Here is a 50,694-nt window from a genome sequence, read left to right as displayed (position 1 = left end):
TATGCATGGTCTTGCTTTACCTTATGGCCTTTACCTTATTTATAAACTATTAACACCTCATCTATCAGCCAACATGTTATTACCTTAACTTTTCTCTTTCATACTGATTTATATAGATCTAAATTATTGGCATATAATCTTTCTTTGTGCAATATTCTGTTCTATGAATACTATAAGTGTGGGTTTTTAAGCATGACGGATAAATGGGATACGGATAACATAAAAACAAGTGTGCTAAGAGCACTTTGTCCTAAACTTGTCTCTTCCAACTGGCGGTAACAGCAGGCACCGAGCTACATCTGCCTATTAGCTACCTTTAGTTATCAGAAAAATTTGCACCCATGGCCTCCGTCAGCAGGTTTACAGTGTGCATTCAGATGTGGTAATCTATTTTCTAAAGATATTTGATGACTGCTTGGTTGAATCCATTTGCTTCCGTTTTAAGTCACTCATATTGTGATCCAGTTACCTTACACAGTTTTGCAGTAATTTGGCTAATGGTATTATTTTCTTTTCAAAAGAAGTCTTTTGAGATGTGACCACAGCATCACAAATTCATAATCAGACTGACAAATCTGAGGGAGGGCTTGGAGATGTCTCTAGAGAGGTTGAAACTGAACGCTACCGAATCTCTAGTCAGAAGGTAGCTGGTCTAGTTGAGTCTGTAGCTGCAAACCCACGAAGTGCGATGGAAATTATGAACTGAATTTGTACACAGATTAATCATTCACAAATTGCACGACTCACATGAGAAGTGTAGGCCTATAAGCGAAACTGGTGTTGCAAGTCAAGTTAAAAAACTACAAAATTCATTGTTGATTTGCAGACAACTTTAACTCCTGTCCTACATATTGCTGCTACAGCAACAGGAAAAAATGCTTAAAAGGTCGACTGCAGTTCTGCTCCCTCAAAGACTGCACACATTTGTGTGACTCATGCTGCAGCAGACTAAAAGTGGGATGAACTTCCAAGAAATAAACAAGATGGCTTTTTGTCAAACAAAAGCCACTTTGTCGACTGGGGCCATCTGGTTTGACAGCATTATATTTGACTGTTCACTCGCTCGTGCTGCACTTTGACCACACCACATACAGACAACAGATAAGTGACATGCACTAGGAAGTATGTTTATCACAGTTGGGTAAAAAACCTCACAGCAACACTTGAAAAAAATGCTTCTTTGATGGTGAACAATGCATCAAAAAATCTAACTTAAAGTAAATATATGCATTTTAAAGTATGTGCGGAAGCAGTCTATACATCACATAGCCTGGTGAATGACTTTCATTTAGAACATGCATTACACATAAAATGAATCCATCACAAAAATACCAACATTTGTGGCATGTATAAAAAATTACAAGACCTTTCAGTAGCTCGAAAGAGCATTGTTTTCAGTGGCACTGTTTACATGCTAAAACATTTAGTGAATTCAGCTCGAAATCACAGCAGCCCTTGTGCACCTTGTTTTAACGTATAGAGCTTCAGATTGTCTGCCAGTGCTTAAGTAATAAACTACAGTTGTTTTCCTGGCTTCAGTATATTTACCCAATTAAGATGAAAGAAGTCAGTATATAAAGTAAAAATAGTCACATCCATTTCAATATGAGAGATATTTGAAATATTACAAAAAATTGTTCTGTAAGTTAGCGACGCTTCGGGAAGAAGAGCTGTTTCACTTTTCCGAGGAGAAGACTAGAAGGGATCGATGTTCTGCTAACCAGCTGATGTGACGCTAGTCTGGAGTCTATTGGAATGCATTCAGCCACAATCCTGGGAGAGAAGCACGGACTAGTCTTTCACTTCCTGTTGACATGTGGCATGAAAGTTCTTTTGGAGTCATGGTTGTGCAGCAGAAGTGAATCCTTCCTCCCAGTGTGTTGAAGATTAGACAGTTGCTCAAAAATAAATAATAAATCAATCAATCAAATAAAATAAGACATTCTTAAGCCTCTGCAAGTCTATGTGTATTTTCCATACACTCTTTTCCATAAACTGTTCATTCACAAGAACACTTGGAATACATATGATTTATTTAAATACTTTTTAAAATCACATAAATAAACCTTTGGGAATATTTTTAAATGATCACAACAGAACACACATTATGTATATTTAAAATACTTGGACATTTTATTCTGGTATCTTTATATGCTGAGTAAAGGACCTGTTGTATTTTAAACTACCTGCAAATCCATCATGTAATCATAAAACGAATCTACTGCGAATGAAATTAATTTAAATGAAGATAATTCATACTTTAATTTGCAATCACAATACAGAATTCAGGGACTTGAAAAGGAATTTGAAAAAGGAATAACTCTATATTAGTCACATCTTTCATAATTTTTCCATAACTGGTAAACCACACTTGGGTGTTTCATGCATTCATAGAAAATGTAATCAAACACTTAGGAGTGTAGCAACAAAGTAATCCATCGCAGTCTGCCTTAAAATGTCCAGGTTTATTCCAGATGTACCCTGTGATTTTCATGCTCACCGGGCATCCGTACCTAAGGTCAACAGTCCCGTGACCTCATCCTCATTACCTACAGCGTCTCCTCTTCATCCTCAAGGTGGCTTCTGGCCAGCACAGGCAGCAATTCTTTCAGCAGGATGTCATCCACCCGTTTGGCGCTGCCTTCCGACTCCTCTGGGACGAAGGGCGGCAGGCTCTCAGCGTCCGAGTTGCTGAGCACGTATCCTGGCAGGACGGCATGGGCGCCAACTGAGGGCGGTGCGGTGCTGCGGTACACCCGGCTGGAGAACAAGGTGGTGGAGCGGCTGCCGGCCCCCCCGGCCGCCAGCTGCGAGTGGCTGCTCGTGCTGTTGTTGAGTCCCGTGAGCACGGAGCCGTAGCGGTAAGCGCCACACACCACTGGGCCCTTCCAGTCCAAGGCCAGGTTCCAGCGCGTCCAGGTCTTTTTGATCTCCGTCTGGACCTGAGGAAGGGACGGAGTAGACTGATGTGAAGTGGGATTCATCAGGATCATTCTAATCACATTCCGGGCACAATTACCCAACAGTAGTTTAACTGAAATAACAGTTCTACATATGGTGTGACTTGTGGCTGGGCAGAAAGCGTTAGAGGCACTCAACAAGTACCCCAAAACTTACCTCTCCATTACAGTAACAGTAGATTATGGACACAAAGAAACCCTAGAAGAGGACAGATAAAGTGAGAAGGCATAAGGATGTAAGATTTTTGGGTATGAACATGTTTCAACATTCACGAGATTAGGTGTGTGTAACCCATGGACTGGAATGCAAAGATTTAGAGAATGATGTGAACGTACACTGTTCATCATACTTTCTGCATAACTGCCCATGCCAATTAATGACATTAGTAGCTACATCACATACTCATACAATGCAGCAAGGAAATCTACACTGTCAAAGTAGACAGGTGGAACCTGAAAGGTGTATAATGGTTTTTGATTTTTTATTTAGGATGTAGGAGACTTTAAACCTTTCCTTTCTCATCTCCAGCCTGATGCCAGGAAAGCAGGGGCTACGTAGGCAGGAGCAAGGAACAGATGTGCACGTGCAGTCAATTACCTGTTCACTCACACAAATTGTACTGTATTGACGACCTAAAATTACTTTAATAAACTAAACATTGAATGTATTACAATGTACCTTTGGATTTTTAATGTTACTCAGAACTGGAAAAGCCAAGTTTAATCCTGGACCTGTGCCTGTCCGATTCTGCCTACACACTCTAACTTCACCACAGCTGTCACTCTATTTTAAGTATTAATGGCTCCTCATGAAACAAACGTGCTGTGCTGCTTTAAATTCATAACCACATTACCGGCATACATTGAGATTTTATACGTACTCTGACATATTGTGCCCTTGATTGTACAGATATAATTCAGATTTATGCATTACTTAAATTCAAACTCAAATAGCACCTGTGTATATAGGGCTGTTATAGGAAACAGTCTTTTTGAATCTGAATTAGGTTCTGTCCTAAATGTTGTCAGAAACAGTCAACAGGGACTGTAACATTGTAAAAGTCAGAGGAATCGATTGTTGAAGACACCTAAAAGCAGGTTTGCTACAAAGTAATACAAGCAAAATGTCAGTTAATTTAACAGCAATTGTAACAGCAAATTTATATTGCTATTATTAAGTTAACATTAGAATGAAGGTTGGTCAGTCAGCATGATTAGTGTGACCGATTAACATCTTTCACCAATGGTTGGGAATATGATTTCAGTAGCCTGCATCCATATAATAGAAAAGCAAGATGTGCCATAATACAGATAACTTCATGTAGAAGTAAAGCATGTCCCTTACAAATGCACCATATACAAATACTATAACTTTATATATGTTATAATGAAGAAACGGACATTGAGAAAATCTAGGAAAAGTAAGCCAAGTGTATGTGTACTGGAAGGAAGTGGATATTTAGCTTTCAGAACATCCACAAAACTTAACGAGCTTTTTTCATTCAAACAATTAGCTAAATAGTTGCATTGGAGGACAGCATTTGTAGAGATGTATGTAAGCATCTGTTTCTCAGAGATTAGCGGAAAGACGTGGTTGATCAGAAAGCTACAGCGAGAAGGAAGTTAAATGAGATTAATGCTGTTCTGAGAATTCAGCAAACCTGTTTACTTAAAATTTAGACTCTTTTGTCTTTACCATTATCACTTTTTTGTACTTTGAATTCTTAGGCACATTCAATTATTTTTGAAGGGCTAAAGGATTAAACACACAACAGTAATGGTACAAACAATCATTGATTATTCTTTAATTAAAAAACTAAAACTATGGCTGTTAATGACCACATACAAACATATAGCCACAGAATTTGTAAAATGTTCTATGTGTAAAAAAAATTATTTTATTTTTTAATCTTTTTTTTCAGTGATGCTTCAGTCTCCCCCATGTCAAATTTTTTTATTTTATTTTTATTTTCCATGCTTGGAAAACCCAGAGTAATGGACCCTGGCTGACACGCTTTGTACTGGGTGTTAGTAGAAAATGAATGCTGGAGACATACAGCAGACCTTAACAAATGTAAATAAATAAATGAATGAAAAGTTGAAAATTTGGCAAAGATGGATGTGCCTTGTGTACCATCCCATGTTTCAGTCCTCAAGGCCTCAATTGGAATTGGACTGAAATTTCACGGTTATCTCATCCTAAAGGCCTAAGGGCTTCATGACCTGCTGGTGTTCCTATGATGGGGTGCCTTGTGTAATCCACATGAAACCCCCTCAGTCACAATTTTTAAAACCACGGTGTCAAATTGCCCGGTTATTTCCACAAAAGATGCAGACAACTGAGCATCTTCTTTTCTCTATTTATCTATTTGATGGTTACCTAGAAACTTAAAATGAGATAAAGAAAAAAGATGCCACTTTTTTGAGGAAGAAACAAATTGCCCTGGTTTGAAATGAATATGCAAAATCTCTTCTTTGTGAACATCTACAATTACTGGATTTAGTAGATGCCTAATTTAAATAATTAGGTAGCATCCTGTTTACAAAGCAAGATAATGGGGGTCTGGTACAGACCCAAGACACATTAAGCATTACTTAAATGAATGTCTGAATATTCATATGCGTGTAGCAACACACTGTATCTGATCCTGATGTATGGGGGATTTTAGGTGGTATTCATGTACTCTGTGTATGTGGGCCTAATGTGGGGCTCCCTCTCTCTCTGATTGAAGAAACAAATATATTAATGTAGAAATGCATCAGTTATAAATCACATTCATCTTGTGTAGTTCTAAATTCTGAATGGGAAATAAATATATTTTGCAAGAACACCCTTTGGAGGGATTAAAATTATTTCTATCATCTGCAAAGGTAAGTCTTTCAAACTGAATCAAATTCCACAATCAAAACCAGCCTGTGCTGAGTCTGAAGCAAACTCTTCTTTCTTTTCTTTTCTTTGGTTTTTTGTTTGGTAAATGAAGTCAGTCGCAGGCTGGTTAGTATTCATTACTGTCAAAACACAGATCTGGGCTGCTGGAAAAGCCCAAGTGAGGTGTGATCTAAGGAGACAGACAGACCCGAAGTTGCCAGAAGGCAGGGGCTGTCCAAGCTGCTCAGCAGGCACGGCTGTCAGCCTGAGCAGTGCGTGTCATGCTGCACTATATGGAGCCCCTAGCAGGGATGTGCACATCCACCACTCCCACCAGCACAGCATGCTGCCTGCTGACAAAATACCAGGCCATTTAGAAAGCCTAAGAATAACAATTTTGTACAGGTACAGCACTTGAGTTCAAGCCTTATATTGTATGTCCTTAGTGCAGGAAATATAACTATACATGACAACTAATGCAATACAGCTTGTAAACTGAGAAATGTTCAAGGAATTATTGCTTTGCAGAGTTACAGTTGGTAAACAACTATTATATTAAATGTAAAGTGGTGTGACCTGTCACAGTTTGAAGGGGGGGGTTAGGACTCCTATGCTGCCCTGTGCATCCTTACTGCCTATAATTTACTTACTTTTAACATATCAGGTTTGCTTGTGTTATTGTTTGTTTTTATTTAGTTTTGTCTTTATATCTTCTCGAAAAAAAATGATATCTTCTAGTCCTTCCTTGCTGACTCCACAACAATAAAAATAAGAACATTATAAAACATAATATAAATGAATAGTTCTGGGATTTCTCTTTTATCTCTGTGGCAAAGAGAGATTTTCCATATAGAGTTACTGATTTAGTCAATACAGGTTATTATTCAAAGTGATAAAATCAAGCACCAAGCCTATCTGGCAAGTTTTAAAACATCACACATAGCCAAATGCCCCCCGATTAGATATCCATTTTGGCTCCTTCTTCATTCTGGACTATTTGAAGCAACTAGGCAATAAAAAGCAACACGCTAACTATAAAAATGTAGAGGTTAAAGAAAATGGAGTCCCACAGGAGTGAGTGCCTTCATAACACATAGCCACTGTACATGGAGGATCATAGGACCATACATTTTTTGTTTATTTAAGTGTATCCTTAGACTGTTTGCTTCCAGGATGAACTGCAATCTGTTAGCTAGCTAGCTTCAGTTGCTTAATTAAAAGCCTGTGAGTTCATATTTTTTCTTTCAATTAGTTTTTTTTTAGTAAATGGTTAAAAAAAACAAGGCAAAATCTCCACCACACATAAAAGACATAAAAGAATACAAAAGTGTTTAAAATGCCTTGAACTTGATATGAACATTCCAGAGTTAAAAACTGCATCCATTTTTTGTCAAAAAAAATATTGGTTTCAGTAGACCTTTATTCTAACAGTCATGTAGGCTAGCAATAATAAAAGGTTCAGTGATGTAGAACTCCGACTTAATGCTCACAATGCATTGATTAATGTGACCTTTAATTGGAAAACAATAAGGTAGAAACCTATAAACTAACAGACCCCTCTACAGAGCCACTGCACCCCCCCAGTTCAAAAGGTCTAGAACTACCACCAAGTCCATATTTAAAATAAACTTACTGGAATGTTAAAAACAGGGGCTTGCATTCATCTTGACTCACAAGAATAATTGAATATATGATTGCGTTATGTGTGCAAGCACTTCACACAATTAGTTAGTACCTGGAAAGAGTTGAAGAAGAGCTCACAGTACATGCGGACTTCCCAGCCAACTCCATGGAAAGTGTGTGGCATTCCCACAAACACAATGTAGTGCACACCAAACACGAACACCAGGACCAGCGTGGACTTGGCCAGCTTCCTGCTCACACACACCACAAAAGGAAAAACTGACACTGTGTTTACTGCGTTCATCAATTGTTTAAATCAACCTTTCTTACTTTTTTTCAGTGGAATTTTCGAATGGATTTTCACAGCTGGCATAAAAATTGCAGGAAGGATCCAAAGGTGAGATCCCACACTGAAATTATGAACAATGCAAATGAGCATAATAGATCCCCCTGAAATATCTGGAGCTGAATGAATCATCTTCTAGAAGATCCTCTTCTGGGAGGTTATATCTTATCGAGGTGTATGGTATGAAGAAGGTTACACAGAGGAGGATTGACCAGTGATAGTATAATTTTAGTGTGACAAGTGGACATGGCCAATAATTAATCAAAAAAAAAAAAAAAAGGTAAAAAAAAGCCTCTTTGGGTCACCAACCAAATGAAGACCTACCTATGCATCACGCAAAAAAAAATGAAGGCATAACAATGACTTAGTAATAATAATAATTACACTTGAATGGGAAAGTAATAAAACAGGGCGTCATATTAGTGCACCTCTTTCTTTATTTCAAAGCAAAACCGAGTAACGTTTGCAATAAAAACATTGTAGGGAGTAAGATGAGCAGAGAGAGGTGGAGGTGGCGCCATTCAGTGGTGCTGCTTCAGTGTGACTCCACTCCGACTGAGGTGCTTGCAAACACGGACGAGGGGGATCAGCTGGCCAGGGGGACATCTGGGATTTAGCATGCTGTAGTGCGCCAACAAAAGAGACCATCAAATTGATTACTATTATTAGAGGGCAAAATTACATGCCTTCACTCTGTGTTTGCATCCCAACTGGATGTGAATGGTGCCACTGTGAATGGCCTTTATCATTTGAAAGCATATGTTAGTAATTATCATTGATTTATGTGCATGATCTGTGGGGCTTGGACTATGCATCTAGCAGTTAAAATGCAGTTAAATCTGTTCTATGGCGTCAAATCAATGTCAAAATGTATGAGCGAGCATAACCATTTGCGCACAGGAAAAATTATTCCTCACACATGTAAAAACACTTTTGTGAGTGAGGAGAATATTTTTCATATGTGCAAAACCACTCTCAGAGCAACAGGTACTATTACAAAAAAACAGCCAGACACTTGACTGTTTTTTTTTTCTTCTTCTTTTGTTTACTTTTAAGAATCTGCACAAGTAAGTTTAATTTATTTTTGACAGTTGTGAGCAGGGATAAAGTGTGGCAATTGTATCCTGAAATAAGATTGGTTGCTACTGTTTTCCAGAAGTCAGTTGTGATGGTAGAGTGTCAGTATTTGTCACAGAGTAACATTTTAGATTTTCCTCTATAAGTTTGCTAAAACACATTTTATCATAGATGTAATACAGTTTTGTTAATATTGTTCCTCCTTAATGAGCTAAAGTAGCATCTGTAGTAAAATTAGATATTTAATAGCAACATTTTTAGCTAACACCATTGTACTGGTGTACTTTGAAGGTCTTCTCATGCGAAGGCATTCCTGTGTTCTTTATGCTGCAAGAGCGCTGTGACAACCACTGACAGACAGAATGGGTATAAAAAAATTTGTTAGTCCAGTTTAATCCAAGAGCTCTCACTTTCAATGCAAAATAAACAAGTGTGAAATAGCATCTGTAGTAGAACAAAATATCAAAGGCCTATAGAAAACTGTCTCAGGTTTCCATGTGTTACAGTGTATCATATCCCATTTTTCCAAACTAAATTTACCAAAACATGTGTCCAGCAAAAGCAAGCTATTGAGTCAAAATCAGAGAAATGCAGACTCACTACTGCCCTTCAACTAGACACTAATGTGATCAGTCGAAAACACTGTCACAGATGATAATGAAAACAAGTTCAAATATGCATATTGTAAACTCCATGTAAAAACAGAGTGCAGGATTATTTTGTTATCAGTGCAGTTTATTTATTTATGGTCATGCAAAATAGCCTTTGGGGGAAAAGTTCAAGTCAAACATAGAAGTTCTATAGGAAGTATCTTTTAGATAAAAAGAAAAATGTAGATTTATTCTAACACAGTTCTACCACAGTGTCCCATCTCTGGACTACATATTTGAAAGGGACAGGAATAAAGAGGAAGAAATTAATTTGGACCTAAATGGTACAACGATCACATTCCAAATGAAAATGTAAGCACAGTGCTCTGGCTGTTCTCTATGCTTATGTTCAATCAGAACATCACAAAGACCACTTAGAAACATCATGAGAGGTGGTATTGCAAAGTTGTTACTTACATATATGCTTGAATGTTGGTTTCTATTTCACCAAAAAAAGCTCACGCGAGGCACATATAAGAAAGTAGTAGTGTTGAGCAACAACAAGCCACCAGAAAGAGCTTCTATGCTCTGTAATGTAGATTCGAAAGATCTTAAGAACTATACTGGAGGGTTTCTTCCAAAATATATTCTCTCAAATATTGTTTTGGTTATGGTGGCTGAGATCCACTAACAACCACTGTCTAACAACTACTATCTACCCATCCAGAACTTCACATAGATTGCATTGATTTACTGTGATCTATCTGTTCTCAAGGGGTCAAACATTAAGGCTTGTTCAAGCTCTTTTGGTTCTGTTCTGTTTACATGTTATGCTAATGCACAGACATTTCCACCACCGAATGTGAATTTTCAAGAACAATTTCCTATTGCATTTACTCATGTCTTTCCAATACATGTAAACGCAGATGCCATTTTCGTCATTGTTTCTGCTGAAACACTAATCAGTGCAGCAGCCTTTGTGACTGAAGTTCATGGTCCACTGTTGAGCAATCTTTCAGCATCACTTTGGTATTTTTCCAATTGCCATCTTGATCCAAAATGAAGGTCAACTGGGCCTGTTCAACAATTTTATACAAGCCACCATTTTTATACATATATTGATTGTACACCTATCTGGAAGCACCTGAAAATGTTCTTTTTCCACTCATTTCTCAATGATGATTACACCTTTAGAATGTTAACGTTTTGGTGGTGTTTAAACCATGACATCAGTGTGTTATTTGTGTTTCACTGTAGCAACTGGAATTTGGTCTTTTGAATGGCAGGGATTTTTTAATGACAACAAAAGTTAACTTTAAGATGGACCAAGTGCTTATGATCATGCTAAAAGAGTTTAGAAGAAGTACAGTTTGTGTACCAAATTACCAATAGAGTTTACCTTTTGGAAAATTAAACTCTGTTCAACTCTATTTGTTGAATAGAGTTAAAATGTTCAGAATTTGTGTATTAGTGACTGAACAAAACTGCAACTATAACAAAATTATAATTATGTTAATTTGCAAAGGTAAAATTTGGTATTTAAAAGCAACATTTTAGCTAACACCTTTGTACTGTTGTATTTCGAAGGTCTTCTCATGTGAAGGCATTCCTGTGTTTTTCATGCAGCAAGAGTGCTGTGACAACCGTTGATAGACAGCCAATCACAATGGATTTCCAGAAAACAATAGTTGCTATACATGGGCCACACCATTGCAGTTGTCAAAAATAAATTATATTGTTGCAGGAGCAGATGTGAGCAGAAACAACAGTCCAATGTTGAGTTAGTTTTGGCTCACGTATGAGTGGTTCTCTTTGCACACAAGAACAGTTCCCCTCAATACGAGCACAATTTTTTCTTATGCAAGAAATACATTTCCTCACATGAGAGTAGTCATGCTTGTGTGAAGAATCATTTTCCTTGGGCACAAGAGCAACAATCCTCATGCAACTAGTTCAGCTCGCACACAAGAGCAGTTTTGTTTGGGTGAGGAATAATTTTCCAAGCGTGCAAGAGCTCTTGCTTGCTCGCAAATGATGATGTGGACGTGACGCCATGCTATACCCGTTATGATTCAAAAGCTTCAAATGGCATCAGGGAATACACGGTCCTGAAGGGAAAAGGGATTCAGACAGCACAGCAAAACAAAGCACAGATATTGCGATCAAAATTAAAACTTGCCACGCCTCAACAGCTGCGTGCAGGCACCTTTTCCTCTCTTGACATTTCTGGCCACCGACGGTTATGCTTAGCGCTCACTCTGCCCTCCTCTTGGATGAAAAGCATAAATAGCATAAGCAATTGCCTGAGGCTCTTTCCTCATTTTCTGCAGCTCAGTGACACGGGCCTCTTTCGCCGCAGGAACTAATGTCAGTAGGATGTGTTGTTGGGATAAAATCTATATCAGCATTTCTATATATAACTGCATGATTGTCAGAAAGCAATCTGGAGGTGATGGAGATGGCATGGCAGTCCACAGACCTGTACTGTTTTCTTGTGTCGTATCTCCCCGCATTGGTTTCCCGGATCTTGGTTGCCAGCACCCGAACGATATTAACAAATAAGATAAAATTCAGCTGACAGAAAGAAAATGGAGAGAAAAAAAAAAACAAAATCAGCAGGTTGATAAATTACATACAGCAGCAGTTAGTGTCATCTAATCACCGGTTCCGTGTCGGGGCTGAATCCTTCCTCCCCAGCTCATTCATCTCAGCCCTTAGCTAAGACATAAAATACAAGAATATCTTATTTTACTCACAGTATCCCAATAGCTCCACACCATACATTTTATGCTGTCAAAGGACTGTGTGTCATCATACAGATGGATGAGCCGAAACTCATAGACCATTGGCCCTGTAAGTATAGTTTTACAAGGCACAAGTTATTTTCAAGCCTGACAAATTTCAGAAAGGGATCCAGAAACAGACTCAGGTCAGGTTTGAAGGCATTTAGTTAGTATTTTTAGGGATACCGTACTGATACAGATCATCTGAGGTTGAAAGCTCATTTCTACACAGGTTAATGTGGGACATGAAGCCTTTGTTTTACAGTTGGACTTGGACTTGGAAAGGCCTTTGCCAGACTAATGGAAAAGTGATTTGAAAACAGCAGATTGCTTGCTTAATGTCTATGCACAGTTAGGGACCTGTGAATTAAATAGCAAATCAGGTTACTACATCCTTTGAGTTTACAAAAGGGATCAGATAAGAAGACCTAATATTTATTTTATACCCATTTTAAAAATCAGATCTGGTATAATAGTATCTGAGTTTCTTTCAGATATGAAAATAATTTCATAATGACATGTTTTATTTGTTATATATGCATAACATTTCAGTTGTATATGACTATTTAAACATAAAGACCAGTAGACTCATGTAGTTGGTTCCTACATTGAAAATTTGTGTTTTGGACCAGAACACATGTTTGTACAGAATGTTTTTAATCCCTGCATAGAAGCTTTGATATTACTACACAAATAATTCCATATTCAAAAGCGACACTGAGCAGGTCTAAACTATATAGGGTATAAAAACTTGAAAGCAAGTACATGTTATCATCCACTACTCAACAAATGATGCCTGTTATCAAAATGTGGAGATAAGGAGATAAAAACTAACATGATTGAACCATATTCAAAACATGAAGGTAACTGCATGCAGTACTGAAGTATTCAACAAATGATGCCAATCATCAAAAAAGTACTGTAAGGTAAATGGCAAAAAAACAAACAAAGAAAAACCCTACCATCATATGGACTGTGGTTATAGATTCCATATAAAGCTACAGAAGGCTGCATTTATGGGTTGGTTGTTGGCTTAGCTGAAAATCATCTCATAACTCAGCCATGGAAATGTTCATCTCAGGCATGGAAACCGCAATCGATGCATGGAAAAGTAGTGAAAAAGCACTATAAGGAAGACTGTCTATTCCCAACATACTTTCCCTGTCTACCTTTCAAGAGTCTTAGCCTTTCATAAGACCTTGTTATCTTCTGGCATTCTTTACATTTTACCTTGTTGGGTAAAAATCATACAGATTTAAAAATTGCACAATCATCAGTCCAGATTAAGTTATTCATAACCATACAACTGCTTCCTGATTCATAATAAGGGGGTTCTGTGGCAATTTCACAGGACAATTTGAATAAATAAAGCAAGTGTGAGGGAATTGCCACTATATGGTATTCCTGCTTACCTTCTATGACCCCCTCTAGGACTAAAAAGCAATGAGAATCAAGTGAAAGTTGTTAGATTTTCCACCATATTGTCACGGTACGGGTACAGCCCCTCCCCCCCGAACGTCTCCTTGTGTGTGTGTGTGTGTGTGTGTGTGTGTGTGTTCGTCAATGTGGCCACGCCCTCCCTGTGTCTCACACCTTACTATTTAGCAAATAGCACCTGATCACCAATTTATCACTGCAAGAGAAGATGTGTCTGTAATATTACCAATGCTTTGTTATCTTTTAATAGAACCTGTGATTGGTTGATGTCAGGACATCATGATTATGTTAAAATTAATAATATTATTCTGTCTATCAGGCAAATAATTTCAGAGCTTTTACTTATAAGAACTGGAAACACACTTCCACAGTGATTCAGTATTATGTTATACATTTACATATATGACATTTATCTGAAGCTTTCATCCAAAGCAACTTACAGTTATGACTGAATACAGTTTGAGCAATTGAGGGTTAGAGGCCTTACTCAGGGGACCAACAGAGGCAACTTGTCAGTGAACAGATTTAAACTGACAATCTTCTGATTACTAGTCAGGTAAGCAGAGAACATATGTAACATCTGGTGATGGCTAATGTAATGGTACCATCCCCCTGCTGACAGCAACTGGCATTCGGTGGCGGTGAACACAGGGACTGTTTACATTTACACATGTCATTGTATCATTTGTTGATGTTTCCCTGGTGTGTGTGTGTGTGTGTGTGTGTGTGTGTGTCGTCTATTATTAGCCATACAACCTGGTGGTTATGATGTCATTATGTAGTGTCTTGTTTAAGTCTGTTTGTGTTTCCTCGAGTTTGTCAGTCATTGTATGTTACGTTGGCTTCGTTTGGTGTGGTTAGCGCAATTTTGTTTTGGGTTTCGTTTTTGTTACATTTCTGCTTCAGTTGGAGACACATTTCATTCCCTTTCTTTCTTTTATTCAGCGCACTCTTAGCATGTGACGGCTGTGTTTTGGCCATCATCAGCAAAAAAAGGACTCACGTTCAATCACACAATATATGTAAATACCCTCTGTCATTTTGCATTAACTTCATATTGTTTTTTTAAACAATAATGTGGTGAAGTACTGAGTCCGAACAACAAAAACTAAAGTTTTTGTAAGACACAGTGACCAACTGAGGTAGCCATAATCAGACTATTATTCTGTTTGCAGTGATAAAACATTACAGTTTTAAGACATATTTGTTTAAAAAGGAGTGACAATGAATTCAAACAGCTCCCAGTAACATACTGAGCAGGATGTAACCATCAAGCACAGCACACTTGTGTAGCTACAATAGTGGTTTGAAGCTTTATTTTTTCTTTTATTTCAACTGCAAAATGGATGCACTATTGAACCTAAAACCTTTTTTTTTGTTTCTGTTTTTTTTTACCAATAGGTATTATTGGTAACAAGACGTCTGACATTTCTAAACATGGCATGGCTCTATGCAAGTCACCAAAGTGTGAAAAGTAAGAACCTTTTCATTATATTCTTCTTTATTTTCATTCTTCTAATGTCACTTTCATTCCTTATGTATTTTAATGGGTGTAATGAAAAAATACACTAAAAAGACTTTATTTTGCTCTGTTAATGATCAAAGGATTATTTTTATCACTGCAACATCTCTGACGATTGCTTCCAGACATTTGTAAATGTCATGGCTGATGTTGCAGTGGCAGCCTGGTTCTGTACCCTGCAATAAATATCTAGTACTGCAGCAGCTGAGGGAGCTTTTTCCAATCTTTAATAAGCTCATCTATCTCTGCACACCCACTGAAAAGCCTTCTGGTAACCATTTAGTCTTCAGTTCTTTTCATTTCTGAATAAGTTGCAGATGAACTAGCCTTTCCCTGCACTTCCACATGAGAGAGAGCGAGAGAGAGAGAGCGAGTATCATTCCAGTCATGGTCTGTGCAAGCATGCCAGATCAACTAAACCTCAGAGCAGCTTTTCCAAAACCGGCATGCCCGGAGAGATTAGTCACTCACATTTTCAATACTAATACCTGTCTGGGTTGTTGCAAGTAAACAGCAGTTTTAAAAAATATATTTACATTAACAGATCTTACAAAAACAGTCTGTGAGGTTTATTGTGAATGTCTGAAATGTATAGCATACGACATGTCTACAGAAGACCTACAACTGAGAAGCATAATTCGTATGGTATTCCAACTTTGGTCAAATACAGAGGACTAATTTTCTATAAACTGTGATGCTTCCAAAAAGGAAAGAGTACAAGAGTACAAAAACCTTTGATCAATGTCTGAGCTTCAGCCCTTTCATGATTTCCTATCATTATGAATCCTGTCCTGCTTTTAAAAAAGCACAAAGCAAAAAGCATTGCAAAGCACTTTTACTTAAAGCACTTATTCTGTACTCTGCTAGGGAATATAATGATCCTCCAAAACTTCCAATATAAAATCACATGTTGATACAGCTCTTCTTTGAAATTAAAACTAGTGTTTACCAATCCTAAATGTCTCTAATGAATCAGATAAGGAAGCACTGCTTAGCCTTCTGGGTTCCCCCGCAGTTTCTGCTAGATCTGTTTGACTGTGCATAAGTGCTAATATTATGGTGGGTATCTTAAAAAATGCCTCACACACAGACACTTATATGCGCGCACACACACACACACACACACACACACACACACACACACACACACACACACAGAATAATTATCATATCATATTTTTGTTTGCCACACTGCCAGTGACATCTGCCTCACACAAACATGGGAGAGAAAAAAGTTTGGATAAAGTTTGGCAATTTTCCCTCTGCAAGGCAAGACTGCCTTAGCCTTTGAACTCTTTTGAGCTCAGTACTTAAGAAGCACATTTGGTTCTTAAGCACTGTTTACTAAGCACAACCCCCTCTTAACTTACCCCGATAGCTGTCAAAATAGGGACCTGGTAGATCCATTTGATGTTGCCTGCACTTAGTTCCCAGCATCTAGAGAAGGAATGACAGAGCAGGGCAGTCAGTTAGCAAAACAGGAGACATGGAGCGGAGAGAAAGAAACGAATAAACTGGCAGAACGAGAACCAGTAAGAGTGAGGAGGAGGGAGAACGAATGAGGAAGATACAGGCTAAGAATAAAATAAAGAATGAGAGCGAGAGAGAAGGGGATTAGAAAAAACAAGGCAATTGGGAGCAAAAGTAAAGAAGAACTGAAAAAAAAGCTGAAGGAGCAAAGAATGATGTATTACAGTCATTGCAACGCAGTAAAATCCTCCGCTGGACTAATGTTTGCGGTGCTCATTTACGTCGAGCTGGTGTTCATTTAAAACTATAGGGGTAAATGCAGCACTAGCGTTGGCCGCTGCTGGCTACAGAGTTCTCCCCTGAGATAAAATCCCCCTCTGTTTCCCTACGGTTCTCTTTCTGTGAATCAGTACTGCTTGGATGAGTGCTCATATTTCCATTTGTTTACCGTGTCGTGTTACGGCATGCAAAATCCAGTTATTAATGTTTACACTTTGGCAAAATGTAGAGCTCCATGAATAAAGATGATCATGTTGCCTCATAATACAATATTTTAAGTGCTTTTAATGTACATGACTAGATACCATGTTATTTACTCATCACTGGTTGGTGATTAGACAAATATTTAGACAAATTCATTACTGTCAATCAGTTAATCATTACAACTATGCTTCTTAAACTGGGATTGAAGTTTTATAACATTAATGTACAAATTACTTACATCACATTCATGAATTACATTCAAACATTTGATCCAATATTGTACAACAAATGCTGGTTGTTACTAAAAAGGTCTCTTTATAACTGTTGGCTTTTTGTAGGCAATAAAGACACAAGCAAATGGCTCTCACTATCTCCAATGAATCTTTACAAGCCCAAATTGACTCAGACTCCTTAAAGGAGTGGTATGCTGACACCAGAGTCTGTGAAGCACTCAGCAAGGACACTGCAGCTCACAAGGGTACAATGAACGTGATCACACTGGATCTTATTAATATGCATAAGATGCACAAGAACAACACAATATAATTTCATTTTGGTAAAACTGAAGATATGGACATTCTAAATAGCTATACTTGTAAAAAATTATTTCTAGCTTCGTAAATAATATTTAATTTACTTTTAAATATTATTATTTATTTAAATAACCTTTTTATGTGCTTAAGTTTTGGGACCATTAGCATGACAGACAGAATACTAAAAATATTTATCTCCAGGGAAAACAGAGCTGAAAAAGCAGATAATAATGATTGTATTCATACTCATGTATAATGGTTGCATTCAGGCTGAGTAAATACAGAATAAAACTGTTGAGCTGTCTCATTTTGCATGATCTCAAGACTGAGACTGAGTTAGCTGCATAACGTTTGATGTCGGGTTGTTATCATGTGGAATATGCAAATGACCAAAAGCTTTCATCTTATTACAGTGAACAAAATCTCTAATTTAACATCTATATTCAGCTCTGTTTGTGTAAAATCAACTACAATAGCCATCTAGATTACTGGGCTATTTGTTTAGTTGTTAAGAAGAATTTATCAAACACTGTAGCTGAGATGTCATCACTCCCCAAAAACCAGAGGCAGTGGCTGCTATCCATGATGCAAATAGTTTATCTTTAATGCTCAAATAAATTGTTTTAATATGAACATTAAATTGTTGGTATCATAAAAGTAGGGGCATGACATGCTTGCTTGCTCCTACACAAAGCATAATATTAGTACTTTGGTCTAGTATCCTGGAACAGTGTCTCTGACAGGCATCAGGTTAGACTGTGTTTACATATGATCACCTCAGGAAATTAATTTATCATACTTGCAATATTAATTAGGTTTTCCTTGTCATATACCTGTATGTCATTCTATTTAAGAAGCTTTTGTATTCTAAGATCCTCTCGCTTAAAACAGACAGGAATGTATTCAATCCATAGACGGTACAACCACAGTATTGAACATGTTTAATGTCTCCACACAGGTTTTGATCACACGTTCTCCTATTGGATTTTTAATTGTATTCATCACCTTAATCACATCTGCTCATTTCGAGTGATATGGCAAACTCAATTATATAGGCATATACAAACATATAACACAGGTAAAAGGTAAAATGTGGACAGCAAAGGTAGACTAGTAAATAATCAGCAATTATACCAGTGCTGGTATAATTTGTAAAGCATCTGGAGGCATGTCACCTTGAATCTGCCACTGTTGCCCTGACGATTGCCCAGGCTGACACAAAGAGTGCAGGAACACCTGAAATTAAAAGAGAGAGAGTGAGCAACATTTCTTTAGTTTGATGCTAATAACTATCTCATTATTTGTTAGTTTAGCATCATCTCAAATAAGTATGGAGTAGTAATTAGCTGCCATAAGTTGTTTAAACCAGAAGGAATTACTAGTTCAAGCTAAAATTGGAAAAATATAAATATATTAGATTAGATTGTCACAACAGGACATACTTCTGCTGAAGAGGTGCCTTGCTGTTGATATATATATATATATATAAAGTCTGAGAAATGTAAGCGTGAACTTGTGACTTCACATTCCAAATCAAAACGCCGCAGTTTTTTTTTAAGAAGGCCACATAAGATTTTTTACACATAAACATTAAAATTCATCCAAATGAAAAATATTAAAATAAAGATGAAATTGTAAAAAACAATATTAATAAAAATGCATTTTTGTATTGTTCCTTCATTAGGGTTAGGAATTACGCTTCCATGTTGTAACACTACTCCATGGTCCTAGAGTTTTGAACTAGATTCTCAGAATCCTTTGGGGAGTTAAGAGGTGCTCAATCCAGTCATTGGCCTATCAGGGCCTGCTTCTAGAGCCCCGTCACCAGAATACTGATCTGTTTCACCCGTCCCTAATAATCCATACGCTTTATATTCTGTTTGTTCCCAATATCGTCATATCATATCGGCGAGACATGGCTACTGTTGTTCAGACCTGCTGGGGTTCCTGTTTGCTGATCTTTTGTTTACAACCCCTGCTGTTCTCTTTTCTGGTTTTTGTATGTTTTTGCTGTTTTTACCTTCTGGTTTCCTCTCCGGATGTTCCTCTGGCATGGAAGTTGTTTTGTGTTGGTTTTGACCACTGCCTGTTTTGTCAATATGCTTTTGAATTGCCCTTCTATCAGTAAAAAAAAATCACTCACTGATTTTATCCAATTTTTAAGCGTTACACTATGTACACTATGAAATAAATTATTTCAGATAAAATGCTATGAGACTTTCATTCACCAGTATAACTCGATATAGCAATAGAACATGATAACAGCAGTACATGATAACATGAGCAATTGGGGGCAGGAAAGTTGAGGCTTTTGCCAATTGGAATTATTTTACATGGGCATCTGAGAATAAAGAAATGGAGTGTATCATTGATTCAGCACTCTACCCAAAAGTACGAACACTGAGCACATTATTGGGCACACTTACTTATCTCCTCTTCTGGTCAGTTCAACTACACAGCATTTGCAAAATTGCTCATTTTTAGAGACAACTGGCACTAATTTAGAGCATCACAGATTAAATTACAAATAGTTTTCAAGCCTAAGTGAAAACACTCCCATAGACATATTTCTGAAACAGATTTTTATAAGGTGAAAGGGAAATAGCTCAGCTTAGATCTATTATGCCTCACAATTATTTCTCACCAGGGGTCTGGGTCTATATTTAATGAATGCTGCTCTGTGTAACGAGGCAGCCCGAGTGCCGAAGGGCGTGGAGCAGGACGCACAGACTCAATCAACATGGACGGACATTTATGACATACAACATAACGGCACTCACATAACACGAACGATGAGCATGAATACGTTTAGCAATAATGAGACTAATCTTGACATCCACACGCTACACCAACAATGACGAACGATACTGTGCACACTAACAATGGTTTAAATACACAAACAAGATGAGGTGCAGGTGTGTGCAGGCGTGGCCACAAACATATCCTCCCAAGTCACGTGGCGGGCCAAACTCTGTCACTCGCGGGCCAGGTGCTGCCAGCAAGGGAGACCTCGCAGTGAGAGGGGGAAAGGCAGCTTTTCTGCCTCTCTCAGGGCAGTCCGGTACACTCCCAATGACGTTGCGCCTTTAAAGACAAAAAGCGCAAACACAAACACACAATAGTGCCTACACACAAACATAAGGCGCTGTGACGTGGCGCCCGCCGTCCGTGCAGGTGTCTCAAACGTATCTGTGGCCTTGACAGACACGCGGGGGTGCACGTCCGCACCGGTTCCAGAGGTGCTACTCCCCCCAATGGTCTTTCTCTTTCCCGCCACTCTAGGAGCGTCCTAGAGGCGGTTTGCCTCCGGGGTCTTGGGCAGACCCCTCGAGTCTCGCTGGTGAGTCTGCTGAAGGGATTCAAGCTTCTGATCTACTCTCCTGATTGCTCCACCTAACCGCCTGCTTCCTGGTCAGTGTGGTGCCCCTCGGTCCTCCTTGGCCCAGGCTCAACAGCCACCCCCCCCCCCCCCCAAGAGATTCCTGGGGGCGTTCCCCTCCACTTCCGAAGAGAACACGGTCGCGTTCCTCTCCCCAATGTCCTGGGATCCATGCAGCGGGGTGGGGGTGCCTACGCACCTCCCGTTAGGAAGCCATTTTTGTCAAGAGCTGGCGTCCTGTGGTGGATGCACAGACTCCAGAAACGTGGACAAACATTTCTTAACATAAAACATAGAGGACTAAAGTGGCACTCACATCTAAACACAAACAATGAACACAAGCACACTAAACACTTCTAACATTTAACACCATATTACACAAACATAGACTGATACATAGAACTACAATTCTCACGCTACATTGACAATGACCAACGACACTGCACACACTGACATAGGTTTAAATACACAGACAAAACAAGGTGCAGGTGTGTGCAGGCGTGGCCACAAACAAATATCCTCCCACTGCACGTGAAGAAGAAGATTCCAGGTGAGTAACTGCAGTGTGCTGTAGTAAGAGATGTAGAGATACTCAAAATTGTAGTGAAGAACACAAGGTTTCAGAGAAGGAGAACACTTCAGACAAAGGTCCAATGAAGCAATTTGCCTCTTAAGCTGTGTAATCATGTCATATATATATATATATATATATATATATATATATATATATATATATATATAAAATGTACACACACAGTGGATCAAAAAGTATCCAAAGACCTTGTTGAAAACTGTTGTGGAATTGCTTTTGATATATTGGCTTTTTTTATCCATCAATCCACACTTTTTAGAGAGAGTGACATTTGGGAGACAGCTCAGATAGACTCCTTCATAAAAAAAAGTGTGCATGTGTCATAGCCCACTTTTGCTGTGGTCTACCTTAATTACATTTGTGGGAGGTAGTACTGTTAGTATAAGCTCTGTAGTGGAGCATCATTATCACCACACACTTTGACCTGCAAATTGCACATACTTAGTGATTACACAGCTGCCAAAATGTACATCATTGTTTGTTTTACCGGAGTTTCACACATTTCGCTGCCAAGGGCACTGATCAGTCTGGCCCGGCAACACGGAACAGGCCCGATTGAGCACATAGCTAGCTTGCGCCCAGGATCAACAACTTTTCAAAAGGTAAATCTGCATATCAAAGGTGCCTCCATCTCTGGCCCAGCAAAAGAAGCACATCAAACGAGAATGACAAACAAATAAAGAACACTTCACTGTGAAGCCACTTACAAGGGAGGCAAACAATGAGCACAAATAGATATACTGGGCACCTGTATTTATCTGGAGTGGAGAAAAGGACTAGCACATTTAAACTGAGCATTACTGCAACTTGTAGAAGCTCATATAACAATTCCCTGCAATTATGACCAAAGCATTTATGATACTGTATGACACTAGATCATTTTATGTCTGGTATCTGTGCCATGAGGAATTTGAAAAAAAAAAAAAACAAACTCTACCGAGTCAGTGGGTCAAGCAAGCAAAAATCAACTATGTTTGTTGAATAAAAAATATGCTTTCTGTTTCTTTTTTCCCTGTGATGGTTCATTTAGCAAGAAAGCTCAAGCTGATTTTCTCCTCAAATGAGGCAGGCTGGTTTGGCAAGATAAACGTACCCTTCCTGGAGTTTTCAGTCCAGTTCCACACTGCTTCTCTATGCACCTACTCACAGTGTGTGGTGCTGTATAACTCTGATGCATATTGTGCCCTCTCGTTCTTTCTTAAAGTGCTCGCTTTTCTCATTTGTAGCTACAAAGAAGAAATTAACTCATAGCTCTTTTGAACCAAGCGAGTGGAGATCCCTCCAAAGCAGTGGTATTCAGAGCCAGTCCTGAGATGCCGTGCATCATTTTGTGTTTCCGCTGCTCTAATGTGACTCAATTCATGAATGTCTTAGTAATTAATGAGGCACATTCTGTCAAAGAAGGCATAATCACACAGATATCATATAATCACAAACAGATATCATAGGTTCCATCACTTTTATTCTAACCTTCAGAGTTTTCCTGCATGAGAGAGGAATTCAGTCTGCTCTGTTCCATCTCATCAAACAACTCAATTTATACTTCTCCAGTAGCTCCAGTCAGCATCACTAAAATACATACAGTACCATAAATAGCAAACACAGGAAGATGTATGGGACCCACATGTTATTACCTTACCTTTCAAATTCCCTAAACGCAGGTGTCTTTGAGGCACCTAGAATATTCTAAAAAGGTTTTGACACCACAATCTGATTCCACAATACCACTCGGAGACTGACTTCACAAACGGAAAAAAGTACATTTACACTATAGATACATATGGCTTAAAATTTTTCCCACATTGTTGTGAGTTTATCACAATTCTTATCTTATAATAAGGCCTTAATACCTCTGTTGGCTGACTCAAGTTTTACCTTTAAATGGTTTGTATTTTGTAGTATGTATGCTACATAACAGACTAATGAAATATGCCATTATCCTCAGTGTCACTGTAACCTTTTTTAATGACTCTATCACATAGAAACTTTTTCAGGGCTTCAGAGCTGGGAAAATGACTGCATGAAGGTTTTCACAAACCCCTTGTTCCATATACCATCTGAACGTGTGACTAGTTTTCAATTCAAATGCAATCAGAAAATGAAAGCAACGACTGAAAAATGGTTTCTATGTTGTGATTGAAAGATTCAGATTGTTGTTTTGAACTAAGTACAATAAATATTTTATTATGCAGCTCCACTGGATTTACCTAAGCTGAATATTACAGAGCTCAACTCTATATTCATGATGGATAACGGCACTCTGCGTGTACTATGGTAGATATCGTCAACTTGAATACTAGCCATGGAGGGTGGTTTGGTTCCAATAAATTCTCTACCTCTGAAAAAGATTTCATGGTTAGTATGTGGCATTAATTCGTATTGCAAAGGCTGGTAGGTTTTTATTTACCTTAATGAACATTGCCACTGAGGTAGTTTTCACTTGATGGGAAAGTTTGTGATGCACATGTTAACAAGGTACCAAATCATTTGATAGGAACCCAAGTTTATAAGAAAATTATGGAAAGCATAACTCAAGGCTCAAAATGACCTCTGAGGGTTATAAAAAGATTAAGTTGTCTATAATGGCAAGAGTTGAACCAATGTGTTTTAGTTATCAACAAAGAGCAATCACACAGTGGATATTCTGTAACCATTTACTCAGAACACATCATCATGGCTAAATACTCACCCCATCCAATCAGAGTGAAGCCCCACAGGTATTTAGTGTCTGACAAGAAGGCCATGAAGATAAGACTATGCAGATACAGGCCCTCTACTAGGATCCAGTAGTAGTTTGTTGCCAGAAAATAGATGAACAGAAAGACTGTCACTTTACAACCCATCTGTAAATGAAGGAGAAACATCAGAATTACAATTTAAAAAGAGCAAATAACCTCTGAAATTTTGTGCCCCAAGATATTCAGTGAAGGTACATTCATAGTGACAATGCAGATGACTCATTTTATCCCCTCAGCAGGAAACCGAGCAGCAAGTCTGCAGCTCGATGAAAGGAAAGCAGCACTGTGTTCATGGGCCAAGGGACTGCCGTCATTGCAAAAGTGGAGAACAAACCTATCAGCTGTTCTATTTCTCATTGTCATGGGGAAATGAACAACTGCTCTACCACAAATGAAAACAGCGGCCAAGAAAAGGAAACTAATCTCACGTTTCAGGACACTTCGATGTCATGTGTGAAAGAGGGTTTTAAACGTAACTTTTACTGACATTGCTAACTATAAAAGGCAGGATGGGTTGGGTGTTAAAGACTCACACATTTAAAAAGGTGTGTTAGTAAAATGAACAAAACACACCAGACCGAGGTGTTATCCTCGTCTTTCTATCCTTACTGCAATAGCTACACCTGTAGAGACAATACTGGTGACGATCATTAAATCATTTTTAACACCAAAGCTAAGAGGGTCCTGATGTCAGAAACACCCTTCCCAATGGCAGAAAAAAACCCAGACTAATTGTCTCATAAGATGACAAAAATAAAACGTAAAAAATTCATCACCACCCAAAGATCGAATTTGAAATCACAGGTTCCCAAGCATTTTGCAGAGGCACATCTTGTTTTTGTGAGACTTAGCATATACTGGCTTTCATAGTTAAAGAAGACAAATAAAGAAGAAAAGCTTAATAAATATAAAATCATTTTCCCATTGGTTCAAACAACAACTTGTTCTATTGTGATTCTTCTTCAGATGTTTTTGGCATATTTTTTTTTTCCCACCATCATTTCACCATTTAACTGCATTTTAACTGATAAATGGTTAGTGTGACATGGGTAGCTATTGCACTAAACATTGACAGAAACACTTCTGGAAACTGATGCACCTTTGCTCCTTTGCACCTCCAGTAATTATTTTACCTCAGGACTTTTCAACCCCATTTTGTCCCAGTTTATAATTTCCAACCTTCTACAGAGTGACAGCTACCAGCGTGGGACGTACTCAGCTGCCCCTGGGACACAGAAAGCCAGTCACTGCATGTTGTCAAGCTGCCACCCGCACAGAGTAACAGGGGAGATTAATATACAGGTCAGAGAACTTTAACTGCCCATTCTGTACCCGAGACCCTATGGATGCCCTTGGCTGGCACAGTCGCATTGGACGGGAGCAAGGCCTTTCATCCCACCAAAAATCAGGGCTAGTTATGCTATCTGGTATTGCCAGTTGTGGTTGTGGGTCCTTTGCCATTTAACCTCTATGATCTCTTCAATGAAAATGAAAGGTTCTGAGACACTTTTCGTGCTGCTTCATTTTCCATTTCTGTTGTAGGAAGTCCATTGAGTAGCTGGAGATTCAGAGGTATGCTGCTGTCCACTCCAACTAGGGTGTGAATCCACAGCTTGGACAGACACCACACAGAATCACTACCACCACTCCTCCTTCACCTCCAACATGTACTCACAGGCAGAACTTCAAAGAAATAGAAGCTGTTCTTCACTAACTTTCCCATAAACAGTCCGTTAGCGGACATTGGAGAGTCTGCTGCGCCCTGAGTTCCTTTAAATAAATGCCCTTTTCAGCTCTTAATTAAAATAGTCCAAGAATTTTGAGGCCAATTTCTGTCACAGTTTGTAACTTAAAAGCTATATGTGACTTCATGTAGCATGGGGCCTCACCAGAGCCACGAATGGAGGATATTCTCTAGACCTGAATAACTGAGGCATGATGACCATCCATCATTACATTTACATTTAAAAGCGGTATCTACTAAAAAATATGCACATTAATGATGCAATTAGCACCAGCCTATGACAGCTCGGTGTGTTCAATCATATCTCAAGCAATGAGCTGATTCAAAGAGACTTCTACAACCCACATATTATACATTAAAATGGTTTGCATAAAATGAGGTCCCATTTAATAAGCAGAATAAATAACATGCAATCTTTGGGCTAGATTAAATTATTTTTAAAGCATTATTTTATATCCACTATACATATATTAAAGCCTAAGTGTTTAAATCAAGACAAAGGGGTTTGGTTTATAATAAGACGCGTGACAGCTTATTCTTATTAGAATATTCTCCTAGGATCTTTCTAAATACCAGACTGGAACTATATACTACTACCTGCAGTACTCTGGCTGTATACCTCTTCTCTAAACTACTATAAAAAACCAACATTTTAGACAACTTGTAAAAATAAAGCACTAGTTTTCTGTTGACCATAACATATTGTGTAATAGTAATGTTTGAGTTTACAAAGAACTTTTTCAGCATTTAAATTCACAAAAAAAAATCAATATTTGTTTTGTGCTACTTGTTTTTTTAGTTAACCAAATAATACAAAATAGAGAAAAATCAAAAATTAAATAAAATTAAATTAAACCCTTTAAAATAAAATTAAACCCTGTAAAAATCTAGCTGGGGTTTATATAGACATTTTGGCATCACACAGCTTTGAACACAGTGGCCATCTATGTGAAAGAACTAATTATCCAGATATACAGTTTTACTTATAAACACATTTGGAAAACTTTAGGAATACAAAAGTACCTGTTTTGCATAAACATTTGCTGACTGCTCAGCATTTGCCCTTAGTCATGTATTATATGTGGACTAGAGGACTAGTTATGTTCTAAAAAATTATCTGACTCAGGTAAGAATAATTTGCCCATAATAGACATGGGTTAAAGTCACATTCGCAAACAAATTAGACTAATCCAACAGGCCATCCACTGTGAGGCAGTGCCAACAAACACCTACACCATTCCAGAACTCCAAATCTCAACACTTACCACTTACACATCACTCGACTCACCCACACCTACACCAATCCAGAACTCCAAATCAGTACACACGCCACACACACATCAACAAACAAACCCACACCTACACCAGTCCAGAACTCCAGATCACAACACCACACACCCATTGTAACTGTATTGTAACTGAAATGTTAACACCCATGGAAATATACCCAGATAAAGGTCATGTCACTTTCATTACAGGTGTCTCCTGTAATCAGTCTGTAATCTGATTTTTTTCACTTCATTCTGTGACATTATCTATGTCATAATGACCCAGGTGAAAGCAGGTGAATGTTTTTTGACACAGAAAGGCACAGAAGGGCATGGCAAAGCTACATTGTATTTTTTTACACCTTGAACTTTTCATTCTGAATTTGTGAACATTAAAAAATAAAAATGAAAGCTACTAAAAATTTGAAGTGTTGAAATCAGAGGCAAAAATATACATATACATATACATAACTTCAGTGCAAAACTGAATCAGCGCTACACAAGTTCAAAGAAACAGCACCAAGTGTGACCATAAGGCTCTACATAGGATTTTGCAGTCTGCTGAACATATAATGAGATACACTCCTCCACTGTTACAGAACATTCACACCAGGCACTGTAGGAACAAAAGAAGACTCTAGCCTCACTAAATAGAGCCTGTTCACTTTGCTGCCCTCAGGAAAAGGATAACAAAACACAGAGCATGTTAAGAGGAGCTAAGCTCGATAGATGGTTTGACGTCTCAATTCAGTACTCACAGACTAAATGCTATTTCCTGCATATACATACAATGGCTATACACATTTCATTTGTAATATTTCAGATAACCCAGCTGCTCATTTGTTTCTAAACAAAGAACAGACTAAAGATCTTATTTATAGAACTCTCACAGTTTGTAAAGGCTGTTTTTCATTGTCCGTTTTACTGTTTATGTTCCCTCAGCTTGGGAACCTGTAGCGGCGTTTCTCACTGCAAGGAGTGCCCGGTGTGACGTTACTCATCCGTGTCAACTAAAAGTTGAGTTCGATTCTGAACGTTCTCTCTGATGCACATAATCATTTTCCCCGGTTTGCCTGCCATTAGTGAAAACGCGGATGCTGGGGTCCTTCATCAGTGCGGTAAGCACTGTAAGCAGGTCTCTTGCATCGCCCTCCCTCAGCGAAGCCTTTCCTGTCCTACTTTCAGTTCAGAAATGTTGCCATAATTGGTGAGGTTAAGATACAGTCATGCTGACAGCAGATATGCACAGTGCCGACATGTTGTGCGAGTACTTAGAGAGAGGCATCACAGTAAAGTGTATAAAGGTATGCTCAGCTGATGCTTTGTTCCAGTATGCTAAATGGGGTCTTCTTAGTCAACCATGACTAATCATACATATTGCATTCAGCAATTACCGTGTTACTTTAACATTTGTCCTTTGCCCTCTATTTCAAGTTTCACTTCAATTACAGGATGTGAAATCCATGCCATAAAAATGTCAAGATTTGGTCGGTCATGATACAATTGGACACTGATAACGTTTCAGCGGAATGAAAAATGATCTTTCTTTTTTTTTCTTTACTGCTGAACAATATTATGTATGCTTGCCATTTTCAAAGTTATTGTTTTGCTTTTCTGAATTCATCAACCTAAAGAACACGCACAGTGAGGGTGAAATAAGTGTGAGTGGAGGGAGTGGTCTGAGATTGTGTCCTATCATACACACCTTCCTTGTCTCACATGCACATGGTCACATGATCGATGAAAGACACACACCTCTGCCTCATGACAGGGCCGAGGCAACAGGTCTGACTGACATATTGCCAAGCTCAGGGAAGTATGAGTCAAACCCCTCTTCACCATATAATTGTCAGCACTGGATATTTTTTTAATGATTAGCCTTTTCTGTTGTGCATATATATGATTTTCCAGTGTACGCATTTGATTGATTCAACAAAACAAAAATATTTTCGGTTTCAATTACAGACAAGACAAGTATCAGGCCAACCATATTCCAGTCAAGGGTTTTCACTCAATACTGTGTATATCAAGAGAAGATTTCCTTTTCTCTTGAAGAATTATTAGAAGTTAGAAGCTGTAAGAAATCTTGTGTGAATGATACTGAATTGAATACATTCAGTTATGTTATCCTAACAATCTTTAATTGAATTTGGGCGAGACATTGAAAGGAAGCTCACGTGCTCAAGCTGCCTTGAAACTGAGAAAGACATGAGACTGAAGAGAGACTACCAAAGAGTTTTAATCAGTGCTACTCTGCCCTCATTATTGGTTTTATACCTTAGGAAAAGATTTAATGACATGAATCAAAGACTGAACTGCCCTAATGCTTCAGCACTGCAGTTTCCGAAAAACTTTCCAGCAACTGGACAGAACTTTCGACTGTCACTTTATTACACTGGTCCCCTCTAGCGCTGCTGTAGTGCACCATGGGCCGCTGACTGTAACTGCAAGGACTTCCATGCTTACTGGTGGATGATCAAAGCGCATCCACGCTGTAGTTTATCTTGTGGCTCTGCCCAAAGGACTTCCCTTTCAAAAGGGTTCACAAAAAAAGGGTTCCCCTCATCTGTTCACCGGTCCTCCTATTCACGGGTTGAGCCGAACTTTAAAGCAGAGAGACAATAAGCTGCTGTTCTGCTCTTTAATCATGAGAAGCATACAGGAACATTGCAGAAGCCAGGGAAAGACCTGTAAATCTCAGTTTCCGATGTCTTCAATTAAATACATTTCAAAATGCTCTGTAAGAATGCGAGCAGCTCAGGCTTCTGAATTTGATGTGTGACCATACAAAAAGAAACTGTTATTTCCCATACTAGAAAGGCCCAGAGAACTTGATGGACATGCATGAAGAATCACCTATTGACTTTCAGGGTGGTATACCTTAAATCAAAAGGGTCTGAAGGGTCTATTCAATATTCATTTCTGCTTAGCCAGACTTTGAGTCATCTGTATGTATACCTGTGTGTATAGATTGAAAATTGCTTCAAAGCAATGTTCTAAAGGTCACCCTCTGGAAAGAGAGGGAGCACCTCAGGGTTAATTTGTCCAGTCAGGTGCACAAGCATTGCATGAGGTAAGGACCTTATGACATACGCTGTTTGAAACTTTGCTGATTTCCTGTAGTGCCTCGTCACAGGGACAGCCCTTCAATCTTCAAGAGATGGCCCTCTCTCCTTATCTGACACATACATGTCAAACAGCAGGCTTACACTTTGTCTCATGAAAATCAAAAGTACTCCCATTTCCTGCTGGTAACAAAATGGCACTGTCTTTCTGCATCGTACACAAATCAAAGCCATTTGAAAAAAATAAGTCGGCCGGATGCAAAGATAACATTCTGTTCTTGCACTGTAGCACTTACAAATGGATTTAATCGACACAACTTGCTTTCAGAGTTCATAGGTTATTTTAAAAATCTATTATTTTATCCTTTTTTTATTATTATTTCATTCTTTTTTTTTTTAACTTTGGGTGACTTTTGAGTATGAAAATGTGCTGTATAAATCCAGTTGCCTTGCCTTTCACTAAGTGCTGGTTACATGCAGTAACTCCAGCAGACCTGTTAGACTGTTTTGGCCCAATAATTGACACAAGATACGCACAGCAGGAGGTATTCTGTCAAACGTTTGCCAAGCATTAACAAGCCAACTCAGAGTTAAAACAAGTGTCAGACCATCACACGTTATGATGATAGGGGTTATGACATTTTAATAACTATAATAGGTATAAGCTAAAGGCAAGTTATGTCAAAAATGATGTAACTGTGCTATGGGTTCTAGTGTTTCTCTGAGAATATGTTTTCAGTCCATCAATATTCTTATGGATGAAAAACTGAATAAATTGATAAAATGATTGTGACAAATGTCCTAGAGAGTGTGAGGAAAAAAAACAGAATGTGCCCACCCACTCAAACAGTAACTAATGAATATGAATTCATATTTAACAGTTAACATTTGTCAGTCAAAGTGATTGCATAAAGAATTCCTAGTGTTTTTTTTTTTTTTATGAATTAAACTATTGCTAGGCTTAGATTTAATTTTAACCATTCCTAACAAAGAGCAGATTCCAAAAGATTTGCAGTATTTAGAGTCTTACAGTGTCAACCAAATTCAATTTGACAATGAAAATTCCTTTTGTGGTTTCCGGGGGGGAAAAAAAAGGCTTTTCTTTATTGAACTGAAGGAAGGATTTAGGAAATGCTGCACTTGGACAGAGCTGGAGGGAAAAACTAGCAGTCAGTACTCTTTAAAAAGGTTTTAAAAGCTTTGAAGGTTTAATTTAAAGAAATGTATCTACATTTCCAAGGTCCAGGAAAGAACTAATAAATGTGTCATCCATTTATTGTGTCATACTATGTGAATGTATTAACGTTTATAGTACCATATCATAAATATTAATGTAAAATAATCCAAATGTATTTAACTTACTTGCCCTGATGAATTATGAAATGTGCCTTAAACACGATAGTGGAACCAGTTCTCACCTGATAAACTGATTAAGCACACAAAATCACAAGGAGAGAAGCTGCAAGGAATGTCTAGAAAAAGCATCAAGTGCATATGTTACTTTCATCCGCTCTGACTATACAGACGTGTCAGCTTAACGCAGTCTCTGGAGAACCTTAAACATGTAGAAGAATGTCTGTTTGTGCTGAGTATAGGCCTCCAGCTAAAGGCTGGATTAAACGCTAAAAGCATCTGGTCCCCAAAGCCTATCCATGCTGGCTTAACCCTACACTGCCATGGATGAGACATACAGACTGCACCGCTTGTCAACAGGGTTGGCACAACATAGGCTGTAATATATAATCAAATTCACCAGAAAAAGCCACCATGTGGATTGTTTATTTGTTTTTTGTTTTTTTAGAGAGAGCCATCTAAGCTTAGAAAGTAGCACCTGGCAGTTGTGGGTGGGTAGTTAAAAAAAGAAGAAGAAGAAGAAGAAAGACAAACACTACAAAACACCACATGAATGCCATGCCAGTGGAGATCTTGTGTTTACTCTTTACTCTAAGGCTCTACTCACAAATGCACATATTTTGGTACAACTGCCCAACAGTTAGTTTATATTTGTTTTTTGGTATGTGTATATTATAAATACACACACACACACACACACACACACACACACACACACACACACACACACACACACACACACACATTATCCAGCTTTGTTGTGCAATAACAATAAATATATTCTATTCTGTTCTGTTCTGTTCTATTGTGGAGGGGTGAATCTCTTCGACTGAATGATGTTCACTGGCTCTGCTTGATGTAACCAGTGCAGAGAGAGAGAGCAAGCATTCACAGCGCACTGTAATTAAGGGGCGTCTTTGAGCCTTCGCGTCTGTACGGGGCAGTCGGCACACACATTCCCATAAGCCATTTCACATGCCATTCCTGCCAGATCTTGCCTGCTGTGTGGCCTTGAGTAAACTCTGCAGAATTTACATTCTGTTTGTTCCTGCCACAGTCAACACAGTCTGACCCTGATGTCAGCATGGCCAAGAGTCTAGTTATTCCCAGTTTTACTGTGACCCCTTTTAACCCGGACACTAATTGAGGGTTATAAGTAACCACTGGTGCCTCTTTCTGCACTGATATTTTATACAAGTTTACAACTATAGCATGAAACAGTTAATTTGATCCCAGACATATACACACAGACACACGTGTAGATGAACACACATGAAAACATGCAAGCACACACATACACACACAATGCAACAGTGCACAGGATAGAGACATTGGAGAACAGGGAGTAATGGCATCACAAATGTAGGAATAGCTTGACAGTGATTATCCATGCATAAAGTTTTTGCATGTTGTGTATTGTTATTGTTATCAGTAATAAGGGTCCCTGAGGCTTACTGTAGTGCTGCGACAAAATGCTGATGGCAAGCCTCTTGAGGCGACAAAGGAAAACCAGGTTTATATTGGGAAGTAATCAGTGAGGGAACAGGTGAGTATGATTAATATTGCGGCAAGGACGATTGGCGTAGGCGTGGTGACGGACAGTCGGGGACAGGGGCCAGTGCATGCCGTTATTCTTTTTATACAAACAGAGGGATTCTATTTTCTTTCTACTCTGTTACACTTCAGTCACCTTCATGTAGTGATATGCATTTACAATGAAGGGAATAGAGGGGTAACAGATGAAGGTCTTGTTGTGCAAATAAATGTAACAGATCCTCTTCACATTTCTAAGCCATTATGATCAATCCTGACAGCAACCCTGACTGATCTATGCAGTGAGAGAGCAAGTCATCGGTGTTATGTGCCTGACCTCAGTGCACAGATGAAAACGTCCAAAACCGGCACATTTGCAGCGCGGCCCATGAGATCAGCAGCGAAAGAAAGGAAAAAAGCAGCGGACAATTATTCAGTGTGGAGGTTGGCTGACCGTTCGTCAGCTGAGCAGGATCAGGGCGAGCAGGCGAGAGAGGACAAATGTCTGAGCTTCTGGTACCAAGCAGCTGCTACCGCTGCTCTAGAGGGGGATATGGGAGAGGAGCCAGGGCTAGATGTGCACAGCCATCTGTGGGCTTGCATGACTACTGTCGTGCCGCCTGTTTCCCCAGGGCACTACAACTTCCAACATTCTGTTTGTCCCCCAGCGGAAAACCCAACCAAACAAAGACAATTCGGAAGATCATCATCACCGGACAATTAGCTACACCTGTTTCACATAGACGCAGTATATTTAAACCTGCCAGGTCTGTATTCTCTTTGCAAAGTATTGCCACTAGTGTTTACTGTACATACCGAGCGTTATTCTCCCGATTGCCTTTGTATTACCTCTTAAATGTTGGGCCTTGAGAATGTTTAATCTTCTCAGGCAACAGCTGGCACAGTATATTATAGCCATGCTGAAATGGAATCCTTTCTGAAGGATGGGAGTGCTCACATCAGATATCCAGTTTCATTGAAGAGATACCTCATGAATGACTGTATTACATACAGTTCTAGTTTTACTGTAGTCAACTTTATCTTACTGAACGCACCGTTATTTCTCACAGCTACATTCTATTAACAAGTTGTAACCTGAGTCCCGAAGGGCGAGGGGCAGGACGCACAGACTCCAGGGACATGGGCGAACATTTATTTATGTACAATATTGAGGAAACAGTGGCACTCACGTATAAACACAAACAGTGAACATACGCACACTAAACACTAATGACGTCTAAATACAACGCGATGTGAAACAAACATAGTTATGACACGATACATATAGTTACAAGCGACACGCTACATTCACAACGACCAATGCACTGCACACATTGACACAGTTTAAATACACAGACAAGACAAGGTGCAGGTGTGTGCAGGCGTGACCACAAACAAATATCCTGCCAAATCACGTGGCCCGCGGGAGGCGAGCATTCCGTGATACCAGTGACATGTCACACAGCCAGTGACATGATTGTGTATAACATTACACAGTGTGATGGCTACAAGCAAGTTTTCTTCCAGTCTAACCTAGTATGAAATTGTACTGGATTTGGATGTCTTGCAAAATTTCAAATTGCTGAACTGTCACTTACAAGACAGTACAGACAAGGTGCTCTGAATTCACTTTGCCCTCCAATGTCATTGCCCAGTATAACTTCATGGCAACTTTCTGGAAACACGAAACTTAAAAACTACAAAATATTGCAGAATAGAGGGTGACATACATAAGACAGCATAAATGATACTCTAGGAACCTCCCAAAATGCCACCAAAGAAGTCCTAACCTTGAATCTGCCACGAGAAATGGAAATATGGGGATAAAAGCACCATTAGTTTTAGAAAGAAGTAAAAATAACCAGAACAGAATGCACTGTAAAAAAAAAAAGCCGTTACTGTTACTGTAAGGACTACATCTGCGGTTCCAAAGTGTCATCCAGGGAGCTCCTTGTGCTACAAACTTTTCTATTTTATATATTCTAATGCAACCAGTAACTCATGAGGTAATTATCACATTATACAAGTTGGGTCAGGTGCATTAGTGCAATGCATGGGCAAGGATATACAGCGCATGTTTTTGACCACGGAGAAACTAGGCAACCTCTGCTCAGTGTGGACTGACAGGCCTAAGTCAGGTACCGCTGCACTGCTGTACTCACATACTGAGATGTGTTCACCGGCGCCACGCCCACCGCGTTGGTAAAGTTGTTCATGAGCATGGCGTCAAACTCCTGCAGGCCGTCGCTGCTGTGCACCACGCAGTCCTTCACGAAGATGCTCACGGCTCGGAGCATGAAGGACACAAATAGATGCATGTGGATGAAATTCCGTGTGCAGTGCAGGCGCCTGAAAGCACACAAACCATGGTTTACATCACTTTTGGTTCCACCTTCTAATTACCTATGAATGCTAAGGGCCAGAGGGAGGTTTCAAAGGCTGACACATTTTTTTAAAATGAATGTAGCAGCTTAATGTGGTTAGCTTGATTTAGTTTAAGGTTTTAGTTAGATTGTGATCTTTACTGTTTCGAGGTGTTACACTGTGATCTCACAAAGTGTGCTGGTACAGTGACACTTTTGTTCTGTGTTTTCATCTACATTAGATAACCCATTTAAAAACTATAGCATGTTTTAAACATTTTTACCCCATGTACTTGGACCATTTCAGTAACTAAATTTGATCCCGTTATATATTTCAAAGATTTAGGTCCTGTTTATTATATCCAAAATTCTCAGTCCAATCCATTCCCTCAGTTTCTCCACAAATTGTACAGTGATCAAGTCCCATAGAGCTCTGATTAGTCATTAAACATGTAGGGAGCTGGCTTCATGGTGTAGCGGTACGCTGTCCTTCCCACACATCACGTGGTAGTGCCTGCCACGTGCTGTGGGAATTGTCTGTTGACTGTGTTGTCTGTGACTGCCCTATTAATTGTGACCACACCTCCTTTGTTATCATCACTTGCACCTTGTTTCACATAATTTATGATTAATGTAAATAATCCCTCATGTTTGTTGCAATCTTTGTCTGTCGTTATTTATGTTCAGGCTCACTGACTGTGTTCTGCTTCTGACTGTGTCTTTTTTTTTTTTTTTTTGTACTTGTTCATCATGCACTGGGCTGTTGTATGTGAGTGCCACTTAAACTTATAGTTATACTTCATTTTTTGTCTCATTAATAAATGTCTGTGTCGAGAGATGCTTCTGTATCCTGCTCCTTGCCCTGCGGCACTCGAGCTGTCGCGCAGGGCTGGGTGGAAAACTCTGGGTTAGGTTACTGGCTGTGTTCTCTGTTTTTAATCAGTTTTCATTCATATTAGTAATGTTTCGTGCAAAAATAAGCTTCCGAACTGCATTACAAACTAAGGCCTGTGCTATGAATGAACAAGGCAACATGTAGTTGTTCTGTTATATGGGCAGCACCCTGAGCTCCTGGGTACATTTATTGCTGTTACACCAAGCGTGCCAAACCTCATCAGCTTGAATCAAGCATGATCCAAGTTATTACCTTCCTTTTTTTGCAGAGAACGGTGTGATCATGTGCTAAATTTAACTCCCATCATCTTGATGTTTTCAGCATCATTTGAACTATTTGTGAAAAGGCACCAAAGGGTTCGCTTGTTTATGGATCATAGGAAGAAAATAAATGAGCTGGGACTTGAGAAGATGCCTTAACATTGATTTCTGTGAACATACAGGTTAACAAGCGCCTAATTATATTTTTGCTATAGGCCATGTGGCACGCTAATGGGTTAAACACCTGGGATAAACAATAATGAAAAACCATGTTTAACTGTTATATTGTAGATGGTTAATGGGCCACATAAGGAATGATGCATCCTTTCCAAGTAACGGTGTGGGATAGTCCGCAGTTAAAAACACTGGCGCACCCAATACCAAGCCAACCACACCTGCCACTGGTCCAGGCAGCATCGCCAGCTTCCGTTTTCCACCCGGTGGGTCTCCTCTGGCAGCCCGAGATTGAAGCTGTGGTGCCTTCTCTGTGAACATGCGATTGATACGCCTGGATAATTACTACTTGCCACATCGTTGCTGGCTGTTTAACTGCATGGGCTTGCGTGGCTGTGGAGCATGTCAGTACTTTGCAGTATTATAACCATCAGTACTGGCCCATGGTGAGGGCACTGGACTGGTTGGTGATGGTGGGTGAAGGGGGGGGGGGGATTTGGGGTCTTAACGCACAACTGGATTCCTGGAAGCCTCATGAAATGTCTTTCTTCAAAATGTATGTTACTGTAGCAACACATCAAACAAACTGAGGGAGCATGTCGTGCCTTAAATAACAGTGAGATTGAATCACACTTTTTAGGCAAACATGCCTCCTCTGTGATTTGCTCTTGGCAGACTCAGTGAAACTCTTGATATTCGGGTAAATGCCTGGCACTTTTAAGTGGGACCAGAGGCCAGCATGAACTATTTTGGCCATTGTCATGATACAGCTCCTCCCTCCCTCAAACGTCTGTGTGTGTGTGTGTGTGTGTGTGTTCGTTCGTCTGTAGTGCCACGCCCTCTCGTGTCGTCCAGCTGATCTTGTTGTGTGTAATCGTCTTGAGTGTATATATATGTCTCATGTGTTGTCGTATGTTTGTTGGTGTTTGATGAGAATATAACGTGCTATGTCATATGTGTTAAATGTTGAAATAGAATGGTATGTTTATGCCTCGTCCTCGCATCCTGCTAAAGCCTCCTCCGACCTATGAAGGATCCTGAGGAAAGGTAAAAAGAGGAAGGGAAAGAAAGGAGATAAACACCCTCCTACAGCCCTTGTAAGGAAGCACCCCTGTGTTCTTGGGCACCTCCTGACTCCCACAATAGGGGAGAGAGGTCCAGGTGTGGGCGGTCCGAGTGCGGAAGCGGGGGAGTTGTACGGAGCCATGTCTGGCTACCAGGATTGGTATTGGTATATTTCAGTCCTCTGAGTTGGACTTCGTGGACTCCTCCCGTACCATGGTGAGACCTTCGCTCATCCTGGCCTTGCCCCAGGGATCCGCAAAGGGGTAGGAATCCATTGGAGCATTTTGGGGGGGTTCCCTGTATATGGTCCGGGGTCGAACTCTGAGTCCTACGGAGACCAGCCAGACTACGATAACCAGCAATCGAAGATGGACTCTGCTGGGTCCTAAGACCCCTACATGGACTATCTAGAGGGCTACACTGAGTATGGAGAGAGAGCGGAGTACAGTGACGTTGATCTGCAGTCGCATATGGGGTGCACTCGTGAGGAGGACCCTTTGATGGAGGTGAAGGAGGTCCCTCAGGGGATCCTCCCTCTCAGAGCGACATCACAGGCTCCGAGAACGACGAACCCCCAGCACCCAAGGCTCCACCTAATGCTCCACCCAGGGCATGCCGCTCTGGAGCAAGCAAGCTGCCCCGGGTGACTGGCAGAGAAGCAGGGTCATAACTGGTACGCTTCCCAACGTGGAAGCGTCACAGTCAGGGCAGCCACCGCTAACCAAGTCGGCGAAGGACAATCCCCCCCAGGCTGGTTGGTATCCGACCCAGCCGACGACTGGGGGACTGGCTGGGGTTCCCCCTTTCTTCTCTGCACTGTTAATATGTGTGGTGTTGTGCCTGCCTCTGTCACCGTGCTTGTCTCCGTTACCCCGAATATACTGGTCACTTTATTCCCCTCTGTGTCTGTGTCTGTGTCTGTGTCTGTTAGTGTGGGCATTCCTGTATCTGTCATTGTCTTGGTCCCGCTCCTTCCCCCCCGCTGTCCTGCTCACGATGGCCCATGGCAGGTTGTCTGGTCCTATTGCCTCGCCGTTTGGCATTGGTCTCGGGGCCGCAGCCAGATAGGCTGGCACATCGGGAGTCGTGATACGGGCTCTGTCATGATACAGCCCCTCCCTCCTTCTTAAACGTCTTTGTGTGTCTGTGTGTGCGTGTGTGTGTGTGTGTTCGTTCGTCTGTAGTGCCACGCCCTCTCGTGACGTCCACCTGATCTGATTGTGTGTAATCGTCTTGAGTGTATATATATGTCTCGTGTGTTGTTGTATGTTTGTTGGTGTTTGATGAGAACATAGCCTACGTGCTATGTCGTGTTAAATGTCGAAATAAAAAAGGAATGTTTAAACGTGCCTCATCCTCGCATCCTGCTAAAGCGTCCTCACCTTACAGCCACAACTAAGTGATTCAATGCTTACCAGTGATTCTGGTACATAATGTCACTTGTAAAATTAGCATACCTCAACAGAGGTTAAAGGGTGAATTCCTTCAGAGGTTCTTGTAAGACCAGTTTGTGATGGAATGAGGCTTAAGCAGGATGCGGGGACGAAGCACGTTGAGACAAATGTTTTATTTAACACAAAACACCTACACTTGTGTAGGTGTAGCACACATGCTACATTATGTAGCACACATGCTACATTACATCAAACACCGACAAACATACGACAACACATGAGACATATATATATACACACACTCAAGACAATTAAACACAACAAGGATCAGGTGGATGACACAAGAGGGCATGGCACTACCGACTAACGCGCGCACACACACACACACACATACACACACACACACACACACACACACACCGAGACGGTTGAGGAGGAAGGAGCGGCCGTATCGTGACACAGTTAAGATATGAAAAACTTTAAAATTAAATTCCAAAAACAAGGGTTTCTTTCCCTGCACTTCAGTTCCTCTGACCTGAAAAGGTGTAAAATAACATAGCAAAACACAGTGATCGTCGGTGGCCCTAAGCACCATAAAGGGTATGAGCTGTGGAAAGGAATTCAGTTACTGAAAATGCAACATAAGCAAAGGCTGCAAATGCTTATTTAAAAAAAAAAAAAAAAAGTTTTTTTTTTTTTCCCAAAGTTTTAATATATAAAAACACATTTAAAACGTTTCTGTCTTAACAGAAATGTGAGATGTTTCCAACTTGACAGTATTGCCATGTGATGTCTGTTCAGCAGCATTACCTGAATACACAGCGTTGCCATGGTGCTGGGTAAGTGGGGGGTGTTTTAAACGCAAATCGTTATCTTACTCCGACAGATCAAATAGCCACAGCGATATAATGAGGTGGAATTCACTGAACAGCATGCCTGTTTGATTCGTGGCATGTGCTGCATGCCCCACTGGTTTCTGCACTGCACAATGTGTCCACATGTCATACTGGATAAAACAGAGAGAACAGGAAGATGCTGCATTGCTCTGTTCAGATTGAGAGCTTGAACACATTCTACCCGCTGGGGAGAGTGCGTGTCTACCGTGAACTGCATTTAACCTTGTTTACTTTTTTGTTTTTGCTTATTTCACAGTGCATTTATTAAAACAAAACTTTCCATTAAATTCTTGAGGCTCTCCTCAGTGTTATAACTCATTATGCAGTCATCGACAAAGACCTGAATGCAATTCATGTATGGGAAGTATATATTAACATAGTTAACTCACCTCTGAATAAAGGTAGTGATACTACACAGTAAGGTTGTACAACAAACATACTGATGTATAATGTTGCTTTCATTTAACAGATATAAGAGGTGTTGTAGTTTAAAAACTGCCTGGTACAATGGTCTGCATTAGGACACTTTAGCTGTTTCAAGCCTGTAATAATGCACTGGAACCAGCAGGAACAGTTCTGATTCCCTTGTACACGTCTCCTTACCAGATGTGCTGCTGCTCTACATTCAGATTATTTGTCCCTAACAGTTATTATATTTGTTCCAAACAGTTATTATTTTCCAATATGTTAAATAGCAAAAATGATTGCCTCAGGTTGGATTTAATAATGCACACTTAAATGATTAAGATCCTTTTAGTCGTGTTTGTCTGACTCTCAATAGCTGTCAGTATCTAAGGTTTTATATGCTATACGCTCTAACACGCCACAAATGTTTCTCTCAGCTTGTTAGCCATGTTCAGTTCAGATCCCTTTGATTTGGACAGGGCTTTGTATCTTAGGTATTGCAACAAAGAAACATTACAGACGTGTGCAAAGGCTCCCTAATGAGCAAACCAAGGTGAACAGTGGTGACAGAAAATGTCCCCAAAAAAGCCTGACAGTAATCGAGGGCTTTAAAAAGACCTGAGGCTAAAAATAGAAACCCATCCCCATCTGAGCAGGTCAGGAACCGCTGATTGTTAATCACTGAAATGGGGAAATGAGGTAATCTTACCTTTTGTATGTCCATCGTCTGTTGAATGTTGTCTAATAGTTTAAAGATATTTGTGGCAAGTGCCAAGAGCAGATCAGTTCCTTAGACTAGGAGGGCTGACTCTTTCTCAACAATTCTTATTCGGATATTATTATTTAATACTCATTGACTACCTTCACCTTGCTATGCCCGTAATTATACTGGCTATGAATGGTATTGAGGCAGCCTGTTGGTAAACAAGTTAAGGATAACATCAGTATATACCATGCTTAAATGAACCTGTTTTTGCTGTGTCCTTGATATAGTTAGGCAACTGAGCAACTTCAGGAACTATAAGCATTTCAGTTTTTATTTTCAAAAACATGCACACATGCATAGACACACACATGCATGCAGATCTAAAACACATGTGCACAGCCTCACCTGAAGTATCCAATAATGAGGATGGCAACGAGCAGAGAGCCAAAGGAGGCCGAGTACCCCACAGTGTACATGACGTGAAGCCTCTCAAAAAACACTTGCTGCAGATACAAACGGAGCTGTGTTTTTCAGATGCTTTATGCACCGTTGGAATCTCTGGCTAGAGGCCTATAAAGCAGAATATTGTCTGTAGTGCATCTCACTCGTTCTCTGTTGGGTCCAGGGGACTTGATGCACTCGGTGTAGTTGGCCCAAGTTTTATTCACCCCATCTCCAAGCACCCAGGAGTTGTTGGAATCGCACTTCCTATAGGCATTGCCTGCAAAAATGACACAAGGTAAAGCACAACTGCAACTTTGAGATGCAGTTTAAGATGATATATCAACACCACGGACCCACAAAATAAAAGCTGATGCTTAAGAGAAACACTATTCCAAAGTCCAGGCCTCGAATGTGCCTGTCCATAGTTCTCACCCAGAGCTCTAAACATTACATGGTTTCTGACGTTAAACCGTAGTCATACCTCCATGGTTGAAATCGTAGATGTATCTGGGACATGGCACTTTGATCACAGTTCCAGGGTGCCCTTGTGGCCAGCAGATCAGACCATCCCATTCTGGAGGACATGTGTCCCCTTTTTCCCGAAGGACAAAAAAAACATTAATAATAATGATGGCTATACATTTATGTTCACATCATGGAACTTTGCATATAAATTGACCTTTATCAAGGTTCAAATGTATAGACGTATTTTAATATACAATGCCTTTCAAGTTGAAACTGAGATGAATGATACCTTTAATACATTTTTTATAGATTTAATGTCTATATCTCTTATATGATTACTATACCCTTCAGATATAGTGTTAACATGGAAGTAGGATATGGGATAAGGAGATTACACATGCACATATACACACTCTTTCTCTCAGGCTCCACATTATCCTGATCCTGTATTTTTGACTATGAGTTTGTTGTTTTTCAATTCTGTATGGTTATTTCTATAATCTAAGATAGTCTAAAAATAACCACACAGAATTCAAAAACATTATTTCTTTTGAATTGATTTTTTTTTTACAATTCTGATTTCAGTAATAGAAAAGTTAAGACATGCTTTCCACAAATATTTAGAGTGTAAATTACATTTTTGCCCTTCACCGCTTGTGTTCAAAAACTTTGTTGCACCTCCAAACCACTGACATTACTGACTTCTAATGATTTCCACTCCAGCAAGTGAAACACACAACTCATTATATATAAAATTTGAAGCTTTATTTGGAGAACAGAAAATTGGCCATTGGGGGACTGGGAAGCTCTTCAGTTGACTTAGCAGTGTTTTTTGTGTCATTAGGTTCATGTTGATACTTGTTTTGGCCTTTCTGATTGGTTGCTGTGAAGAGGTTTATGCCTTTTGGTGCCCCTTTTATTCTGTTTATGATTTTCTCTATATTCTGGACACTGCAAGTTTGTTCCTGTCATAGACACCAGATGTCCTAAATGGTTCATTTTGCTCTGCTGTAGTCCTGATTTAAATTATTTAATTCCATGCGTGCTTTATTCATAGTTTTTTCTTCATGTTAGTTTATGCATTCTTATAATGTCAAGTAGATCACAAGCTCAATGTATGCAAATACATAGTTAAAATATTAAGACAATAGTTTTATATTTGTGACATCTCAGTCACACACATGTGAAGAGTGAGTCCAGTTCAATCCAGGATTTTTTTTAATTTTATATTCACAAGAAACAAACTAAAAATGAATCACTAAGGGAAACGATGGGGGAACGAACCCACTGAAAGCTGGTTCTTAATACAAAGGAAAGCGATAATGCTGAAATAGAAGGAGATAACTTAAGAGAGAGCAGCGCATAGCAAAGGAACGAGCAGGCTAGTGTAAACACGATGCAGTGAAAGACTGAAAAGGACGGGGTTCAATATGTATGCAAGCGACGAGCAACAAGAAACCAAAATTAGTGTTCAGGGCCGATTAGTGGTGTCAGATTGAAGAGGTGATACATGTGAGTGTGAAGAGTGCACGCCTGGGGCTGGTTGTGTGAGGGATCAGGGCAACCAGACTACCTGGATGCGGGTTGAACCTGACGTGGCGTGACATAAAGAGTTGCTGTGAAATGTGTTTAATGTGACCTTTCTGTAATATTGTCAAACCTATTCTCTTGATTATGTTGTTATGGCATATCGATGAACTACAAACATTTTTATTGCCTTGCCATCCAAAATACATAAAATTATTTGTCACTGAACTTGGGTTATTCAGTTGAACAGTAAGGTCCACTCATAAGGAGACATCCTGTTTTAGTCTCAAAACACAATCATGAATCAAACTGCAAACTTGTCTGCATGCTTTGTTACAAATATAACTGCCATGACAACAATAATTTTTGTCTGTAATGTGGCATGTTTTATTGATTTTTTTCAAACATTTTAAAAGTCTGTCTCTCTGTCTCTCTAATGGTGTGCCTGTGCATCCATGTAGATCCCTACACACGTGACTGTAAGTATAGTGACATTCAGGTAAGTACATAAAGCATGGGACTAGTTAACCATTAGGCAGTCCTCATAATTAAAAAAAAAAGACAAAATCCTAAGTTTTACATTATGATTTTTGCCTCAATAATGCTCAGGCAGGCCAAAAACATAAAATGGTTATTTGGTCTTTAGATCAAATCAAAGGTCTTGGAATACTTTGTTTGACATGCTCCCGAGTAATCAAGCTGAATGCCTTTAAAACGAAAGACGGCCTTCAGTAAAGTTAGCACCGTGTCAAAATTATTGGAACAAAATTGCAGTGTCACACTGTATGTGTAAAAAGTAGGATGTTGTCGGGTTTCACAGACATGTCCATTTTCTATTATTGTTAAAGTATCTTTATTGTATAATCTCATATAAAGCACACATGAATCTAAAAACAATTACACAGTATAATAGAGAATTTGTCATATTTTGTTGCCATCTTCTCGTTCATAGTGACATGTAATAAATATGTAATACAATTTTTACAGAACAATATTATATGGACTTCATTGTGACATTATTTGATTTAGAAAGCAACCTTTCCAAAAATTCTTTTTTGAAAAAACCTTCAACCCTTAAATGCTTAAATGGCTAACACTTAATATAACTAATATAATATATTAGTTAATATAACTAAGTGTTAATATAACTAAGTGAATATAACTGTAGCCCCAGCACCCCTGAGTCGAAGGTTTTTTGAAAAAAAAAAACCTTGCTCTGTTCCTGCCAATAGAAAGCATGCTAGTTCTTGCCTTAAAATTTCTGAGGAGACCCAGAGCACAAGGACATCAGTACTGCATTCAACTCTTGCTTGCTCCTGGCAAGAGTCAATTACAAATGTTGCAATCTTCCCATTTCAAACCATGGAGGTTTCAGCTCCTTGCTATGTCTTCAAACCACTGTTCAGAGCTACAAGCCCAAAAGGCATCTCAGATCTTTGGTCTCAGAATCTTTGTCATCCCTTTCTAGCTGAACAAAGCATGCCTGTAAGATGACATGTCACTACTGTAACATCCTGGCCTGTCAGTGCTGAAATGTGCTTTGCACATCAGTAAGTAAGACAGTCTCTTTCTTCTACTGCAGTTTAAAATTCGTAATTGAATCTAATACATGTTGTCATTGAAAAATGTCTTAACATGTGTTTATGTAGTTACTGCTCATTATATAGTTGGCGCTCCTACTCTGTTTTACATGCACAGTTAATAGCTATCCAGACTCATTTAATTATTGCTATTCATTTAATTATCAGTTTCATTCGCACTTGATCCAGCCAGGAAAATGCAGTTGACTTTATGGTGGAGACGTTCCCTGAAAAATCCACAATTTAATATCTGTTTCCTAGACATGATGACAGTCTAGAGAAATGTAACCAGCATTCCCTATGAGAAGCACTATGAGAAGTTAATTCTAAAAATTCGTTTGTTATGAAATTATGTTGCAGTTTATGTCACATGTAGCAGAATTAAAAACAAATCGATCTTTAATAGTATATTTGTTTACTTATTTTGTTTTTGCTCCACAGTCAAACTGTTTTCCATAACAGTGTTATGCTTTATATTTGTGACTGTTATATTTGCCCTTATGAAGTGGCAAACCGGATTGCTTGCTTATAGTTGCTCAGCAAACTATTCCAAAGATAAAACTGGTTCTATTTCCTGTGTGCCTCTTCAGAATAAAAATAAATACAGCACATATGTTCTACTCTTTGTTTTATATATAGTTTATATATGTAGAGAGAGAGAGACAGTAAACATAACAGTGTAGTACAACACAAGGTTTTCCAGAGAAACTTGCCATTTCGGACAAAGGTCCTTTGTCAGCTGTCTAAGAAATTTGCTTGCACAGCTGATGAAGAACCATTGCACAAAATGTCCTGTTCTCAGGAAACAGCATGTACTACTTCTATAACTGTATTCCACAGTACACTGCAGTTAATTCCTGGAATCGGTGGATTGTAAGAAAGGTCTTAGCCTGAACATCTTCAGTACTGTTAACAAAGGAAAGCATCTGCTTCTAATCATAATCTGATCTGTGAATTTTTAATGAGCTTGTGTTATGCATTCAATTTCCTGTTGGACACAGGAAATGAGATCAAAGCATATGCACCCAAAATCCAATGTGGTGGTAAAAACATGTCATGTAAGCAAAGTGCAGACAAAATAATGAGCAAAAAGACGGATAAAAGGGTGTGGTTTGGGTGAGAAGGCATGCGCAGATGATATAATAGAAATGTATAATTCATTATGTGTGTGTGTGTGTGTGTGTGTGTGTGTGTGTGTGTGCGTGATGTGGTAAATTCCCTTACCAGCAATGTCATTGGCAGACACAGTGTGGAGGCACTGCATTTTGGCATCCAGCAGCATGTGCACCTGTTCCTCAGCTGTGATCTCTCCATCTGACCCTGTCTGGGTGAACACAACAATATTTTAAACTGAAGGTTGAGCACAACCAGCTAAGAAATACTGTTTTTTTGTGTTGCTAAGTTCGGTATGTAGCAGCAGACTCTTTAGGAAGAAGGAGGTGTCAAGAGCTTGTTATGCTTTCTTATCCAACCATGAACTGTAAGATCATAGTGGGTGTTACTATGGCTACCAGATTTGGGATGATGATTGACCTCATATGGTGAAGCATCCTACATTTTAAAGCTTTAAAGAGGCAGCGTGATAGTGTGCGTCTTCATCCCAGCACATCATACCTAGGCCTGTTAACAAAACCTACACTTTACAATTACACTACCACTCTAACATTTTAATTATCCTGTTAATTGAAGTGTATTGTATTATGTAGTGTTTTACCAAATATGTTTATTTCAGTCTAACACACCTTTTTTAAAATTATGTAAATAATTTTAAAAATGGGGATTGTTTCACAAATATTAATTTCTGAACTCTTCCCAAGCTAAAGCATTAAAACTTAAAAATGTGTTGTTTAAAAAAGAATTTATTTTCTTTGCATTATTTGAGGTCTGAACACTGCATCTTTTTTGTTTGTTTGTTTGTTTGTTTATTATGACTAGTTGTCATCTTCTGCAAATAAATGTGCAAAAAGACAATATTTTTATTTTGGATTTGGAGTAAATGTTGTCATTAACTGATATAATAAAACAAAAATGTACATTTAACTCAACACATACTTATAAATAGTAACACCAATAATTTGGCAGTGGTGTCTGAATATCTGTTTGCATTGCCAGTTGCTATGGCAGCAATGACATTAGGAAACTCAAAGAAAAAGGTACTACACTGATCTACACTCTCAGAACTTTAGAAGCCCATGGAATGAATGATGATTTCCATATTTACTTTTTCTAATGGACTAGTTTCACCTCTTAGAATTTCTGAAGCACTTTGCACAGTTGATGCTAAATATTACAGTTCAAAATCCTGCCTCCGTTTAATGAAGTGTCTTCTAATCTCCTACAGACAAAAGTATCAAAGACATGCACATTAAGAGTGAGATAAATGACTAATCAGATAATAACTGTGGTACTATAGCTTACAACTTCTCTTCATATAAATGTATTATCATAGCCACCATCATCCATTGTTATCATCCATTCTTCCACATGTATTACTGCATGAGTTGTATGTTGTATTTCTTGCAATAAATGCAATCAGATACGAACTAGAGACCAAGAAAAAGCTTGCTGACCATTTTATGGTCACCCCTCTCTCTCTCTCTCTCTCTCTCTCGCTCTCTCTCTCTCTCTCTCTCTCTCTCTCTCTCTCTCTCTATATATATATATATATATATATATATATATATATATATATATATATATATATATATATATATATATATATATATAAAGGCATATGTCTATAAATGTTCTAGATACTAAATTTAACCATTTTCAGTTAAATGAGGGAGATGGACAATTCATAAGAGGCCTATCATTTAACATTGTTAAATAACAGAATGATTGCCCTGATAATACACCTTAGTGGACATTTATTGGATACTACTCTGCCAACCTTTAATGCAACCTCAGCTATAGGTTTCAGGTGACTGGAACAGCTGGGTAGGAAGCAATGTGGAAAAAAAATACGATCTCATTAAGGCAGGTGATTCCAGCTTGCATGTTTCATTCAGTCCTGAAACTTGACAGATGTACTCCTGGTGTTTGACCAAGGCGCCTGTTGTAATGAGGTCTGGATCTCAGCATGGAGTCTTACCTCTATTAAAGACTACTACCCCAGGAGCACATTCATGCCTTCATTGCATCTGTTTAAGACTCTCCAAAGAAACTATAAAAGTCAAATAGGAACAACTCAGTTCCCTTTTGGGCTCCAGAACACCTTAACACACATAGAATTAGTGCACAGTCAGGATCAGAAGTGTGACATATATATATATCCACATTTGCTGATTTATTGATTTTTTTGTTACCTTATCTTCCTAGTGTTGTCATCAATTCCCACACACTGTCTGAAATAACTGGACGCAGGTGCCACCCACTGCATATTGCACAGCAACAGCTGACAGGGACTCAGGTTTGGCCAGTACCACTGCAGACTGGCAGGAGAGAGAAACCCAGCCATCCTTTCCATTCAAACTTCCAGTCAAACTTGGATACTAGTGACAGGATGCCACTCTCTGAACACATCATCACCCTTATAATATCGTTTACAGGGGCTTTTATCTCACAGCTAATAAAGTTTGAATAACGGCACCGGCTACTGGGGTTACGTCATGAGCACATTTCATGTGTTTTCCAGTGCTGAGAATGCACGGTATTTGTGATCAAGCCTGTGGACAAAATCACTGTACCCTTCAATGTGATGGGGCTGCTCGAAAGACACAAGGCTTGTGCTGGTAATCACATTCGATACCTTATTTCTGCTTCTTTACTGCATTTTTATTATTATGTGCTACTGACCTTCATAGCATACAGGTTTGATCTAATTGGCCCCTTTCTAATGGAGACTAATATGCACAGGGAAAAAAAAATCAATATCAGAAACAGCCTTCCTCTTTGGAGCTAGGAAACCATGTCTAAATTATTCATGGCTGTATGATCTGGCCAATCTAAAGGGAAATTCAGTATGTTATATAATCTTTATCAGTTATCTGATCTTTGTTTAAAGTGCTCACAGGGGGAATTAGCACTACGCAGAACTCTTCGATTTTGCTGAATGCTGGAAAAAGGCTTGTTTCACACCAAAACCCTACACCCATCACAGGGAGATAACAAATTGGGTATTGGAATTCATGTTTGAATGAGCACATGGTAGTCTGCTACAGTAGGCTCATACTGTACATGGATTCATACAGAGAGAGGTTTTCAAAATTGCAGTGATGTGCACAAAGTTTCCAGGCAAACCTTTATTTGCTGTGCCAGTATAGTGCTTCTGAAGTTCTGAGAGATAATACATGTACTTTTTCTACATAAACTGGTTTTGCCTCCCAGCACACACACACACGCACACACACACACACACACACACACACGAACACACACACACACACACACACACACACACACACACACACACACACACACACACACACACACACACACACACCGGCCATTTGTGGCCTAGATTTAACAAGGTGCTGGAAACATTTGTCAGAAGTTTTAATCTATATTGACATGATGTCATAATGAAGTTGCTACAGATTTTTTGGCTGCACATCCATGATGCCAATCTCCCATTCCACCACATCCCAAAGGTGTTTTATTGCATTGAGAACTAGTCATTGTGGAGGCCATTTGATTGAACCCATCCTGCTGGAAGTAGCCATCAGAAGATGGGTACACTGTTGTCATGAAGGGAGGGATGTGACCAGCAGCAATATTCAGGTAGGTTGTGGTTTTTAACAGTGCTCATTTGGTATTAAGGGGCTCAAAGTGTGCCAAGAAAATATCCACCACCACCCTGAACCATTCACACAAGGCTGGATGGATCCATGTTTTTATGTTGTTTACACCAGATTCTGACCCTACTGTTGCAGCAGTAATCAAGAATCAAAAGACCATGCAATGTTTTTCCAGTCTTCTATTGCCAGTTTTAGTGAGCCTTTGTGAACTGCAGTCTCATTTGCTTGTTCTTAGATGATAAGAGTGGCACCCGGTGTGGTCTTCTGTTGTGCATTCAGATGTGCTCTTCTGCATATCTTGGTTGTAATGAGTGCTTATTTGAGCTACTGTTGCCTTTCTATTAGCTTGAAAAGGTTTGGCCATTATCCTCTGACTTCTGGCATCAACAAGGCATTTTTGCCCAAAGAACTGCTGC

General features: G+C 39.3%; 1 protein-coding gene across 1 annotated transcript; it reads right to left on the bottom strand.

The window, feature by feature from the left end:
* Positions 1–1,137: 1,137 nt before the first annotated feature.
* pth2ra (parathyroid hormone 2 receptor a) lies at positions 1,138–46,842 on the bottom strand. Its single transcript, XM_081720847.1, has 12 exons — positions 46,764–46,842; positions 42,449–42,559; positions 42,129–42,244; positions 41,929–42,026; positions 35,528–35,714; positions 24,354–24,507; positions 18,869–18,929; positions 16,578–16,644; positions 11,945–12,039; positions 7,565–7,703; positions 3,118–3,159; positions 1,138–2,942 (listed from the first exon to the last, which is right to left on the bottom strand). The coding sequence occupies exons 1-12, from the start codon at positions 46,819–46,821 to the stop codon at positions 2,550–2,552; spliced, it is 1,521 nt and encodes a 506-aa protein (XP_081576973.1). The 5' UTR covers positions 46,822–46,842; the 3' UTR covers positions 1,138–2,549.
* Positions 46,843–50,694: the final 3,852 nt, after the last annotated feature.

Source organism: Electrophorus electricus, chromosome 9 (genome assembly GCF_041902795.1).
Source record: "Electrophorus electricus isolate QZ-2024a chromosome 9, ASM4190279v1, whole genome shotgun sequence".
Classification (NCBI taxonomy): Eukaryota; Metazoa; Chordata; class Actinopteri; order Gymnotiformes; family Gymnotidae; genus Electrophorus; species Electrophorus electricus.
The sequence above is the reverse complement of the archived record's forward strand: the minus strand, read 5'-3'. Positions and strand labels throughout refer to the sequence as shown.

What these genes read in the sequence shown, in the direction of transcription:
- pth2ra (XM_081720847.1), bottom strand. Translation starts at nt 46,821, where the DNA reads ATGCTGCTGGATGCCAAAATGCAGTGCCTCCACACTGTGTCTGCCAAT. An exon ending in CGGTGAACACATCTCAGTAT is followed by an intron (nt 24,508 to 35,527) that starts GTGAGTACAGCA and finishes CTTCATTTACAG; the next exon opens with ATGGGTTGTAAAGTGACAGT. An exon ending in TCTTCTTCAACTCTTTCCAG is followed by an intron (nt 3,160 to 7,564) that starts GTACTAACTAAT and finishes GTCCTCTTCTAG; the next exon opens with GGTTTCTTTGTGTCCATAAT.